Here is a 72,089-nt window from a genome sequence, read left to right as displayed (position 1 = left end):
TAAAAGCCCAAAAGAATTCAGTAAAGGGATCAGCAACAGCAATTACAGGCCTCAATAGATCATTCATAGATTTAAAAGCTTAAACTCAATAAAAAAAGATTTCCATTAACATGCAAATGTGCATGGTGTTTTACCTGCTTACGATAAATCAACAATGAAAAACACCAATCAAGGGTATTTATTTCATAAAAGTGAGACTTTCTTAAGAACTTCAACAGGTCCTTCACAAAGGACTGCTGAAGAAAGGACTGTCATCAGTTCTATACATTTTATTGTTCATGAAAACGTTCCATGACAGAAGCAAAGGTGCAAGGTAACAAGTTATCATGACCTGGTTATTCCAGGCTAGTGGGTACTTTTACCCAAAGATTTTTTTTTTCCTCTCTCTCTACATGGTGTCTTCAGTATGTAATCAGGAATAGCTAAAAACACCAATCTCCTGCCTCAGTGCTGTAAATGATAACATTTTTTCACAAACAATTTAAAATTATTATAATGCAAAAATTATAGAATAAGCATAAAAAGAAATAGTTTTAAACAATCATAAAATGGTTATATTTTAAGTAGTATTTAAAAATCAAAATTATTAAAATTAATACACATTGTAAAAAGTTACAAGCAAATTTGTTCTTTAGGAAAACATCAGTATACTATAAACAAAGTCTACAGTATTGATTAATGTGTCATTTGACTTATATTCACCTAACAGTCTCTGGTAGAAGGAAATCTAGTCCTAAAATCTACCCACAGTAAGTACTCTTCATTTGTAAAACATTTATTTGTTTGATACATGTTTATTGGCACGATGACTAAAATATGCAATGAAGCAACATTCCACAGACTAGTAGAGTCCTGAAGTTATACCATGAATCTTAAGTGTATGATAGGCTATACTATAAGGATACACTATGATTAGGAAATTGTCTAACAATTTATATCAGCAATTATTTCTGCTGTTAAAAGTTCATGTCTACACTTGAAAGCCTTCATCTCAATGTTTTCCTACAAAAGAAAAAGAAATTCATCACCTAGGGACATTCTCATTTTTCTTGAAGATGGGACTGGGAATTAAACTGGGAGACTAGTACTAAGCAAATGAGCTACTTATCTCTTCTTCCAATTTTTATTGAGATTGGTCTACTATGTTATCTGGACATGTCCTGAACTATCTCCTTAAAAGCAGAATACCTGCATTATCAGGTACTGCTGGGATCTTCTTCAAACTTAAATCGCTCTAAATGGCATAATTTCACAAATTACATAGCTTTTCATTCATGAGTATTTCAATAGATGTAAATTTGTACAATCTTATAATCAGATTTATCACATGGCTTTTAGTGTGGTTAAAATATAAACTTCACTTTCTAAACTATAGCAGTTTCATTCCAATGCCTACTTCTATGGGACTACCTTCATGGTGCATTAGCTTATATATTTGAGTAGATGTTTAAGAAATGAAATATCATATTGCATTCATTCATGAATTTTAACACTACATATTTTCCTGTCTTCAAATGGAACTGAAGATCTTTTTTTATTTATTTTTTATTTTTTTAAATTTATTTTATATAACCAAGTCCATTTAAATGAAAACAAACATTTATAGACAATATTTGGGAAGTTGGGCATTATTCTTTCCAAACTACCTCCTGCTGGTAAGGGGCACTGTCATGGGGGATTCGAAGAAGATTCAGAAATCCTGGCTGTAGTCTGCAAGGCTGCTTTTTCCAGCTGTTTTGAATGTAGGATCATCTGGTACTCTGTTTCAGGTGGTCTGGCTTGATCAAACCACATTAGTCTGGAAGGAATCCACATCTTTTCATTTTCTGTGGAAACAAAAATAGAAATCCGTTTCCCCAGTAACTTGTCCTTCAACTTAAATTTTGGAGTCAAAGCATTTTTTTTAAATTTAATTTATTATTTTACATGTAGATCCCAGTTCCCTCTGCCTCCCTCCCCCCCAACCTCCATGTCACTCCCTCCCTTCCTCCCTCCCTCCTTTCCTCCCTTTACCCTCTCTGCCCTCTCACTTGTACTCTAACCATCCTCCCCTCCCATCCCCCCACCCCAATTCCATATGTAGGGGGATGCCATCCAGTTGGGGTCATGTAGGTCTGACAGGTCATGTGAAGTAGGGACTAGGGCTTCTCTCCTGTCTCTAGGTTAAGGCAGTTATCCCTCCATGGGGGATGTGTTCACAAGGTCCTTTTGTACACCAGGGATACATCCTGGCTCCACTGTCTGAGGTCCCCTAGACTGCTCAGTCCCTCTGGCTGAGACCCATATTCAGGGGGGCCTGAGTCAGTCCCATGCTGGCTTCCCAGCTATCAGTCTGGTGGCCTGTTAGCTCCTCCTTGTTCAGGTAAACTGTCTCTATGTGCTTCTGCCACCTGGTCTTGTCCTCTCCATCTGCATCTGAGTTCTACTTCAACTCAGTGTTTATGTATGGGTGTTTGCTCCTGTTTCCAACAGGCATTAATTGAGAGCTCCATGGATAAGTTAGTTGTTGATCTCACTCTCCGGGAAGGGCATTTATGGTAGCCTTTCCACGGAAGCTCAAATTGGAACTGAAGATCTTAACACATCTCTTAGAAGCATGGAATTTTCTCTAGTGAGTCCCCCCTAAGGTTTCTATAGCAAGCAAAGTAACAAAAAATCCTAAAGCTTTCCCCATTTGTTTTATATTAATTAGCTCTTTTCCTAGTATTCACACATATTTGAAGAGAACTAGAAATTCTAAATATTTTTGCTTGTTTGTTTGCATTCATAGGGTTATTTTCCTCAGGTATGTGTTTTTCCGTGTCTTTGAAGGGAACGGTAACATGTAAAGGTTTTACCACAATCCTTGCATTCATAGGGTTTCTCTCCAGTGTGAGATATTTCATGAATTTGAAGTAAATATGGATAAGTAAAGGATTTACTACATTGTTTACATTCGTAGCATTTTCCTCCAGCATGAGCTATTTTATGTCTTTGAAGAGAACTATGACTTATCAAAGTTTTTCCACACTGTTTATATTCATAGGGTTTTTCTCCTGTATGAATTTTTTTCATGCATTTGAAGGGAACTGTGACTTCAGAAAGCTTTATCACACTGCTTACACTCGTAAGGTTTCTCACCAGTGTGAGTTCTTTCATGAATTTGAAGGAAACGGGGATAAAGAAAGGCTTTACTACATATATTACATTTATAGAGTTTATCACCAGTATGTGACCTCTCATGCATTTGAAGGTAGCATGGATAAATGAAGGACTTACCACAGTGTTTACATTCATAGGGTTTCTCTCCACCATATGCATGCATAAGAAAATGGGTAAAACTGACAGCATTGTGGATAACTGATAAGATGTTCATATAATTCTGCACTTTCCAAATGTTTATTCAATGACAGAGAAGTTCTACAGCTAAGACTGATATATTCAGGCAGAAAATGCTGAAGTAGGAACATTCTTCTCATTACTACATCCAGGGTTGGAATGTGCTACTGGGCTGACTCAATTTCTCATTCTAGAATGGATTATCTGCTGCCTGTGATAACAAAGTCCTACTGTATAATGTACAAGACATAATACAGTCAGAGGTTGTTTTTTCTTAGAACTTCTTAGGCACAACTGGGGGGGGGTTGTTGTTTTGTTTTAAAATTTATTTAACTTTATTTTATGTGCATTAGTGTGAAGGTGTCAGATCCCCTGGAATAGGAGTTACAGATGGTTGTGAGCTGCCCTGTGAATGCTGGAAATGGAACTGAGGTCCTCTAGAAGAGAAGTCTGAGCTAACTGCTAAGACATCTCTCCTAGCATCCACATGGCAGCTCACAGCTGTCTGTAACTCCAGTTCCAGGGGATCTGACACCCTGATATAGGCATATATGCAGGCAAAAGAACAATGCATACAAAATAAAATAAATTATTTAAAAGTTTACTCCTTTATATTTAAAAAAAGGCTTAAAAGTTCCATCTAAAGGCCACCCTATTCATGTAGAATGGAACTTCTTTTAGAATAAATGAACCAATCCTTTTATACTTGTGACCAGCTAGGATATTCCAGCCATAAATATATAAACATGCCTGGTAGTAAATATCCTGTGGGGCTATGTCCCAAACCAAAATTGGAAGGTAACTGGAAGCAGAACTAATCCTGTCCTTCAGACTGGGATGGGCCATCTGAAATTTAAAAACAACAACAAAAAACAAACAAAAACAAAAACCCTCAAATTTGAAAATCAACAAATGTTACTAATTCTGGTCCTGAAATATGACAAAGATGTCTCCTTTTTGAGGATGAACAGGGCCCTGAGGTTGTAGAACTCCCCTGTTCACCCTGCCCAGTAAAAGCCTAGGATAACCATAGATGTGGCAAAGATTATGACTATACTGCCAACTCATGAACTGCATAATTCCTTGACTAACTTTTCTGACTTAACAGTTTAGTTGAAATTCCTCAACATCATGAATAACAACCCTAGCCAATACACTCCATATCCCACTTTAAACCTACAGAACATTCCCCCCCCCCTTTTTTTTTTATCTTATCAAGATGTCTGATTCTCCTACTAGGTAGAACTTCATATCCAAATTCCAGGGACATTTACAACACTTGGAGTTTGCAGAGGCCTTAGGGCACTCTTAACACACAGCCCTATGTCCAGCAAATGCCAAGGATCATATAGGGTCCCAAATACTCTCCCAAAACTATCTACTACAGATACCTACAGAATGAAATCCATTATAGAAATCAGTTTGAAGATCCTTCAAAAAATAAAAATAGAGTTACCATGTGAATAGCTATGTCATTCCTGGGCATAAAGTCCCATATCCTACCACAGAGATATTTGTACCTCCATATTTATTTCTCCTCAACTCACTATATCAAAGAACTGTAACCAACCTAGTTGTTCATCAATAGATGAATGGATAATGAAATGAATAATGAAAACTTGTTAAGACGTATAAAATGAAGGCTGGAGAGATTGGCTCACTGGTTAAGAGCTCTGGCCACTCTGAGTGCCCTTCCAAAGGACCAGGATTTAATTCCCAGCACCCAAATGTCAGTTTACAACTGCCTGTAACTAAAATTCCAGGAGATATGGAATCTTTACATAGACATACATGCAGGTAAATACTAGTGTACATAAAACAAACAAATAACAAACAAAAAAGATGTATAAAGTGAAATACTGTTCACCCTAAAGAAAAATAAATTCACAAAATTTTCAGGTAAACTGATTGGTTTAAAATGTAAACTATTAAGCAAGGTCACACAATCTTAGAAAAAGAAGAAAACAAAACACATAGGACTAAAAATATAACTGATAGTGATAGTATAAATATTTTTGGATATTGAGATATGTCAAGGGATTGTGACACACGGGTTGAAAGCCACGGCCTAAAACATAAAAGGAGGGACTAATGTTGGATCAATGAGCTAGTCACCTAGCATAAGTGACATTTTTAACAAGGGAGGATGAATATAATTTATGTATTCTTAACTGGTTAATCTCCTAATGCATTCAAAAGTGATCAATTCTAATTAAGATTACTTAGGTTTGCATCCATTTTCTATGCAAGACCCATAAAAGACCACTGGGCACAGCAAAACATACACATATATACATATATTCCTCCCACTCTTGGGAGTTCTTTCTCATGCTTTTCTGAATAAATCTGCATTTACTTTTCTTCACTCCCTGTTCATGATATAAACAAAACTCAGAAGTTCCTGGCCCTGGATGGTTTTGTTTACCGTCAGTTATCTGGCATCCTAGCCCCCTGACTTAAGTGGCACTCTCAAAATACCTGAATCAGAATCATAAACAGGAAATAAACACAGAAAACCAACAACTGCAAAACTTAGTTCTTTAAAAACATCAATAATATTAATAAGTCTATTCCAGGCCAGTCAAAGCTACATAAGGAGACCTTGTCTCAAAGCAATAACAAAAATAGCAGGAAAAATTAAGTAGCCTATAAGTAAACTAGGAGAAGAACACAAAATTATCAACTAAATAGCCACTGGGGCTGGAGTAGGGCACAGTGGTTAACAACACTTACTGCTCTTGCAGAAAATGTAGGTTTGATTTCCAACATCCTCATGGGAGCTCACAATTGTCAGTAACCCCAGTTCCAGGGAATCTGATGATCTCTTCTCAACTTGAAGGGCCCCTGCACTCATGTGCCACACACACACACACACACACACAGACAGACACACAGACACTGAAAATGCAAAATACAATAAACAAAATGAATGATTTCCTAACAAAAAAAAGTTAGTAACTTAGATGAAATAAGTTAGTTCTTTGAAATGAACCTCCTACCAAAAAAACAAAAAACAAAAAACAAAAAACAAAAAAAAAAAAACCAACCAAACAAACAAACACACACACACACACACACACACACAAATAGAGATGACTGGTCTAAACTGGTATATTAAGGAAAGGGAATCAGTGGTAAATAAATATTTAAAAATGATAAACAAGACCTTAACCTCAACACTAAATTCTTCCAAACATTTAAGAACTGGAAATGTACAATGTGTTGTAGAGAAGCGAGCATCTCCTATTTAAATAGCTAACCATTGCCAAAATACAAACACACACACACACCCACATACACACACACACACACACACACACACACAATTACAGGGTCATGGTTCAATGCCCACTGACCTCAGGCCTGGACCTGGAAACTTAGGATGACAGATATAGGGAATATATCAGTTAATGTGAATACAGACTAGCAACACACATCCATATTGATCTTTGTTAACTGATGCCAACTTTAAGTGTTGTTTGGTTATACTGTAGAAAGGAAAGATGGGAGAATTAATCTTTTAAGATAGGAATACAGTTTACAATTATATGCATGCCCTATGGCAGGTCCCCCTAGTTGCTAAAAACAAGGTAATTTCCATTGCAAAAAAATGGGGTTGTAAAACAGAGGCTTCCTAAAAATACATGGATGAATATATAAAAATCCTCCTCCCAAGAAATACAAGAAAGGAAAATATAATCCAATGGCCATAAAATTAAAAATCTGGAGATTCCATAAGGAACATTCTGGCCTTTAGAAAACAGAACAAACCTAGGGAATCAAGACTATCCCACAGGAAGGGACTCTACGGATGGGGTTATAAACATTCCCAGCCAGAAATCAGCCATGATCACTGGTTATGTATAGATACCCAGCTCCCATAGTACACAGGGACATGAACTAACCAGACGGACAAAACTCATTGTATCTGGGAGTAGCCCAAATTAATGTTAGAGGACTTATAAGGGATGAAACTTATCTAATATTCAGAACCTTTAACCTAGGCTTCCCCTTATTCTGATATCTGCTATTCTGTCTTATGGGTTAATTTGTCTGGATAACAGCAATATTACCAAGGCCATGAGACTTCTTGGTGGGTGTACACTAATGGTTTGACTAAATGTGTCTCTTCTGGTGTGTTCCAAACTAAGTAGACAGGTTGATGAGGAGCTAGAGGTATTAACAGTTTTCATTTCTGAATTAAAACAACATTTAGATTCTCTTGCAGATGTGGTCCTACAAAACTGAAAAGGTTTAGACTTACTTTTCAAGAGATAAAAGGAACTATTATATGGCTTTGGAAGAAAACTGTTGCTTTATGCTAATTGATCAATAATAATAAAAGGGAAAATCTCAAACAAGAAAAAGACAAAGACATAAATTAAACTGATAACATAAATATAATTGATGTCAGTCTTTGTTTTCTTGGTTCCCCTGTCTAAATACTCTATCAGCACTGGGTGGGCCTTTAATTCTCATTTTAACTAAATTAACATCAGGGACCTACATCTGAAGCTGTATGGCCAATTATGTGTCAGCTCAGTAGTTGGGACCAACTACACCTCTTCAGAGCAGCATGAGTCCAAGATTTGATTTATTCACTAAGACCAGTGAGGAATATAATAGACCCTCAGATCTTAGAAGGCCCTGAGACCTTAGCACAAATGACTCCATGATGGAATTCCCATTTAGGCCATAAAGCTCAGCACGTAGACAGCACCAACTGCCAAAATGAAAACAAAGATCTAGTTCATGAACGTCCATAGTTCTGGGAAAGCCTCTAAATGTACTAACCTTGCTTTCTGCCTTCTGCAATTCTGTTTCTTGCTAACTGTTCTTGTTAAGTGAAGTAGGCCAACCTAGAACATTATTTTTGTTTTGTTTTGTTTAAAAGATTACTCTGAGAAAGGCTCAGTAGTGTACTGGGATACTAAATACCAAATTTAGTCACTGGTCAACTAATACAGACTTCCTATTTGCTTAAACCCATGTCCAAGCAGTCTTCTTTGGTGGATATCCCACAACACTGAATTTGGAGAAGATGATGGGTTAAGAGCCTTTAATGCTCTTGCAAATTATCTGGATTCAGTTCCCAGCATCCACATGAAAGCCAGAAACTAACTCTGGTTCTAGGGGCTCTGATGTGCATGTGGCACACATGCATTCAGGTACACTCATAAACATAAAATCTTAAAAAGACAAAACCTATAGTGCAAAACAGGGATGAGGTGCATACTGTGATATTGATCAGAAATATATAAAATTGTCATCGACCACAGAAAATCCCTAGCCCAACAAAAATACAAGGAACAAAAAATTACAGCAGCCAGTGTCCAAGCACTCAGAAGGCAGAGGCAGGCATATCAGAAAGTTTTTGGACAGCTAGAACTACAGGGTGAGATCCTGTCTTTAAAAAAAAAAGGAAAGAAAAGAAAAGAAAGGAAGGAAGGAAGGAAAGAGCAAACTTGTAAAATCACTAGATTAATGATAGATTAATGACCTATCATTTCCCTGCATATCAGTAGTGAACATTTGGGTATTAATTTAAAAGTATCACTTATACAGCACCAAGGACAACAGGTGTTAGAAATACATATGCCTGTAATAAAAACCTGTAAACACAAACTTTAATTTTTTAATTAAAACATTTAATGAATAAAAACATTCCAATTATGGACAGAAATCCTTAAAATGATCCCACTTCTCAGTTTGATCTATAAATTCAACACGGAGCTCAAGAGATGGCTCAGCAAATCTGAACACCTGAGTTTGATATCTGGGACCTTGACATCTGGGACCAATATAGTATAAAGAAAGAATCGATTCTCTTAAGTTGTCTTCTGGTGTTACACATGCTCAGTAGTATGACCACCCATCTATAAACATATATACATAAATAACTGATTTAAGAAATTTATAGATTCAACACAATCTCAAAAAAGTCCTAACTACTTATGTTAATAACAAAATTGATTCTATGGATTATATGGAGGAGCAAAAGTAGTGGTTCTCAATAGTCCTTTAATACAGTTCCTCATGTTGTGGTGACTGTTAGCCATAAAATTATTTTGTTACAATTTCACAACTATAGTTTTGGTACTGTTATGAATGGTAAAGTATATTCTGCTAAGCAGAATATCTGAAACAAGACCCCAGTGGAAGGTTCATTCAACCCTGTAAAGTGGTCATGCCCCACAAATTGAGAACCACTGGGTTAAAGAACTGGCTAAGCAGTTAAAAGATCTTATTCTGCCAAGGAATCACTATTGGGTTCCTAGCACTCGTGGTGGCTCACAAACATCAAACTCCAGCTCAAGGGGGGTTGATGTTACATTCTCTGGCCACTGAGGGCACTAGACAGATGTAAAATGCAGACAGGCATGCAGGCAAAACATTCAAACATATACAGTAAATAAATCTTTAAAAACAAGGTTATGTGGGAAAGAGAAAACAGTCAAAATGGTCAACACATAGGATTGGTATGTAGCACACCTGGTAGAGTTTTTCCTAGCATCAGGAAGCCTTGGGTTCCTTTCAAAGCACAAGATAAAACCAGAAATTGTTGACATATATCTTTAATCGTTCACTCTTGAGGTGAGTGAAAGGAGAAAGATCAGAAGTTCAAGGTTACCCTCAGTTACACAGTGAGTTTGAGGCTACACTTGTGTTATGGGTGTCTATCTCAAAAGAAAAGAAAAAGGTCAACACACTGGAACACTACAGTCACTTACTATCATCATCTGATTTTAAAATGACAATAAAAACAGTCTACTTCTGGCAGGCATGATCGGTGAACAACTGTAATCACAGCATTCGGGGACAGAGGCAAGTTCTCTGTCATTGTGAGGTCAGCCTGGTCTACAAAGAAAGCTCCAGGAGAGCCAGATCTCCATAGAGACCCTATCTCAAACACCAAAGCAAATGTTCTATTTCACAACAAACATATGAAGAGAAAATTCAGAAATAAATGAACAAAAATACAGTCAACTGTTTTTGACAAAGGAGCAAATGAAATTCAAAGAAATTCCTTTATTAACAAACAGCGGGCCACCTTAACTGTAAGACCCTCAGAATGAGGAGTCTTCCAGGTTCGGTCGATACCCCAAGAACTCAATGTTCAGTCCAGTTGCTGCAGAATGCAAGAGGCTTTAATGAACAGGAAACGTTTGCACAAATAGGCTCCTCCAGCACACAGGCTAGAGAGAAGCCCCCTCCCCTGGGCCCAGGTGTTTTTATAGGCAAACCCACAAGCTTAGGGAGGGGGTGGGACCCTCTGTCCATTGAGTACTTGACCCTTGGAGGCCGGATGGTCTGCTATTAGGATCAACAGACCTTAGGGCCTCAGGATGTGCTAATTAATTTTCTCTGGCCAAACCAGAGTTGCAGCTATCTCTTTGTTTCCTAAGGACCCTATTTACCGCCTGCTGACTCACAGGAAAGGAGGGGCAGTGTGAATTCTTCTTTTCTCAGAGCATTGTGAGAGCAAATTCCAAGGAACAGATATTGGTTGCCAGGTCAGTCCATCATTAACATTACTTTTTTGGTCTTTCATAACATCTATATGTAAAACTATTAATGACAGACTTTTATAACCTACACAAAATTAACTTCAAGTGCATCCTAAACCTAAATGTGAAATGTGAAGTGCAGAACCTCTTAAACTCAAAGAAGCTAGACCCCCAATACAGACACCTCCTGAGAGCACTCAGCAGTGACATCACCAACAAGGATGAGGAGAGGTGAAGCCTTCCTCCAAGGTGATCAGCACTTAAGGCAGATGCAGCCTGAGGGGCAGAGCTAACCAGGGCAGGGATCTCTGGACACAGCTGCCATGCTAGCCAAGAGGGGGACCCCAGGGCCTCAGCCAGCCCCCCCGCTCCTTGCTCACCATGACCGTTTTTTTTTTTTTTTGAGTTCACTCGTGCTCTCCTCTCAGCTCCTGGCAGCGGTGCCCACAGCGCAGCCCACGCAGCACCTCGCTAACCTAAAAGGAACCGCTACTTGGCGGCTAAGAACCCAGGTCTCTCCTCGGAACAGCTCCCCTTATTGGGAAGCTTATGTGGCTGCTCTGATTGGCTAATGAGACCTGAGTGACAGGAGGAGCCAATTCATGGGGGGTGAGGAGGAGTGGAAGCAAAGACACAAGCAGCCACAGCCCCTAAAGTGCAGAAATGCAGGAGCTCTGGATAGGTTTGCTTTTCAGAACTCACTCCTGTCCGCCTGCACAGGGTCGTTCATGTGCATTCTCCACTACACACAATGGCCAAAGCAGGGATTGCCTTGCCTCAGAGGAAATTTTTATATGTAGTTAGTTTAACGTGGAAGCAGCTCAAGTGTGCCACAGTGTGAGTCAGAGGACAATTGGCTAGACTTGGCTGTCCTCTTCCTAGAAATCTGAACTCTGTTCATAGGGTTTAGCAACAAGTGCTTTACTCCATTTCACTTTCCCAAACATTGACAAAAAAAAAAAAAAAAAAGTCTTCCTCTCTGGCCTTGGCCTTGGTTGTTTTTCTGTTGGAGACCTGTGACTTGGCCCTACTGTTAGCCAGATGTCTTCGCGGAAATGCAATAATTGGGCATCCTGCCCCCAACTTCAAAGCCACAGTTGTTATGCCACATGGACAATTCAAAGATATCAGCCTTAGTGAATACAGAGGAAAATATACCGTATTCTTCTTTTGCCCTCTTGATTTTACATATTTGTGCCCCACTGAGATCATTGCTTTCAGTAATAGGGCAGAAGAGTTTAAGGAACTCAACTGCCAAGTAATTAGAGCTTCTGTGATTTCTCACTTCTGTCATCTGTCATGGATTAATACACCCAAGAAACAAGGAGGATTGGGACCCACGAACATTCTCTTGGTATCAGATCCCAATCGCACCATTGCTCAAGATTGTGGAGCCTTAAAAGCTGATCTTCGTGTTTGCCGATCTGTGGATGAGATACTGAGATTAGTCCATGCCTTCCAGTGCAGCGACAAATATGATGAAATGTGCCCAGCTGCCTGGAAAACTGACAGTGATACTATCCAGCCTAGTGTCCAAAAGAGCAAAGAATATTTCTCTAAGCAGAAGTGAGCACTTAGAGACATTTTTCTGCCAGCTTGCACCAGAGGAAAATCTCTTATACTCTGTGCATGTTTAAACACAAAACAAAATATGTGATACAAAATATGCCTTTCCTACAGTGCTGGGGTAGTTAGCCATTCTTCCACTATTGGGAATGGCCTGAGCTGTGTTGTGGGTAGACTGTCTGATATACCTGTCTCAGAAATCAACTTTTTCTTTTTTTTTTAGTATCCATTAAACTTGAATTCTGAGAACTTGGTGATTCATTTTAAGGGATTATTAGGTTTTTTTTTTTTATTTTATTTTATATAACCAAGTCCATTTAAAAGAAAACAAACATTTATAGACAATATTTGGGAATTTGGGCGTTGTTCTTTCCTAACTACTTCCTGCTGGTAAGGGGCACTGTCATGGGGAATTCCAAGAAGATTCAGAAATCCTGGCTGTAGTCTGTCAGGCTGCTTTGTTTAGCTGTTTTGAATGTAGGATCACCTGGTACTCTGTTTCAGGTGGTCTGGCTTGATGAAACCACTTTAGTCTGGAAGGAATCCACATCTTTTCATTTTCTGTGGAAACAAAAATAGAAATCATTTTCCCCAGTAACTTGACCTTGAATTTAAATTTTGGAGTCAAAGCATTTTTTTAAATTTAATTTATTATTTTACATGTCGATCTCAGTTCCCTCTCCCTCCCTCCCTCCCCCCATCTCTTCCTCCTTCCCTGCCTTTTACCCTCTCTGCCCTCTCACATGCACTCTAACCACCCTCCCCTCCCATCCCCCCACCCCAATTCCATACGTAGGGGAATGTCATCCAGTAGGGGTCATGTAGGTCTGACAGGTCCTGTGAAGTAGGGACTAGGGCTTCTCTCCTGTCTCTAGGTTAAGGCAGTTATCCCTCCATGGGGGATATGTTCGCAAAGTCCTCTTGTGCACCAGGGATACAACCTGGCTCCAATGTCTGAGGTCCCTTAGACTGCTCAGTCCTTCAGGCTGAGACCCATATTCAGGGGGGCCTGAGTCAGTCCCATGCTGGCATGCCAGCTATAAGTCTGGTGGCCCTTTAGCTCCTCCTTGTTCAGGTAAGCTGCCACTATGTGTTTCTGCTGCCTGGTCTTGTCCTCTCCCTCTGCATCTGAGTTCTACTTCCACTCAGTGTTTATGTTTGCTTTTGTTTCCAACAGGCATTAGTTGAGGGCTCCATGGATAAGTTAGTGGTTGATCTCACTCTCCGGGAAGGGCATTTATGTTAGCCTTTCCACAAAACTCAAATTGTTAGTTGGCAGCAGCCCTGTAGTTCTCTAGACCTTTCTTTGTGTTCAATTTTATCTTCAAACCAATATTGGCTCCCTCTTTTATGTTCTCTCTCTCTCTGTCTCTGTCTCTATCTCTCTCTTTCCTATCTTCTATTCCTAACCAGGCTCAATCTTCCTAATCGCACATGTTTTCCTTTCCTACCCCTCATTTTCTCCTACTTCTCTCTCCATTCATTGCCCCCCCCACTTCACCTGAGCTCTGGGGGGACTTGTCCCTTCCAAGTTCTGTGAGGGACTTTATATGAATCTCTTAGAATACACCTTGTATCCTAGTTCCTCTGGTGGTGTGAATTATAGGCTGGTGATCCTTTGATCTAGGTCTAAAATCCATACATGAGTGAGTACATACTGTGTTCCTCTTTTTGTGACTGGGTTACCTCATTCAGGATGGTTTCTTCAAGTGCCATCCACTTGCCTGCGAATTTCAAGATACCATTATTTTTTTCTGCAGAGTAGTATTCCATTGTGTAGATGTGCCACATCTTCATTAACCATTCTTCAATTGAGGGGCATCTAGGTTGCTTCCAGGTTCTTCCTATTAAAAATAGTGCTGCTATGAACATAGTTGAACAGATGTATTTGTTGCATGGAAGAGAGTCCTTTGGGTATATGCCTAAGAGGGGGATTGCTGGGTCCTGTGGTAAACTAATTCCCATTTTCCTGAGGAACCACCATACTGATCCCCAAAATGGCTGTATGAGTTTGTACTCCCACCAGCAGTGGAGGAGTGTTCCCATTTCTCCACATCCTCTCCAACATGAGTCATCATTGGTGTATCTAATTTTAGCCATTCTGGCAGGAGTAAGATGGTATCTCAAAGTTGTTTTGATTTGCATTTCCCTGATAGCCAAGGATGTGGAGCATTTTCTTAAGTGTCTTTCAGCCTTTTTGATTTCCTCTATTGAGAATTCTTTCTTCAGTTCTGTACCCCATATTTTAATAGACTTATTTGGTGTTGTGTTGACTAGTTTCTTGAGTTCTTTGTATATTTTGGAGATCAGCCCTTTGTCGGATATACGATTGGTAAAAATCTCTTCCCAGCCTTTGGGCTGCCGTTTGGTCTTGTCCACTGTGTCCTTTGACTTACAGAAGCTTCTAAGTTGGAAGAGGTCCCATTTATTAATTGTTTCTCTCAGTGTCTGTGCCCCTGGAGTTATAATCAGGAAGCGGTCTCCTATGTCAATTTGTTCAAGGGAACCTCTTACTTTCTCTTCTAGAGGTTCAATGTTGCTGGATTGATGTTGAGGTCTTTGATCCATTTGGACTTGAGTTTTGTGCATGGCGACAGACATGGGTCTATCTGCAGTCTTCTACACACCCTCATCCAATTGTGCCAGCACCATTTGTTGAAGATGCTGTCTTTGCCCCATTGTATAATTTTAGCTATTTTGTTGAAAATCAGGTGTTCATAGGTGTGTGGGTTAAAATCAAGATTTTCGATTTGATTCCATTTGTCTACCTATTTTTATGCCATTACCAGGCTGTTTTCAGAACTATAGCTCTGTAGTAGAGTTTAAAGTCAGGACTGGTGATACCTCCTGACGTTCTTTTATTGTATAGGGTTGTTTTGGCTATCCTGGGTCTTTTGTTTTTCCATATAAATTTGATTATTATCCTCTCAAGGTCAGTGAAGAATTGTGCTGGGATTTTAATGGGGATTGCATTGAATCTGTAGATTGCTTTTGGTAAGATTGCCATTTTTACTATGTTTATCCTACCTAACCAAGAGCAGGGGGGATCTTTCCATTTTCTGGTATCTTCTTTAATTTCTTTCTTTAGAGCCACAAAGTTCTTATTATATAGGTCTTTTACTTGTTTGGTAAGCATTACACCAAGATACTTTATGTTGCTTGTGGCTATTGTAAAGGGTGATGTTTCTCTGATTTCTTTCACTGTCTCTTAGTCATCTGAAAAAAGTAGGGCTACTGATTTTTTTGAGTTTATCTTGTATCCTGCTAGTTTGCTGAAGGTGTTTGTCAGCTGTAGGAGTTGCCTGGTAGAGTTTATTGGGTCGCTTATGTAAACTATCATATCATCTGCAAATAGAGACAGTTTGACTTCTTCCTTTCCAATTTGGATCCCCTTGATCTCAGTTTGTTGTCTTATAGCATTAGCTAGAACTTCTAGTACGATATTGAAGAGATATGGAGAGAGAGGGCAGCCTTGTCTTGTTCCTGATTTTAGAGGAATTGGCTTAAGTTTCTCTCCATTCAGTTTGATGTTGGCAGTTGGTTTGCTGTATATTGTTCTTATTATTTTTACCTATGTTCCTGTTATCCATGACCTCTCCAAGACCTTTATCATGAAAGGGTGTTGATTTTGTCAAAGACATCTAAGGAGATAATCATATGGTTTTTCTTTTTCAGTTTCTTTATATGGTGGATCATGTTGATAGATTTCGAACGTTAAACCACGCCTGCAATCCAGGGATGAAGCCTACTTGGTCATGGTGGATGATTTCTCTGATGTATTCTTGAATTCTGTTTGCCAGTATTTTATTGAGTATATTTGCATCAATCATCAGGGATATTGGTCTGTAGTTTTCTTTCTTAGTTGTGTCCATGTGAGGCTTGGGTACCAAGGTTATTGTGGCCTCATAAAAAGAGTTTGGCAATGGACCTTCTGTTTCTGTCTTGTGGAACAGTTTGAAATAGTGGTATTAGTTCTTCCTTGAATGTCTGGTAGAATTCTGCACTGAATCCATCTGCCCTGGACTTTTTTTGGTTGGAAGGCTTTCAATGACTGCTTCTGTTTCATTGCGGGTTATAGGTCTATTTAAGTTGTTTGTCTGTTCTTGATTTAATGTTGGTAAGTGATAGTTATCCAGAAATTTGTCCATTTCCTTTGAATTTTCAATTTTTGTGCAATACAGATTTTGAAAGTATGACCTGAAAATTGTCTGGATTTCCTCTCTGTCTGTTGTTAGGTTCCCATTTTTGTTTCTAATTTTATTAATTTGCATGTTTTCTCTCTGCTTTTTTGTTAGTTTGGATAAAGGTTTGTCTATCTTGTTGATTTTCTCAAAAAAAAAAAAAAAAAAAAAAAAAAAAAAAAAAAAAACACAACTCTTCATTGCATTGATTTTTTGTATTGTTTTCCTGGTTTCTATTTTGTTGATTTCAGACCTCAAGTTGATTATTTCCTGGCGTCTACTCCTATGGGGTGAATTCGCTTCTCTCTGTTCTAAGACTTTCAGTTGCGCTGTTAATTCTCTTATGTGACTATCCTCTGTTTTCTTCATATGGGCACTTAGTGCAATGAACTTCCCTCGTAGCACTGCTTTCAAGGTATCCCATAAGTTCGGGTATGTTGTGTCCTCATTCTCGTTGAATATTAGAAAGTCCTTAATTTCTTTCTTTATTTCTTCTTTGACCCAGGAGTGGTGCAATTGCACATTGTTCAGTTTCCATGAGTTTGCAGGTTTTCTGCTATTTGTGTTTTTGTTGAATTCCAATTTTAAAGCATGGTGGTCCGATAAGATACAGGGGACTATTCCTATTCTTTTGTATCTATTGAGGTTTGTTTTGCCACCTAGTATGTGGTCGATTTTAGAGAAGGTTCCATGTGGAGCAGAGAAGAAGGTATATTCTTTTGTTTTTGGATGGAATGTTCTATAGATGTCTGTTAACCCCAGTTGAGACATAACTTCTTTTAGTTCTTTTGTTTCTCTGTTGAGTTTCTTATTTGTGTTCCTGTCTAGTGTTGAGAATGGTGTATTGAAGTCTCCCCCTCTAAGTGTGTGAGGTTTTATATGAGCATTGAATTTTACTAGTGTTTCTTTTATGGATGTAGGTACCTTTGTATTAGGGGCATAGATGTTCAGAACTTAGACTTTGTGTTGATGGATTTCTCCTGCGATGAATATGAAATGACTGTCTTCATCTCTTTTGATTAATTTTTGTTTGAAGTCTAACTTGTTAGATATTAGGATAACCATGCCTGCTTGCTTCTTACTGCCATTTGATTGGAAAACTTTTCCTAACCCTTTACCCTGAGGGAATATCTATCTTTGACTCTTAGATGTGTTTTGTGTATGCAGCAGAAGGATGGATTCTGTCTTCGTATCCATTCTGTTAGCCTGTGTCTTTTTATAGGTGAGTTAAGACCATTAATGTTGAGGGTAAGTAAGGACCATTGATTGTTGATGCTTGTTTGTTTTAGGTTTGCTGTTGGCAGTGGTATTGTGAATATATTAGCTCTGCTTTACCTTTGGTTTCTGGTATACTTGGATTATCTGTTGCCTATATTTTTGTGGGCATAGTTACCTTCCTTGGGTTGGAGTTTTCCTTCCAATACTTTCTGTAGGGCCGGATTTATAGATATGTATTGGGAAAAATCTGGTTTTGTCATTAAATATCTTGTTTTCGCCATCTATAGTGATTGAGAGTTTTGCTGGATATAGTAGCCTAGGATGGCCTCTGTGTTCTCTTAATCCTTTTAGAACCTTCTGGCCTTGAGGGTTTCCATGGAGAAGTCAGGTGTAATTTTGATAGGTCTGCCTTTATATGTTACCTGTCCTTTTTCTTTTGCTGCTCTTAACATTCTTTCTTTATTCTGTATGCTAGGTGTTTTGATTATTATATGTTGAGGGTCTTTTCTCTTTGGTCCAGCCTATTTGGGGTTCGGTATGCTTCTTGTACTTTCATGGGCATGTCATTCTCAGATTGGGAAAGTTTTCCAAGATGATTTTGTTGAATATGTTTTCGGCACCTTTGAGCTGGGCTTCCTCACCTTCCTCTAGGCCTATTATTCTTAGGTTTGGCCTTTTCATGGTGTCCCACATTTCCTGGATGTTTTGTGTTAAGGATTTGTTGGATTTATGATTTTCTTTGGTCGATGAATCTATTTCTTCTAGTTTATCTTCTGCGCCTGAGATTCTCTCTTCCATCTCTTGAATTCTATTGGTTATGCTTGTGTCTGTAGTTGCCGATTTTTTGCCCAGTTTTTCTATTTCCAGCATTCCTTCCGTTTGTGTTGCCTTTATTTTCTCAATTTCACTTTTCAAGTCTTGAACCATTTCCTTCACCTGCTCAATTTTTTTTTTTCTTGGCTTCTGTACTTTCTTTACTTTCCTTAAGGTATTTGTTCATTTCTTCCACTTTTGTTTTTTTTTTTTTTTCCATTTTTTTAAAGGTATTTTCTCACATCTTCTTTGAAGGCCTCTATCATTTTTATGATGGTAATTTTTAAGTCGTTCCCTTCTGCTTCCTCTGCTTTGTTGTTGTGTTCCATTCTAGTTGGTGTAGATTCCCTAGATTCTGGTGGTGTCATGCTTGTCTTTCTGTTGTTTGGTGTTTTCTTATGTTGCCGTCTTCCCATAGCTTCTTCCAGTAGGTGTTGGTGGGGTCTCCCCCTCTCTCTATGGTACTTCCCTGGTGGGCTTATGTGGGTCTGAGATTCAGTATCTATAGCTCTGTGTGGTCCAAGCTCTCTAGGAGGTTTCTCCATAGACAGGGACCCTGGGAAGGGGTCAAGGATGAGGATCCAGTAGAAGATGCCAGCAGGAACTCAGAATGGTTCTGCAGAGATAGGTAGATCTCTGGGGTGGGCCTGGGTCTCCAGCAGAGGACTGGAGGTGGGGGTCAGAGACCGCAGGTGGAAATTACAGGTGGTCCCGCGTGGATAGTCAGGTCTCCTTTGTTCAGAGTTGTTCTGAGAAGTCTCCGAAGTAGGGTTGACTGTTGACTCCACCCTCTGTCCCTGTGCTCAACCAGAGCAGCAGGACCATGGGTAGGGTAGGGCATAGGGTACAGGGGCGGGGGTAGGCTCGCAGTGGGGATGGGTGGGTGTGTATCAGAGCTCCAAGGGTGCTCTCGATGGGGACAGGAGACAGGAGCAGCAGGATCAGGAGCCAACCCAGGGAGTTCAGGCGGGGGGGGGGGAGGTTGTAGGGGACAGGCAGCCCAGACTCACCTCTGGCCAATAGCTGGTGGAAGAGGACAAGGGCTGAGCTGAAACTTGGGAAAGTTTTGCAGGATAGTCGGGTCTCACTGGAAGCTGGAACTCTCCAGCTGAGGCCTCTTTCTTTGGCAGAGGTCCAGATTTGGGGGTCAAGGATCTTGCCCACAAGAACTCAAAGTGGACCCACAGAGATAGGCGGATCTCTGGGAGGGGCCAGGGTCTCCAGCAGAGGACTGGAGGTGGGGTCAGAGACCAAGCAGGTGGAAATTACGGGTGGTCCAGTGTGGATAGTCAGGTCTTCTTTGTTCAGAGTTGCTCCGAGAATTCTTTGAAGTAGGGTGGACTGTTGGCTCCATCCTCTGTCCCAGTCGGGATTATTAGGTTTTTTAAGAGGAATTTATATTTTATGTGGAGATTCACGTGTGAGTATGTGATAATGGAAGTCTAAAAAGGGTGTTGCTCAGGTGCTGATTACTTTTTTAAAATTATTTTTTAGGTTTTATGTGGATGAATGTTTTCCCTGCATGCACACTATATGGGTGTTGGAAACTGAACTTGGGTTTACTGAAAGAGCAGCAAGTCTTCCTAACCACTGAACCATTTGTCCAGTCCCTTACTTTTTGAGGCAGGATCTCTTATTGACCTGGTACTTGACATGCGGGTGTGGCTAGCAACTCTCAGGATCTGTTTCTCTAGTGCTGATTTTATAGGCATGGCCTGCCATGCCTGGCTTGCATTTATTTATTTATTTATTTACAGTAGTTCCATTGACCAAATTCATTTCTTCACAAGAGCACTTTTTGGCTGGGCTATTTCCATAACCCCTGCTGCTATCCCTACAAAATTAGGCTTAAGAGCTGCCTCAGGGCTGGAGATGTAGCTCTCAGTAGAGTACTTGCCTGGTGTTCTAGTTTGCTGTTAATTTTTGTGGCTAAAACAACATGGTAGGGAAAAGACTTAAACAATCCAGGACCACCTGCTGCTTAGGAATGGTACTGTGCACAGTGGACTGGATCCCTTAAGTCAGTTAGCTACCAACAACAACATAAAAGAAATGACCCACAGAATAGAATGCCCACAAGCCAGTCTGATCTAGGTAATTCCTCAATTGGAGTTTCCTCTTTTGGGTGACTATAGTTTGCTGTCAACTTGACAGAAATTAATCAGTATGCATTGTGTGCACAAAGACTTGTGTCTAACCCTACTGCCAACTAAAAAGGGTGTGGTGGGACATACCTGTAATCCCAGCACTAGAGAAGTGAAGACAGTGTCAGATGTTTACCTGTGTGGAAAACACTCTACTGTGCACTGGTCAGAACTCCAACAAGCTGTTTAAGAAGGTTTTCATAAATACCTGATTTGATGTTTTACTTGATCTTTACATTTGGTTGCTACAGTTATTAAATTCATTTGTAACCAAGTGTAGATCATACTCTGGACTGAACATTGCAAGCATGTGGGTCTGAGTCCAATTCCCAAATGCCAAGACCAAGCTATGTTTCTGTAATCTAAGTGCAGGGAAGTCAGGGAAACAGGGACATTGCTAAAGCTTCCTGGCCAGCAAACTTCAATAAACATCAAGTTCAGTGAGACTGTCTTAAAAAAAAAAAAAAAAAAAAAAAAAGCTATATCAGGTTGTGGTGATAAATTTTATATTATCTAATAAAACTTGCTTGGAGATCAGAATGCAAAGCCAGCCACAGCCACAAAGGCCAGGCACACACCTTTAATCCCAGGACTCAGGAGATGGAGGCAGATAGATTTCTGAGTTCAAGACCACCCAGAGGTACATGAAAGTGAATCAGTCTAAAAGAGAAACAGTTTACATCTTTAATGCCAGCACTAGCAAGCATAAGGCAGGAGCTCAGTGCAGGTTGGAGATGCCATCAGAGGACAAGCTCACCCCTTTGGTATGAGCATTGGTAGAGGTGAGAACTCACCAATGGCTTGCTGCTTTGCCTCTCTGATCTTCAGCTTTAACCCATGCCCCTCCCCTCAAAAAAGAAAAAAAATTAAGCTTACTTAAAAGGTGGGGGGGGGGGCAGAAACTACTAAATTTAGAAATGAATGCCTAGCTGAGTCCTGAAATTCCAGTACTTGGGAAGGTGAGGCAGGAAAAGAAAAAGTTAAAGGTCTAGCAAGGCTACTGGCTGGATTCAAAGCCAACCCAGGCAATTTAGTGAGACCCTGTTTCAGAGTAGAAACACTCAGTAAAAAGGCTCTACAATGCAATGCTTCTGTAGCATGGTTGAGACTCCATGTTGAATCTCCTCAAAACTGAAGGCAAACTAATTACAGAAATAGATAGATTAAGGGCTAGAAGACAGGCTGATAAGAGTGTGTGCTGCCTTTCCAGAATACTGTAGTTCCCTTCCCAACCACACACTTCAGTCAGCTCACAGTTGCCTGTAACTTCAGTTCCAGAGAGTTGATACCCAAAAGCTGGATTTGCTTTAGCCCAAGAAATAAAATGAAATCAAGCAGACACAAAGATAGCAGTAATGTACCAATTACGGATTTGGTTTCTTGTGACTGAAAAGATAGCTCAGCAATTAAAAGAGCACTTTCTGCCCTTAAAGAGGACCTAGGTTAGGTTCCCATCATCACTGCATATACATGGTATACATATGCACATGTAAGGACTCACGCATACACATTAAAAAAAAAAAAAAAACCTTTTAAGAGCTTTTAAAATTCTTTAAATACTTTGAACTGGTCTCCTGCCTGGGCTGTGTTGAACAGAGAAACAAATGAATTAAAAGTTCAAAATAGGGACAAAGGTGCAAAAATTCTCTTATATGATTAGTTTGTCTTTATAGATCAAATTAAAAACAGGAAACAAGCTGACATATGTGAGGCCGTGTGCGTTATCCACACCACCATAAAAAAATAGGCTTCATGGCATATCCTGTAACTCAAGCCTTGAGAGTTAGAGGCAAGTGGGTCAAACTTTTATCTTCAGCTACACAGCAACTATCTCAAAATCTAAAACTAAAAATAAGTCAGTATGTGAAATGAAGTTACTGGCATTATTTTTCAAACAAATTCCATAAGTTAACCAGAAGCAATGAAATTATGCAAGAAACTTTTCATCCCAAAGTAAGGTTGTTGGTTTTAATTTTTGAAAAAAACAGTTCCCTATACAGTCCAGGCTGACATCCTGCCTCTGCCTCCTGAGTGCTAAGATTACAAGACTGTACATTACACTTAGCCAGCCTCTAATGGGAAATTTAAACTAAACTGGATCCTCAACATCTTAAATCCGTATTTGCAAATTTGCTGACTCACTGAGAATGTAACTGCAACCTATTAATCATTACTTGTAGAGATTTCAAGGTCATCTGTGGACATGTACAAACATTTTTTTTTTTTTTTAAAGAGTTGTCTGAAGACTGTGTGCCAAAGTTGGAGAAAAAAAGTGACACTAATGAGGACCACTGAGTGCCAGCCTCAATGTACTTTCAGAGTTCAGGCAGGATGCTTTTAGAAAGCAGGTAGGACTAGATAAAAAGATCTGAAGGTGAATCAGTTCATATATGTATTCTTCTCATTGTGTCTCTTTATTCTTCAAATATTTTCCCAGATCCCACAAGGTTTACAGTTTATATATCCACATAGACACAATTAGCAGTTCTCTGGCAAAAGCAAGGGTACCAGACATTCATTTCTGACAAAGAGATCACTTTATGTCTCAGAGGGAAGTAAGGGCAAATGATTTCTAAGACAGAAGAAAGTACTTAAAACTACACTTGTGTGGCTAGTTAAGCTAGAAATTTGTAATTGATAAATGTAGAAAAAAGGAAGGAAATGTTGTAGCTGTGTTTTCTGCACACTGGCTTTCACTTTCCAGGAGGCTGGATACACAGCATCATGGTAGCTATGGCAACCAGCATAAGCTGGAGGAGGAAAATGGGTGACGTTTCATCCAAATTAGCATTTTCAACAAATGTTAGCTGATTAAAGGGGACTTCCCAGTGTTATATCAAATTGAAAAGCTAAGACTATATAGTGTAAGATCCAGGGACTGCTGATTCTATCCTCAGGGTAAGCAGCAGGTGCTGTTTACTGCTGTGTCCGAAAGAGAAGGAATTCCTTTTCTGGGGACTTTTCTAGAATTCAGGGTACTCAGTATATATTCTATATATTAGGATTACACAATAATCTTCCTGACTTCCCACAGATACATTTGCCCAGGAGACAGAATATCTTCATGAGATAAACACAAGCAGTGGGAAACACCAAAAGCTATTCTTAAGGAAGAGATGAAATGACCCATGACAGAAATTACAGACAGGAGCAACTGATTTCCACATCCAACAACTCCACGGCCTTGCCAGGTGGAGCTTCTTTATCACCCATGTGGTAGGTCAGTCTGTTCAATGTTAGTTATACTGCTGTATTTCTCTTGGCCCTTGACATGACACTGCTATTTTATTTCAGCTGCCAACACATCAATGTCAGGTTAATGAAGCTGGGCTTGGTGGCAAGGGATTGTAACCCCAGAACTTCAACGACGACTGAGGCATCTTGTGAATTCCAGATGGCTTGAACTATGGAGACATTGCCTAAAATGAAAACAAAACAAAACAAAACAAAAAACAAACAAACTACAACAAAACTTAAAAGTAGGAGAGGCTAGAGTTATGGAAATATTGTTCAAGCATCTCATAGAACATGGTACTTCAACTATCATATAATAAGCATTTGATAGATATCTATAGAAATTACATTTCAAGTATCAGAAAGTAAAAAAAAAAAATTAAATAATTCTATAGAAGTCTGAAGGCATGACAGAATGTTTTGGAACCAGAGCAGAGATGGTATGACATCAACAGTGACACAAACAGTTTAAAAATCTATGCAAGAATTCAATCCCAAAAGGCAAAAAACTGTAATGAATCTCAGTGTTGTTACAATTTATTCCAGTGAAACAGTTTCCCTATGAACACCAACTCAGCAGGTAAAAAGCACCTTTTTTTTTTTTTTCTACAAAGCTTTTACTTGAATTTGAGTTCCAGATCCCCACATGTTTGAAGGAGAAAACCAATTCCTGCTAGCTGTCCTCTGGCTTTCACACACTCATTGTAGCCTATGTATGTATGTATGTACGTATGTATGTGAACACACACACACACACACACACCATATAAACACACAAAATAATAAACAAGTGTAAGAGTCACAATTCCATCCCTATGAACTAGAATTACAGAGCCATGCAATGAGATAAATCAAATTCTGAATTGGCAGTTGAGAAAGGACAGAGTTTAAGATATCTCCTTTTGGTGTTTTTGTTGTTTTGTTCAGATAATACCCCCATTGTTGCTTAAAATGGCCTGAATTGGCTATACCCCAGACTTGCCTGAACCTCATGGAATCACCCTGCCCCACCAAGTGGTGAGATTGAGATTGCAGGCCTGAGTCACAGTGGCCAGTTTCCAACTTCTTAAAAGCAACAGATTACTTGGATATAGTGGGGCATGCCTTTGGTCCCAGCACTCAGGAGGCAGAGGCAGATGAGTATCTCTGATTTCAAGGCCACACTGATCTACATAGTGAGTTCCAGGCCAGCCAGGAATAGAAATAACATGTGTTAAAAAACAAATAACAACAAAAACATAAAAGACTAATAGCCTGGAGTAGGGTCACTTCTTATAACTACCTTAAGTATGTAGTTGTGAAATGACCCCAAAGAATCTAAGAAAACTTTGCTATAAACTCTACCCTTGTTAAGTATGGTACATTACCCATGTGGCAGCAGCAAAGTGATATACAGAGAGAGAGAGACTTCAAGATTGGCATATAAAGCCTGTTGATACAAAGGGTCCAGGTTTAATTCCTAGCACCCACATGGAGGCTCAACACCTTCTTGGGCACTGGAAATTTGCACAAGTAGACATACCTGCAGGCAAAACACTTATAAAATCATAAAAATAAATCTAAAAATAAATTTAAAAAAGATTGACATATAAAAACCAAGAGCTGGGACTTCAGCTGAAGTTCAGTAGGGTGCTTCACAGTGTGGTTGGGTGTGTGTATCAAGTCAGTATTTAGGAGGTGAATGTAAGAGAACCTGGAGTTCTGGATCAACCTTAGCTACATAAGTGACTGTGGTGGTTTGACTAAAAATGACCCATATAAGCTCATATATTTGAATGGTTAATCATCAGGGAATAGGACTACTTGATGAGGATTATGAGGTGTGGCCTTGATGGAGGAAGTGTGACACTGGGGGTGGGCTTTGAGGTATTAAAAGCCTAAACCAGTTCCAGAGTCTCTCTCTTCCTGCTGTCTGTGGATCTAAACATAGAATTCTCAGCTCCTGTGTGCTGCCATGCTCCCCTACCATAAAGATGGACTAAATCTCTGAAAACTGTAAGCAAGCCCCAATTTTTATAAAAGTTGCTATTGGAAATGTCAATAGAACAGTTTGAAAGCCATAGGAATTACAACAGACTTTGTCTTAAAAACAAACAAATATCCAGGCATTGGTGGTGAACACCTTTAATCCCAGCACTCAGGAGGCAGAGGCAAGTGGATCTCTGTGAGTTCAAGGCCAGACTGATCTACAGAACAAGTTCCAGGACAGGCTCCAAAGCAATGCAGAGAAACCCTGTCTGAAAAAACAAAACAAAACAAAACAAACAAACAAACAAACAAATGAAAACTAAGCCAGTTGGCAGAGACTTTCCCTAACACATGTATCAAGCAGAGAATGCCCAAGAAAAGCTGTGGGTATAGGAGAGGAGGTAGGTGGTAATAGACAATTTACAAAAGATCAGGTGCTAGGGAGATGGCTCAATGGGAAAAGCACTCCCTTTGCCACTATATAATTCCAGCACTGCAGAGGTATTTGCAGGGATTCCATAAGAACGCTGACAGAATAGCTGAATATGTGAACACTGGGTTCACATGAGATCCTGTCTTGGTGGAGAGTACCTGAGGAAAACACCTGAAGTCAACCTTTAGCCTACACACAAACAGGGTGCAAACACACATACTCATGTATACACATACAGGGTGCCCACACACACATACATAAAACCATGACACACATTCACATACCACATGGCCATACACATACACAGCCATGACACACACGTTGTATACAAATACAGCATGGCCACACACATACACACATGCAGCCATATGACACACTCACACACACAAATAGACACACACACAAAGAAATAATAAAGGAGGGTATCAAATGAAAACTCAAATGCTCGGGAGCTTTTGAACTCCCATTCCCACTTCTACCCACGAGAGTGCTTTTTCCTTTCCTAATACATCATCTGTACCTCTATTACTAAACATTTCTTTGATCCAATTGACTGTTTATTGTTCATGAAACAGTTCCAAAATTTTCATTAGTAACTATTGTGTTAAATCACATGCTATTCACAATAGGAAATCTTGGGTGGGGGAGCATGGGAACTTTGTAACTAAATTTAATCTACATCAGAAAATAAAACTATGAATTAACAATTTAGCTTATACTAGAAAATAAGACCACTTTGGCCATTCTAAATGGTACCTGCAAGAAGGTTTTACCAAAGCATGCCTTAAATTCCAGCTACTAAGGAAAAGGTGTTGAATTTTGTGGAAGGCTTTTTCAGCATCTAGGGAGATAATCATATGGTTTTTCTTTTTCTGTTTGTTTATATGGTGGATCATGTTGATAGATTTTTGTATGTTAAACCACCCCTACAATCCAGGGATGAAGCCTACTTGGTCATGGTGGATGATTTCTCTGATGTATTCTTGAATTCGGTGTGCCAGTATTTTATTGAGTATTTTTGCATCAATGTTCATCAGGGATATTGGTCTGTAGTTTTCTTTCTTAGTTGTGTCTTTGTGAGGCTTGGGTACCAAGGTTATTGTGGCCTCATAAAAACAGTTTGACAATGAATATTCTGTTTCTATTTTGTGGAACAGTTTGAGGAGTAATGGTATTAATTCTTCCTTGATTGTCTGGTAGAATTCTGCACTGAATCTATCTGGCCCTGAACTTTTTTTGGTTGGAAGGCTTTTGATGACTGCTTCTATTTCATTGCGGGTTATAGGTCTATTTAAGTTGTTTGTCTGTTCTTGATTTAATTTTGGTAAGTGATAGTTATCCAGAAATTTGTCCATTTCCTTTGAATTTTCAATTTTTGTGGAATACAGGTTTTCATAGTACGACCTGAAAATTGTCTGGATTTCCTCTGTGTCCGTTGTTATGTTCCCCTTCTCCTTTCTGATTTTGTTAATTTACATGTTCTTTCTCTGCTTTTTTGTTAGTTTGGATAAAGGTTTGTCTATCTTGTTGATTTTCTCAAAAAATCATTGCATTGATTTTTTGTATTGTTTTCCTGGTTTCTATTTTGTTGATTTCAGACCTCAAGTTGATTATTTCCTGGCGTCTACTCCTATGGGGTGAATTCGCTTCTCTCTGTTCTAAGGTTTTCAGTTGGGCTGTTAATTCTCTTATGTGACTATCCTCTGTTTTCTTCATATGGGCACTTAGTGCAATGAACTTCCCTCGTAGCACTGCTTTCAAGGTGTCACATAAGTTCGGGTATGTTGTGTCCTCATTCTCGTTGAATATTAGAAAGTCTTTAATTTCTTTCTTTATTTCTTCTTTGACCCAGGAGTGGTGCAATTGCACATTGTTCAGTTTCCATGAGTTTGCAGGTTTTCTGCTATTTGTGTTTTTGTTGAATTCCAATTTTAAAGCATGGTGGTCCGATAAGATACAGATTCCTATTCTCTTGTATCTGTTGAGGTTTGTTATGTCTCCTAGTATGTGGTCGATTTTAGAGAAGGTTCCATGTGGAGCAGAGAAGAAGTTATATTCTTTTGTCTTTGGATGGAATGTTCTATAGATGTCTGTTAACCCCAGTTGAGACATAACTTCTTTTAGTTCTTTTGTTTCTCTGTTGAGTTTCTGATTTGTGTTCCTGTCTAGTGTTGAGAGTGGTGTATTGAAGTCTCCCACTATAAGTGTGTGAGGTTTTATATGAGCTTTGAGTTTTAGTAGTGTTTCTTTTATGAATGTGGGTGACTTTGTATTAGGGGAATAGATGTTCAGAATTGAGACTTTGTGTTGATGGATTTCTCCTGAGATGAATATGAAATGACCATCTTCATCTCTTTTGATTAATTTTGGTTTGAAGTCTAACTTGTTAGATATTAAGATAGCTACGCCTGCTTGCTTATTTCCATTTGACTGGAAAATCTTTTCCCAAACCTTTACCCTGAGGTAATGTCTGTCTTTGGAGCTAAGATGTGTTTCTTGTATGCAGCAGAAGGATGGATTCTGTCTTCGTATCCATTCTGTTAGCCTGTGTCTTTTTATAGGTGAGTTAAGACCATTAATGTTGAGGGTGAGTAAGGACCATTGATTGTTGATGCTTGTTTGATTTAGGTTTGTTGTTGGCAGTGGTATTGTGAATATATTTGTTCTGCTTCACCCTAGGTTACTGGCGTAGTTGGATTATCTGTTGCCTACATTTTTGTGGGCGTAGTTACCTTCCTTGGTTTGGAGTTTTCCTTCCAATACTTTCTGTAGGGCTGGATTTGTAGGTACATATTGGGAAAATCTGGTTTTGTCATTAAATATCTTGTTTTCGCCATCTATAGTGATTGAGAGTTTTGCTGGGTATAGTAGTCTGAGCTGGCATCCGTGTTCTCTTAATTCTTTTAGAACATCTATACAGGACCTTCTGGCCTTGAGGGTTTCCATGGAGAAGTCAGGTGTAATTTTGATAGGTCTGCCTTTATATGTTACCTGTCCTTTTTCCTTTGCTGCTCTTAATATTCTTTCTTTATTCTGCATGCTAGGTGTTTTGATTATTATATGTCGAGGGGTCTTTTTTCTTTGGTCCAGCCATTTGGGGTTCGGTATGCTTCTTGTACTTTCATGGGCATGTCCTTCTTCAGATTTGGAAAGTTTTCCTCGATGATTTTGTTGAATATGTTTTCGGCACCTTTGAGCTGGGCTTCCTCACCTTCCTCTAGGCCTATTATTCTTAGGTTTGGCCTTTTCATGGTGTCCCACATTTCCTGGATGTTTTGTGTTAAGGATTTGTTGAATTTATGATTTTCTTTGGTCGATGAATCTATTTCTTCTAGTTTATCTTCTGCGTCTGAGATTCTCTCTTCCATCTCTTGAATTCTATTGGTTATGCTTGTGTCCGTGGTTTCTGTTTTTTTGCCCAGCTTTTCAATTTCCAGCCTTCCTTCCGTTTGTGTTGCCTTTATTTTCTCAATTTCAGTTTTCAAGTCTTGAACCGTTTCCTTCACCTGGTTAATTGTTTTTTCTTGGCTTTCTGTACTTTCCTTAAGTAATTTGTTCATTTCTTCCACTTTTTTGTTTGTTTTTTCCTCCATTTCTTTAAGGGATTTACTCACATCTTCTTTGAGGGCCTCTATCATTTTTATGATGGTAATTTTTAAGTTGTACCCTTCTGCTTCCTCTGCTTTGTTGTTGTGTTCCATTCTAGTTGGTGTAGATTCCCTAGATTCTGGTGGTGTCATGTTTGTCTTTCTGTTGTTAGGTGTTCTCTTGTATTGCCTTCTTCCCATAGTTTCTTCTAGTAGGTGTTGGTGGTGTCTCTTCCCTCTCTCTATGGTACTTCCCCGATGGGCTTATGTGGATCTGAGATTCAATATCTGTAGCTCTATGTGGTCCAAGCTCTCTAGGAGGTTTCTCCGCAGACAGGGATCCAGGGATGGGGACAAGGATGAGGATCCAGAAGAAGATGCCAGCAGGTACTCACAGTGGTCCTCTGGCCAATAGCTCTGGCCAATAGCCGGCAGAAGAGGATGAGGGCTGAGCTTGAATTTGAGAAGGTTTTGCAGGGTAGTGGGATCTCACTGGGAACTGGCGCTCTCCCGCTGAGACCTCGTTCTTTGGCAGGGGCCCGGATTTGGGGGGCAAGGATCTTGCCTGCAGGAACTCCGAGTGGACCCATAGAGATAGGCGGATCTCTGGGAGGGGCCTGGGACTCCAGCAGAGGACTGGAGGCGGGGTCAGAGACCAAGCCGGTGGAAATTACAGGTGGTCCAGTGAGGATAGTCAAGTCTCCTTTGTTCGTAGTTGCTCAGAGAAGTCTCCAAAGTAGGGTGGACTTTTGGCTCCACCCTCTGTCCCAGTGCTCAACCAGAGCAGCAGGACCGTAGGTGGGGTAGGGCACAGGGTAGGGGGGATAGGCTGGAGGTGGGGATGGGTGGTTGTGTATCAGAGCTCCAAGGGTGCTCTCGATGGGGACAGGAGACAGGAGCAGCAGGATCAGGGGCCAATCCAGGTTGTTCAGGAGGGGGAGGGTGGAAAAGAGGTTGTAGGGGACAGGCAGCCCCAATTGGGCCCAGACTCACCTCTGGCCAATAGCCGGTGGAAGAGGACGAGGGCTGGGCTGGAACTTGAGAAGGTTTTGCAGGGTAGTGGGATCTCACTGGAAACTGGCGCTCTCCTGCTGAGACTCATCACTTAATCATTTTACTAATTTATTCAAGCATAAATTTGGGAGATATGTGTGGGATAATGGTGGAAGACCAGGCTGAGTTTGTTTATAAGGGTCCTCTGAGTGGAGATTCTAGGTTTAATATGAAAGCTCCCACAGGAAAAAAAAAAAAAGGTGTCAAAAGTTTCTTTGAATGGTTGGGTGAAAAGAAGTATGATGGCCCACTGTGAAGGAGTTGGAGATGCCTAGTACCTCTGGCTTAGTGTTGTTGAAAGTATTTTAAGGATTAGAGAAACTGTAATGCTAGAGTGGGTATGCTGTGTAAAGCTTAATGCTCTATAATTATTCCAGAAAACATGCCCTTCATGATACAAATGGTGTCACACAAAATGGTGAAGAGGGGTACCAGCAAAGTTCAAAAGTTTTGTTGTCAGCCTCTTCCTTGTTCCAGACATCAGGGTTAGAGATGCTGCTTCTCAAGTGGATGAATTTAATGCAATGGGTTTATTTAGGCCCCAAGGTAGCATGGGTCATTGAATTGCCAGAGACAAGATGATCATAGCTATCATAATGGGCAGCACAAACAAAACAATGCCTCCAATGGTCTAACCTGCAATGGTCAACACACAGTGAATTTTATAGTGGCATGATTTATGTGGTCCTTGGGTACTAGCAAATTAATCATGATTTCCAGGCATGAAATAAATAAAAAGCCTATTGCATATTTTGACCTGTATAAGTGGTGAAATTCTCAAACAAATGGAAGAAAGGCTACACTGGATAGTGGCAAAAGGCAATCTCAGCCAGTGAATCAATTTATAGACTTGAGTCAGGTTGCAGACTCAGAATCCTTTTCAGAAAGTGTGGCCAGTTCCCTTGAGGAAAGACCTTAATAAGATACCTAAACGTTTTACTATTAGACTTTTTCTAATTCTTTCCCAGATGTAATTATGATGTTTTACAAGGGTTTCAGTATAATGTGGGAGTGGGGGAAGTAAAAATCAGAATTTCTTAGGTCTATTGAATATTGGTTATGAATTGACTCTGAATCTGGGAGATTCCAAGAAACATGCCCTCCAGTTAGAGTAGGGCTTATGAAGGGTAGGTGATTAATGGAGTTTTGCTGATGTTCTACTTTCAGTAGGTCCAGTAGGTCCCTGAACTCATCATGTGGTTATTTCCCTAGTTCTAGAATATATAATTGAGATACATATACTTAGAAGTTGGCAGAATTTTCCCATTGATTCCCTGACTCATGGAGTGAAGGTTATTATGGTTGGAAAGGCTGACTGCAAGCCTTCAGAGTTACCTCTACCAAAGAAAATAGTGAATCAAAAGCAGTATCACATCCCAGAAAGAATTACAGAAATTAGTGCCACCATCAAGTGATTTTTATCTTTGTCACATCCGTAATCTACTGCTATTTCAGCCAGCAATTGCAACTGCACAGTTACTGGCCTGCTTCTCTAGCAGTGGTCTGACTGCTCAGGCTGCAGCCTGGAGGGAATTCTGTTCCTGAAGGCACTGACTCTGTGTCTCTATATTTCTCCTGGATGCCCTCTGATGTTATACTTATTGAAAAAACAACACCTAAAATGCATTTAACCCCTAACCCCAAAATGTGAGGTTTCTGGCATGTCTTAGAGATTTCTATTCAGTATGAGATGTCTTTAAAAAAGTTTTAAAGAATCAAAATACAATAACAGGATTACAAGATTAGTGACAGTAGAATAGTTTGTCAGCTTTGGTTTTCTTCTGTCTTATATGAGGTAGCTTTTGAAATGAGATAGAGATTTTGGATTTTCCTTTAACAAGCATGCTTGGGTTTAGAAAGTGAGAGAGCCACATTCCAACTCCAAATATAGCTTTGATTTTTAATTGGATTGAGAATCAGAAAAAGATCATTTGCCTTTTACGTTTGTAAAGAGCAGCAGAAACAAATATTGGGGAAGATTTATAAAATTTTATCCTGTTGGAAATGTACTGGATGATTCATCCTTCTTCAGATGTCTCATTTGTCGAATTCCTTAGTTGGACGATTTTATTCTCCTGGAAAGACAAACACAAAACCAAACCTGTCCCAAACCTAACTTTGGTGAGTTCATTTTTTTTTTTAATAGAAAATTGGTTTTTGGCAACAGAAAAAAAAAGTATGTCTTAGTAATAAAAATACTTTATTTTTTATTTTATTGATCTTAGTTAATATTTTTTATTGAATGACCAAGCTGTTTGAAGGTCACTCCTGGTCCAATCTAATCTTTATCAATCTTGATGATATCAATAACTTTTCTTCTCCTGTGGAAACAAGAGCAAAACCACTTCCCCCAGCATAACACATATCCTGGTTCCCATTCTGAGGTCAATCCACCTTTAAAATATACAGGCTGATTTAATTCAGCAGTTTTTTCCCTATGATTTAATGTTTATCTAAAGCCATTTTAGCCTTTAAAAAACTAAAAGCTAATAAAGCAATGTGTGTAATTCATCTCTGGGGAAACTTTATTTCCACTTTCTTTTTTGTTGAGCATATCTTTTAAAGTGCGATTAGGTTCTTCTATAATTGCTTGTCCTATAGGATTTTGGGGTATACCTATAATATGCTTTATGTTGAAATATACAAAAAACTATTTCATTTTACTAAAGACATATGCTGTCTTAATTTGTACATGATGTATACCCATGATGGCTATATCTTCTAGCAATATGTGATTACAGAATTATCCTTTTCAGAAATTAAATCAATTGCCAATTGAAATCGTGAATTTGTATGATATTGTATGATATGAATTACTATGGTATTATATCTATAATGTTCTAATTTTCCAAACTTTTCAAAATGAAACCCATCCATTTGCCAAATTTTATTACCTTTGAGTACTTTTTGGGTTACTTCCTGTAGGTAATTGAGTTTGATTATACAAAGAACAAATAAGGCATATTCCTATAATTTCTTTGGCTTGTTGCTAAGTGATAGAAAACTTTTTCTTTAAACTTTTGCTGTTAACTCATGTGGGGTCCACAAAGCTTTCTGAGTTGCTCAGACCAAGGCATGTCAACAGTCTAGTTTGGGATGTCTCAACAGATGCCAAATTTGTGCTCAAGCCAATAAAAATGAGAGCACTTACCCAGGAAGAGGTACAAATTAGATACCACCCCCACAAACCATGGAAAAACTGATGTCACTAAGATCTAGATTGCTGGGGAGGATTAAAGTATTTACTAGTTTTTAAAGATACCTTTTCCCAGGTAGGTAAAAGTGTTCTTGTCTGGACTGAAAGTGCTCACATAGTAGCTAAAAAGCACCTCCAGAAACTGGTCCCCTGATTTGGTCTCCTGCTGGTCTATCAATGGTCTGGCTTACATAGCCAAACCTCTCAATTGATAGCTAAAGCTATGGACATAGATTAAAAACTTTGTTATGCATATAGTCCCCAGAATTCTGGCCAGGTAAAAAGAATAAATAAAACATTAAACTTCAAAAAAATTCTCATGAGATTCTACCCAGGATGAACAGGCCTCCCTATTCTTTGCTTTAGCCTTTTACACTCCACATAGGGAGTAATTTCCCCTAGGGAATTTTGTTTGGAAGGCCCTCCCCCAATGCTTCCCAGGCTCACAGACCAACAGTTGGCAGAACTCTCTAACTATTCCTTTCTCGAGTCACTGCAGGCTCTCCAGTTCTCCATGCTATTGATTAAACTAACCCAGAGACCCAGATGACCTTCAAGTCCATCACCAATTCTTTGTTCGAGTATAGAATCCGGGTCAAGTGGGTAGCCAAAGGGGTGCTGAAACTAACTTAGAAAGGTCCCTACAAGGTTATTCTCTTCCCTCCTATGGCAGTGAAAGTAGCTGACATTTTACCACGGAATCACCACACCCAGGTCAAAAAAGCAGAAGCCACAGATGCTGCTGCCAAATGAACAGCATCTATACTAAGGAACCATTAAAATTAAGGTTTCATTAGGCCCCATGCCCTTCTACTTCCTGCTCTCTACCTCCTCATGAGACTTGTGCTTGGTATGAATACAGCATTACTGTCCAAACCCCATGGCCTTCAGGCCTGGACCTGTGACCTGAGGTAGATAGATACAGGGTAGATATTAGTTAGTGTGACTACAGATCAGCAACCCATATCCATCTTGATCTTTTATTTGCTGATACCTACTTTAAATATATCATTGTATAGAGAAAAAAACATAAGATAATTTATCTTTTGGGATAGGAATTCAGAGTTTACAATGCTATCCATGGTATGTGGCTGGGCTTCCTGGTTGCCAAAAACAAGGCAGTTTCCACTACAAAAATTGGGTTTGTAAAACCGAGGCTTCCAAAAAATTTCCTTAGAAAAGATTCTGGCCTTTGGGAAATAACAACAAAAACATGGGAAATCAAACTCTGTGCTACAGGAAGGGACTCTGGAAATAAAGTTAATCATTCCCAACCAGAAATTGGCCAGGATTTCTGGTTATTCTTAGACACATGACCCCTGTACTATATAGAAATAGGAACTAGTCAAATTGTCAGCCTCATTGACTGATGAAACTCATAATAACTGGGAGTAGTCCAAAATAATTTTAAAGAACTAAGAAGGCACAAAAACTTGCCTAATATCCCAAATTTTAACCAACCCTTATTCTGGTGCCTGTTATTCTGCTTCATGAGTTAAGTGTATAACAGCAATATTATTGAACCTCTGAGAATATTTGGTGGGCATGTACTAATGCTTTGGGTAAAGACACCTCTTGAGGTGTCTTTCCAAACTAAGTAGATAGGTTGATCAGGAACTAGAGGTATTAAAATTTTCAGTTTCCTATGTTTGGCTAAAAAAAAAAAAAAACTCTTGTTTCCACACTAATTTGGGATGGACTGCATGCCAACCATTACTGCTTGACAAAGTTCCATAATTCCGACTTTGCAGATCACAATTCTCCAGCACCCTTTTAGCTTAGTTTTTAATGATTATTACTATATGCTGTGGGAGTTCCCTTATTCCTTTTCTTTTGGGAAATTTTGTGTGAGCTTTGAAGGATGAAAATGTATATAGTGCTAATCTCTTAAAATAAAATAACTCTTTGGAAAAATCCCTGCCACCATGAAACCATATAGTGTGATGACTGCACAAAGGAATCCCATTGTGTTCCCTGATTACATCAAGAAACATCTAACAGGAAAGTTAGAGATTTACTAACTTGACACACCTTTTCCAAAGGATGAAATGCATACAATCCAGATCCAGAGCCTGAGGCCATTATGTGCATGAGTTCAGTTAATAAGTATAGAGGAATCAGAATGTGTATAATGGGAAAAAAGTAAGGGGACCTTCCCTTTTGGGAGTGTATGAGAGAAACAGGCCCATATAGTGAGACTATGACATGGCACAAACACTGCATCATGCCCCTTGAGGAATGGAAATTGCTCTTAAATTGTAGTGGAGTATCTGGCCCCCAGAAGTCCTTTTTTCTAAGTTCAGGCATTCGGATAAGGGCCTCTATTTTCATAGGAGCTTGAGGAAAGGTTCCTGTTTGATAAAGCAGCCATCCTCCTTATCTCTGGCAGGAGGAAATTGTGGCCCTTCCATTGATGTAAGTGGGCACCTACTGGGGTTACTGAACCTAGGAGAACAACAGACATTTAGATACTGGCTGAACTTATTGCTTTTGTCTCAGGAAAGATTCTATAATGAAGTTAATGGCTGCTTTCATCCCTAAATCATTGAGTCTGCTTTCATTCTTGCCTATGGTTTAACTACTGAGTATAAAAGGTGTATCTTTTTTTTGTGCAGTGAATGCACAGCCAGCCATTCTGGTTCACTTTCAGGTTGTCAGTCCCCTCCTTTCCCCTGCCATATTTGTCTTGGCTCAGGAGGGTGAGAAAAATACTAAGTTTGCCATAGTCATTGGTTCTGAATGACCCCCTGTCTTGACTGCAACTCGGATTTGTCTAGCTCCTATCCCATTCCTCAGGCTAAATTGGCCCATAATTTAACAATCCTCATGCCTCAGTGAGCCGAATAGATTACAGGACTGAGCCACTAAACCATCTGAATGGTAGTCTATTCTTAAAGAATACATAAAGGTCATTCCACCTGAATAATTAATATGTTTAACCAAATAAAAAGAATGTATAAAACAGAAGTCAGGGAATTATAGTTGGTTTTATTTTTTTACTCTTTGGGGGCCCATCATCCAGCTCCCAAACAAATACATGGAGACTTGTTTTCACTTATGAATATCTGACCTTAGCTTGGCTTGTTTCTAGCCAGTGTTTCTAACTTAAATTATCCTGTTTCCTTTATCTATGTTTTGCCTCTGGGCTTTTTACCTTTCCTTATTCTACTTATCATTTTTTTCCTATTTTTATACTCTAGACATGTTGTGTGGCTAGCATGGTGGCTTGTCCCTGGTATCCTCCTCTCCTTCTCCTTTTCTTTCTCCTCATTCATTCCTTACTCCCCTAGATTCCCCTCCTATTTATTCTTTCTGCCCACCAGCCTCGCCTATCCTTTTTCCTGCTTGGCTATTGGCTGTTCAGCTCTTCATTAGACCTGTTGGGAGCTGGCCTTGAGTCACATTCTCTTGCAGAATTACTTATACCTTAAAACTCTAATTGAGCCTTATCTTGGTAAAACAGAAAACTGCTTAACAAGCAGTCTGTTCCACTCACCCCAGGAACTGAGATGAACCAGATGCCAGGAACTGAAATAAGCAGATGTTTATGGTCTGATATTTATGGCCTGGGATATTACCAGAGCCCCAGAGTAGACACAGTTACCCCTCCCCAATTCCTCCCCATTTGGCTTTAAAAACTCCTCTTTGTGCCTAATAAAATTAGACCTTGACAAACATTGCTTGGTCTCATTCCTTTTTTTTTCTCCCATTATTTTCAGGTTCTAGCCCACTTCAACCCACGAATAACTAGGTCCCGCTGGTCAGGGCAAGACTAATCATGTATTTTAGGCAGAACAAGTAACACAGCTTTACAGAGTTAAACAAATGCAAAATAAAAGAAGGCAACACATCTTTGCATCATTAAACAAATATTACATAGGATAAATAAATATAACACATCTTTTTAAATTTTTTTCTTTTCTTTCATTCTTTCTTTTTCTTATATTACATATCAATCCCAGTTCCCTCTCTGTCCCTCCCCCTTCCTTCTCTCTTTTTCACCCTCCCATGCCCCCCTATCACTCTCCTACTACCTCCCCCACTCCACAGGTAGGGTGATGCCTTTCTGGAGGGGTCATCTAAATCTATCAAGTCAAGTCATTTGGAGGTCCTCCCTCCTGCCTCTAGGTTAAGGGAGTATCCCTCCATGGGGAATGTGCTCCCAAAATCCATTTGTGTACCAGCGATACATCCTGGTTCCACTGTCAGAGGTCCCGTAGACTGCCCAGGCCTTCTAACTGAGACCCATATACAGAGGGTCTGAGTCGGGCCAATGCTGGATTCTCAGCTATCAGTCTGGGGCCCATTAGTTCAGGTCAGCTGTCTCTGTGGGTTTCTGTAGCCTGGTCTTTTCCTCCCTCGCTGCATCTGGATTCCAGTGTGGCTCAGTGTTTATCTGTGGGTGTCTGCCTCTGTTTCCCTCAGCTACTAGATGAGGGCTCTATGATGGTGGATAAGTTAGTCATCAATCTCATTATCAGGGAAGGATATTTATGGTAGCCTTTCCACTGTTGCTCATATTGGTAGTTGGGGTCAGGTCTCTGGACATTTCTCTAGAGTAGGTTTTCTCTTCAAACCTATAATGGCTCCCTCTTTTATGGTATCTCTATATTTCCCTCTCTCTCCTTCTCTCGTCTATTCCTCCGCTGAATCAATCTTCCTAGTCCCAGGTGCTTTCCTCTCCTCCCCTTCTCTTTCTCCTAACCTCCTCTCTATTTACTATCTCTGCCCCACTTCCAATATGCTCAGGAGATCTTGTTCCTTTCCCCTTCTGTGAGGAACCTTGTCTGAATCTCTTTGAATACTCCTTGTATCCTAGTTTCTCTGGCAGTGTGAATTATAGGCTGGTGATCCTTTGTTCTATTTCTAAAATCCATATATGAGTGAGTACATACCATGACACTTAGTAAGTGCTCAACATCCTTAGCTAGTAGGGAAATGCAAATCAAAACAACTCTGAGATAACATCTTACTCCTGTCAGAAAGGCTAAAATTAGGAACACCAATGGCAACTTATGTTGGAGAGGATGTGGAGAAAGGGGAATACTCCTCCACTTCTGGTGGGAGTGCAAACTTGTACATCCATTTTGGAGATCAGTAGCGGTTCCTCAGGAAAACGGGAATCGGTCTACCACAGGACTTAGCATTCCCACTCTTAGACATATACCCACATGATCCACATCCATGCAACAAAGACATCTGTTCAACTATGTTCATAGCAGCCTTATTTCTAATAGCAAGAACCTGGAAGCAACCTAGATGCCCCTCAACTGAAGAATGGGTAAAGAAGATGTAGCACATTTACACAATGGAATACTCTGCAGAAAAAAAAAAATGGAATTTTGAAATTCGCAGGCAAATGGATGGACTTGAAGAAACCATCCTGAATGAGGTAACCCAGTCACAACATATAACACATCTTAAACTAATATTCCAAAAACAGGAAGTGGTAGCACATGACCTTAATCCCAGCACTTGGGAGACAGAGGCAATCTTTATGAGACCAAGGCTAGCCAAGAGAGAGAGAAGAGGAGAGACTCTGTTTGTGAATAAATAATAGTATAAAATGAAATGAAACAGAAATGATCTAGATTCTCTTTTCCTATTCCACAGTAGTGTTACAAATGTTTTTTTCCAAAATATTGTACTTGGGTATGGAGGTGGATGCTTGTTCTTTCAGAGGCGCTCTGTTCTATTCCAAGTACCCACATTGGAAGCTCACAACCATTTGTAACTCCAATACCAGGGGATCTGACATCCCCATCTAGCCTCTGAAGGCAATACACACACAGATGTTATACAGACATGCATGCAGGCAATGCACTCATACATTTATTTAATAAAGTCTCCCAATAAGTTGGAATCATGTTTTTAATTTTGAAAGTTTTCTAAGAAAACTGGATATCAAATAACTTAACTTAACATTTTATACTCCTCTACTTTAGACCATACTATATAATCATGCCTTAGAAAAGATTTTTCAACAATCTTCACTTTTTAGTATTTGCTGGGGTTTAGGACAGAAAGTTGAGCTAAGGACATGAAAGCAGACAGGTGTCACAGGGCAGGGAGGATAAGAATTACTATGGTTACCTTCTTTTGACAGAGATGCAAGCCAAGAAAATGCTTGGTGGTAAAAGGTAAATAAAGTATGATGACATACATCTTTAATTCCACCACTCAGAAGGCAGAGGTGGCTCTCTGATTTCAATGTTAGCCTGGTCTACCTAGGAAATTCCACAATAGCAAGGGGTACATTGAGACACTCCAATTGAAAAAACAAACAAACAAAGAAAATGAAAACAAGAGTTAGTAACTGATACTTCCCTGTGCTTAATTTAGCTTCTTTCTCCAGTTCCTAATGTAGAAGGTTAAATGATTTTTCTCTCTCTCTCCCTCTCTCTCTCTCTCTCTCTCTCTCTCTCTCTCTCTCTCTCTCTCTCCCTGTATACTCTTTGCCATGGATATTTTTATAAGATTTATACTTAACTTTTTAAAAAATATTTCAATTTCTCTCATGTGTTCTTAAAACTTTGTGATTTGATTAGCAATTATTTCAAAGTATCTCAAGTATTTCTTTGTTGAGATCCAGACTGATCCAATGTTTCCTCAGAGATACTGGTGAAAGGGAAAAAAGAAACTAATTCTGTGTCTTTGCTCAGAAGAAGATTTGGTGAGGCTTCTCTGGTGCTGTGGCCTGGTTATCAAAAGAGTGTTTTAAGACCTTGGAACTAGGCTTTTTCTCAGAAAGAGACTAGAGTTATCAGTCTTAAGCCACTATGTTCAGTCAAATGTTCTTGATTTACCCCGTGTTCCCTTTGTGCATCATTGCTTGATTAGCCTCCTGCTGACTTTGTCCCATTGTATGATAGATTCTGCTGACTCTGTCCCATTCCTCCCACTGAAAATAGTGTACAATCTGCTGTACTTCTTAATTTCTTTGCTTGGCATAATACATAGTTTATGTAAGACCTCCAAACCACAGCTTTTACCCTCTCTATCTTCTATCTTCTTTATCTTTCTCAGACCCTGGAAACTCATCATCAGGACCCTGTCACCGTAGAATGACAGGACATTCTTGCAACATAGCTCCAGTTGCTGGCACAGAACTCACTATGTAACCCAGTATGAAACTGGCTGTACTGCCCAACCTGGCCTCATCCTCAAACTCCTGAATGCTAGGATTAACAGTTGAGAGCCATACCAAGACTTTTTCATTTGGTTATTTGCTTGTTTGATTGGATGATTTGGTTTCTTTTCCTTTTCTGAGATTTATTTTATATTATGTGTATATGTGTTTTGTATGAATGTTGGGGGGACACTCTTACCACTCAGAGAGAATATGCATAAGAGAGAAAACCTTTCAACCTGATGATATCCCAGAGAAAGTTTGGGTGACTATTAGAACAGCAGAGATGGAAGTACATTTGTATATACATTCTTACCACATCTATAGGATAAGGGCATGGGGAAGCAGAGCTTCATTTCTCTAGCTTGCAGGGCTGATATAAATCTATAGATCCATGATCTTAATAGAACTCATGATCCTCCTTTCTCCATATTACTAAATGCTAGTGTGAGCATTAGTGTAAGGTTTTTGTTGTTGCTTTTGTTTCATTTTAACTTTTAAAAATGTTATTGACAGAGTAACTCAGATACATGAAAGGAATCTATCTGAGCCTTCACAAACAACAGGGTTTGGATCAAACATTGTTAAAGCACCGTATGGACTCTAGTAGTGTTAGTAGTAAGTTTTTTTGAAAATTTACTTCTGAACACTCATACTAATTCTAATTATCTATAAATAGAGATATTGGGGCAAAATGACCTCCTTAGAGTATCTCTTGTTGCCCTAGACTCCTTGAGCAAAGGCTTATTAAACTTCAGATCAGACTAGCTTTGTACCAAACTAGTGGTTATAAATACTTCGTGGATGCCTCAAGAAACCTATGAGATAATGTCCGTCGAGGTCTTTTATTACCTCCATGTCCTGATTGATAGACTTACAGGTACACACCATCACAACTAATTTCTTTGGTGCTTGGGATAAAGTCCAGGACCATACCTATTCTGAGCATGTAACCTGGCCATCTCCAATCATCTTTGTTGCTTTTCATTTTTTCTACCAGGAGTCTCAATAAATTCTAGAATCTAGAGGCTAGTTAATCTTAGAACCATTTGTATATGGGTTAGGTAGGATCCCTTCTGATGTACTATCAGACTATTCTAATTGGTGCTTTGATTAATGCAATAATAAACTTCAAGTTCATAAGAGGTTTCTATAATAGCTACAAACATCCCTACTCTACTTACATAAGCCATCCATTCAACTCACTTGGTGAATAGGCTTGTAGACAATGCCCTGTGCTGTACTGTTGCAAAGGTGTTGCAATATTAGGGCTAATAAAAGGCTTATTCAGAATGATAATGTCTAATTTAGTAGTGTAGTCTGAGTTGGTAATGTGGAAAAAAAGTAGAGGACTACTCAATATCTAACAGCAGCTGCTCTTCAGGGGAACACATGGCTTCATTCCCAGCACCCACAATGACAGCCCACAGCCATATGTTACTCAATTTCTAGGAGATCTGATGTCTTCTGACCTCTGCAAGCACCAGGAACAAATGTAGCACACATACATACATATAGGAAAAGTATCCAAACATATAAATCAATAAATAATTTTTTAAAATTTTCTTTGAGATGCTAGAGGTTAAGAGAACTTGTTGCTATTGAAGAAGACCAGAAACCAAATCCTAGTACTTATGTCAGTTCACAGTCATCTGTACAAGCAGCTGAAGGTCTGATTTCTCTGGTCTGGTTTTCTAAAGTATATGTTATGTGTCACACACACACACACACACACACACACACACAGAGAGAGAGAGAGAGAGAGAGAGAGAGAGAGAGAGAGAGAGACAGACAGAGAGAGAGAGAGAGAGAGAGAGAGAGAGAGAGAGAGAGAGAGAAAGAGATTAAAAATAAAAAGAATCTTAGGAAAGTCTATTTCAGCTGGTTATATCTGCCACTCTAGCATCAAGGAAATAAGGCAGAGTGTATCACTAATTCAAATTGGCTTTAATACTAAAAATCTAGTGTCAGACATAGGGAGTAAATGCTGAAAGATCAGAGAGACAAAGGATCAAGCCAGAGCCATCTCTTATGTATAAGATCTTGCCTAGTATTTCCTTAAATCATATGCCTATAGCTTCCAGAACTCTTTTATTTTTTTAACATTTAAATCTGCAAAAACTTGAATATTATGCAGAGACACTGGCAAATGCAAAACACAATGCATTTTTCAACTACAAATGAGATTGCCTTTCCCCATTTTGCTTTTTAAAAATAGGGTTTTCTGTTTCTTAGATATTGCTAAACTGCTTCTACAGTACTAAGATCTCAGGGGTGACCTAGCCTCATTTTATTATTCTGGTAGTTTCTTCTACTGTTCTATGGTGTTTGCTGAATCATTAATAAACTCTGGATAGAAATGTAAACTCCTTGAGGATGCTTCTTTTTCATTGGGATATTTCTCTATTTGTTCATTAAGTATTATGCTGTGCAAATGCTAGTCTAAATAGTCAATAGACAGGAAAAGACATTATTTCACAGAAGAGAAAGGGTAGTTAGAAGACATGTGATGTAGTTATTTAAACAACAATGACCCCTGTAAGCCCATATATTTGAATACTTGGTCCCCAGTTGGTGGAATTGTTTGGGAAAGATTAGGAGATATAGGCTTGTTGGAGATGTGTCACTGGGTCTCAAAATCCCCATCATCTGTTTCTCTGCTTCCTATTTTTGCATAAGAACAAGTTATCAACTACTTCAATACCATACCTTCCTGCCTGTTGTCATGCATAATGGTCACATTGTACAACCCTCTGCAACTATCAAACTAAAGTTAAACATTTTCTTTTACAAGTAGCTTGGCCATGGTATTTAATTATAGCAACAAAAAAGTAACTAAGACATGTGGCATTATACAAGTAAAAAGATGATTGGTTAATGAAGCTGAAGAATTATCTTAGCAGTTAATGAACACTGGGTCCAATTATTAGCACTTACATGATGGGTCAAAAGTGTAACTGTTTCATATAATTGTTCCCTTCTGGCCTTCAAAGGTACCAGGTAAGTATGTGGTACATATACATTCAGGCAATACATCCAAACATGTAAAACAATTTTTTTTTTGTTTTTCTGAAGTTTTATTTTCTTTCTTTCTTTTATATAACCAAGTCCATTAAATGAAAAGAAATATTTATAGACAATATTTGGGAATTTGGGCGTCATTCCAAACTACTTCCTGCTGGTAAGGGGCACTGTCATGGGGAATTCTAAGAAGATGCAGACATCCTGGCTGTAGTCTGTAAGGCTGCTTTGTCCAGCTGTTTTGAATGTAGGATCACCTGGTACTCTAAAGCAAAATTTTTTTAAGTACATGATTAATCATTCCAGAAAAGGAGCATGTTTGGGTACAAAAGAAATAGCAGGAAGTCAAAACCATTCCAAGGAAGGATTGAAGTTAGATTTGGTGTCCAAAGCCTGTTGCATTTTCCCAAATAGGTGGAATTGCTTGAGCTCTCTTTCGAAAACCCTGGTGTTTACTAGAGTGGGAGCCATTTTTAAAAAAATGATTTCTTTTTTATCTTATGTGCATTGGTGTCTTGCATTTCAAGTATGTTCATATGAGGGTGTCATTTCACTAGAACTGTACTTACAGACAATAGTGAACTGCCATGCGGGTGCTGGGAACTGAACCATGTTAAGAGTACCGAGTACTCTTAACCACTGAGTCATCTGTCCAGTCTGAGGGAGACAACTTTGATTTTTTTTAAGGAGGTAAAAACCCTTCAAAGATAGGTCCAACATAAGCAAGTCTTGAATTTTTACGTAATAGTTTTGTCAGGGACTCTGATAGTACATACCTCTGTTGTGTGGCAATGAAGGAGCATTTCTTAAAAAATATACATTCTTTTTGTGTCCCATGTCATAGAATGATGACAGATGCTTATGAGAATAGACTATTCCATGTAGCTGAGAGCCTTAATACAAATGGAGACCTAGCTTAAAAGCTCAGTATATGATAAGACTGAACACTCACAAAGGAAGAGATGTAAGGAAATATACCTTTTTAATCATTTGTATTTCAGAGTGTTGGAATTAGTAAGATTAAAAATATGCTTTATTTGTATTATTTTACTATATATATGCACTATATGCATAGCTGATATCCACAGAGACCAGAAGAGATTAATCAGATCATCTGACACTGGAGTTATAGAGAGTTGTCAGCTATTGTGTGTGTGTCCTAGGAATCAAACCTAGGTCCTTTGGATGAACAGCCACTTCTGTTGAACCAGGGAGCCATCTCTCCAGCTCCCTATCTGGTTTATTTGAAAAATTCCTAGTTAATCACCATCAGTCCAATTAAGCATTAAGGTGGGAAAATCCAGCAGTTGTCCAACAGGATTGTAGAACATTTGAGGATATTGGTTGTATGTCAGGGACAGAAGTAGCAGGATAATAAAAAGTCATACTGATTAAATGTGGCACTGTAGGCAGTAGTGTAGAGGCCGCCTTTGATGCCCTTCCCCTATAATGAGATTGATGACTATGTTAATTGCTATCCTATAACCTTCATCCATTAGCTGACTGAAGCAGAAGCAGAAGCAGGCACCTACAGCTAAGCACTTAGCCATACTTCTGAAATCCAGTTGTAGAGAGGGAGGAGTGATGAGCAAAGGAGTCAAGACCATGCTGGAGAAACCTACAGAAACAGATGACAGTGCCTGCGGTCAGCATGGTCTGGGGAGCGACCAGCCAACTGCTCAGACTTTCATTGTTTGGGATGTTTGTCTGCTGGGCAGTGAACACCGTGAGTGAGTGAATAGCTAATAAGTGGCGTGTGGAGCATGGCTGTATCTGGAGGCAGACTGCTTGCTGGTGCTCTAAGAAAGCCTGGCTCCTGGATAGGACTCTGACACATGCTTCAAGGGACATCTCCACACAATTTCTGTGCTTCCTGGAATCGATACTTATATTTTTCTAGTACCAAGTTAAAGCATCAAATCATAAAACACTTTTCTGTAACATTTTCCCTCTGGGACTCCTAGGGCTTTTAGTATCTCCAAAATGTATTTTTTTCCATACGACTCAAAAGCAGTATCAGCTCAAAAAATAAAAAATAAAAAAATAAAGACTGCAAAAAGATGCAGATGAAGAGGACTCCAATAAGGAGACCCACCGCCCTATGAGGGGTGACCAGGAAGAAGAGCTTGAGGGTGACCCGGGTGTGGTCAAGGACATAGACCTGGAGATGGCGGTAGAGTCCTTCCAGTATGATGTTATCCTGAAGACGGGCTTTGATATTGGGAGAAACAAAGTAGAAGATGCATTCTACAAAGGTGAACTCAGCCTGAACGGGGAAAAAAAAAATATGGAAGAAGAGCAGAATGGTGAAGGTGGGAGGTACGTTGGATCTACTCATTGGAGAAAACAATAAGACAGGGACAGAGGTCATGCTGTGCCTTCTCCAGAAAACCGTCTATGGCCAGAAGACTGAGAGTGACAAGCATTGAGTGCTGTTGTAATGGCTTTTCCCCACAGCTGCTTCCCAGTTGTCAGGAAGGGCTGGCATGAAAAGGACACTTTTACTGAAATAAAGTTGTTGTGTGTGGGGTCACTGAAGCCATTTGTGGAAGCTGGGATCTGCAGCTTTCCTCTTGTACTGTGCTCCTTCACACCTGACTTCTGACAGTTCCCGTGTCCTGCACAGAGACCAGGGCCAGAGGAGCCCAGCCAGAGGGGACGTTATGACCTGCCTGCTATTTCCACATTTACTATCTTGTGTCATTGTAAAATAAATTGGCCTTGTTTCTTTGAAAAAACAAATGAACAAACAAACAAACAAACAAAAAACAAACAAACAAACAAATGACCTGACTCAGTGAGAACACAGGGACCCTAGTTGTAAAGCTGGGGAACAAGCATTGGACCAAACCAAGCCCTCTGAATGTGGGTGCCAGTCAGGAGGCCTGGGAAGTCTAAGAGATCTCTAAAGTGGAATCAATATTTATTCCTAGTGCACAAATGGACTTTAGGAGTTCATTCTCTATGGTGGGTTACTATTTCAGCCCAGATACAATGAGGGGCTAGGCCCTCCCCTAAATGATGCGACAGACATTGATGATCCCCCATGGAAGGCCTCACTATCCTTGGGAAGCCCATGGTGGGCTTGGTAGGAGGCATGGGAGAATGGGAGAGGGAACAGGGGAATTGATATGTAAAATGATTGTTTCCAAATAAAAATAATAAAATAATGTGGCACTGTAGTTTAATTTTTGGAAGGCAGGTAATGACTGTGATAACAATGATCAGGATGAAAAGAAACCCCAAGTTCTGTATAGGAACCCAACAATGTTTTCACTGACTGCAGCTATTGAGTGGTAATTAACTCAGTAAATATGTATCCTAGTCCAGGAATAGTCTTAGGTCTTCTGGAGAAGAGGTCCATGTGGACTTCTGAAATAGGGTACCTTATATAGTACACCAACAAGATAGGAAAAAGGAACATGGGAAAGTGTTACAGAATTTAGAATGGAAGAAAATATTCTTGGGTTTTGTTAGAGAAAGCAGAGATCTCTAACAAGCTCACTGGAGCAGGAGACTTGAGCTTTTGAGTTTGCCAGGTAATTAATGCCATGGTAACATATCTTGTAGATTGGACACATGATCAGGACTTAAAAGTTTACAGTGGTTACTTTGTACTGTGAGCAAGCTTTAAGACAGACCCAAGCCAGAGTTAATGTGAAGGGTGATCCTTATTTATTTTTGGAACCCAGCAGTTTGCTGACCCCCGCCCCCTGATGATGGGCCGGATGCTCATGGCCTTGTCATCTCTACATCACGACTTACCTGGTTGCCATTACCTGGCTGTGCAGGGGACTCAGTTACACATGTACAAGTTTCCCTTTTAAAGCAAGCATGCCAAGCACACCATCCTCTCTCTTTCCTCTTTCTCCCCTCTCTCTCTTGCTCTTTTGCTCCCCTCTCTTCTCTTGCCTTGCTTCTCACCCCCCCTCCTGCTTTTGGTTGGCCACCAGCTACCCCCTTCTCTCCCCTCTATCAATAAACTCCACGTGGGCACTGACTCTCATGTTTGTGTTTCATAGGCAATAGCTGTAGCAAAAGAACATTTATCCTAGAATTCAGTGATGGCCTTGATACTCTGTCCCAGTGATGTGACCTACTGAGAAAAAAATATTCTGGGAGAAGAAAGTCATTATCTTCAGTTATATATCCACTGCCATTATTTTGACCTTTTTTCCAGGACACCTGTTACAATAATGTTCCAAATATTCATGGGGATGGGTAATCATATAAAACCAAAACCAAAACCAAACCAAAAAACCTTACTTGATTGGGTTTAGAATTCTTTTAAGATAGGGTCTCATCTAGATCATGGTTGCATGGACCTCACTCTATACTGGAGGATGATCTTAAATTTTGACCTTATTGTTACACCTCCTAATTGTTTAGATTACCGTGTTCTACTTTTCTCAGCCCATTTCTTGTACTTCCTCTTGTGAGACAGCATCCCAATCATTCATGTTGGCCTATCCTCACCCTGTTATCGAGACTGTCCTTCTGGCTTGGCCAACAGAGTAGCTAAGAACACAGGCATTCTTCATATCACTTCGCCTGTCTTAATGAGAACAGTATGATTTGATTTAGGGTTCATCTCTAAAATCCAGTAGGACATCATCCTGGTCATTAGCTTAATTACATCTGTGAAAATACTTATTCCTAATTTGGAGGTTCAAAGGAAACCTCAAACCTACACACACACACACACACACACACAGAGAGAGAGTGGAGTATGGACTCATATACATATACAATACATATATGTAATAAAAGATTCTTATCAGCATCTCATATTTCCAATTTTATTTTTTGTGAAAAATCATATATAACTTGAATTGCATTGTGTCCTCTACTTAAATCTTTAAAGATACAATGCTAACCACAAAACTCTCATTTTTTCCCCATTTTACTTAAAAGTTATTTCATTGATGTTGTGCCTCTCATTTTTATGATGTTATCTACTGTGCATATTTTATCCTGATTAAAATGTGTTATTTATTCCTAAAAGCTTTATATGTTTTGTTTATCTTCTTCAAAATATTGAGTAATTTAACAATTTGGGGATATAGTCACTATGTGGTTTTGATCTAAAGCATTACACTAAAGAACAAAAAACCTAAAAAACAAAAAGGTTGTCTAATGGATATTGGCAAGGAGCATTATTATTTTGTTTCTTTATTGGGTTATAGTTGAACATTTTAATTTTTGATGGCATACTTAAGCAAAATTCCACTTGAAAATTAACATGATAATGTCACATGCTGATACTTTTATACAATTTTTATACAACTTTATACAATATTTTATACAATTCCTAATGTATAAAACATTTGGTATTTTTCTATTGTGTGTACATGTTCTGTTTCCATGTGCAGATGCAGAAGCCAGAGAACACTCAAGATATAAATCAAGATTTTGTCTCCAAACTAAACAAATAATTATAAAAGTGTGACATATTAAAAATGTTCATGTCTGATGAGACATTAAAACTTGTAGACATTTTAACTGATTTACAAATGCCCCATGAATCTAAACATTCTAAATCAAGATAACCCATAAAAACTTCTAATTGTAGAAATACAGTACAAAAACATATGCATATTGCCACTGAGCCACAATTAAGACAAATTAACTTTTAAACTTCAAATGTGCTCTCACTTTCCTAAGTTATCCAATGGCTGGTACATTGGGAGCATGACTGAATGCCTTTTCTAGAATTCTTACATCTATGATTTGTTGGTCAATCTTTGTAATAAACTTAGTTGGACTACTGGCATGTTTTCAAATTGGATTCCTCTGTTTAAATCATCTCTGTTGTGTTTGTAATGGTAGATGAATTTCAAGTTCAATTAAAAAGTTTTGGCATGCTTCATATTCTTAAGTGTTTTAATCACATAGGGTGCTTCAAGGCTTTACTGCTTTGAACATATGGAATGTTAACATATGTTGCTAAGGTGTCTCAATAAACCTGCAAGATGAAGATCTACAATTGAAAACACTACACTTTTTGCTGTACCTGGCATATAACATATGATGTTTCTAATGTAGAGGCCTGATTTCTATTTCATTTTATTAATTTCCCCACCTGCATAAGTGTTCAGGTGTGAATTCATGCAGTTTTAATGTTAGAAAGCTTTCCTCTGTTCCTTACATTAGGTATTAATCACCTATAATATATTCAAATGAATTGAAGAATGACACAGCTTTTCTATATTTTTTAACTTCTTAAGAGACATTCACATGTATGGCTTCTTTTACAGAGAGCACTGTGGTAGAATGCCTTTAGCCATATGTCTCATTGTGGTATGTGTTCACTGGTAGAATAACAACGGAATTCCACTAGAAATTTCCCATAGTTTTTTACACTAATCAGATTCTTACTTGCAAGCTTTCTGAGTACATACTTTAGTAAGATTTCATAGATTCTTTCCACTCTCAGGTTTTCTCATCTGACTTTGAATGAGGTGTGACAAGAGGAAGAAAAATTTCTGCATTGGATAGTTACAGCATTTCTCCTTTGAGTTCTTTCATACACGGAGAAGTTGTATCTGCTGAGAAATGGCCTGCATTATTTACATCTAGTGATTTCTCACGTGTATGAGTTCTTTCATGTCGAGTGAGTTGTTTCTTGAAGTAGTATGTTTTCCTACACTGTTCACAGGTATAGGGTTTCTCACCTGTATGAATTCTCTGATGTTGAGTGAGGTGTGACATCCAGGAAAAAACTTTCCCACATTCTGCACAGTGAAATGACTTCTCACTTGCATGAGTTTTCTGATGTAGAGAAAGATACTTCTTGCAATAGAATGCTTTCTTGCATTCTGTACATTGATATGGCTTCTCACCTGTATGAACTCGATGATGCTCAATGAGAAAATAGTTGTTATAGAATTCTTTTCCCCACTCTTGATAGGGCTTCTCGCCTGTATGAGTTTTCTGATGTGTAGTAAGCCCAGATTTGCTGTAGAATGCTTTCCCACATTGCTTACATTCATAGGGCTTCTCATCAGTGTGAGTTTTCTGATGTACAGTAAGCTGTGTCTGAGAGTAGAATGCTTTCCTAAATTCTGTACATTGATAGAGGTTGTCACTTATATGAGTTCTCTGATGTACAGTGAGGTGGGACTTGCAGTAAAATGCTTTTCCACATTGCTTACATTCATAAGGTTTCTCACCAGTATGAGTTTTCTGATGCAAAATAAGGTTAGACCTCCAGTAGAATGCTTTTCCACAATGCTTACATTCAAAGCACCTCTCAGCAGTATGTGTTTTCAGATGATGAGTAAGTTGTTTCTTAAAGTAGAAGGCTTTGGGGGCATTGTGTGTATTCATATGGTTTCTCATTTGTATGAGTCCTTTGATGATGAGTGAGGCACGCACTGAAAGAGAAAGCTTTCCCACATTCTGTACACTTATAAGGTTTCTCACTTACATAAATCCTCTGGTGTAGAGAAAGATGTGTGTTACAGTAGAAAGATTTTCCACATTTAATACATTCATAAGGCTTCTCCCCTGTATGACTTCTCTGGTGTCGACTGAGTTGTGACTTATAGTAAAAAAACTTTCCTACATTCTGTACATTCATGTGGCTTCTCACCTGTTTGACTTCTCTGATGTACAGTCAGATGTGACTTATAGCTGATTTTTCACATTCTGTACACCCATAAGGCTTCTCACCTGTATGACTTCTCTGATGCTCAGTGATCTGTGATTTGTAGTAGAAATATTTCCCACATTCCAAACACTTGATTGTAGGGCTTCTCCTCTGTATGAGTGATCTGATGCTGAGACTTAATGTGGGAAGCTTTCCCACATCCTGAACTTTCATATGGCTTCTCACCTATACGACTTCTCTGATGTTCAGTGAGGTGTGACTTCCAAGAGAATGTATTCCTGCACTGTCTGTGGGTACAGGGTGTTTCCTCTTTAAATCTCTGACAGTTGTTGAGAAGAGAGTTATAACTGAAATGTTTCTTACGTGCATGTGTCCTCTGATCCCCTGTGTTCTGTGACTGCTGGCAAAACATCTTCACATATCCTTTCCCTTCATATGATGTTGTCCCTTGGTGGAATTTCTGTGCCACATTCTGATGGGAGATGTCATTCTGTATATGTTTCTCATACTGGTTAATAATAAAGCACTGTTGGCCAATAGGAAAGGAAGATAGGAGGGACTAGGAGACAAGGAGGAAATAGGAAGTAGTAAGGAGGAGTCAAAATGGAGAGTCTGGAGAAAACAGTATGCCGCCGGCTCCCCGGTAAGAGAAATACATAGATCAGTAGAAATGGGTTAATAATTAAGGCAGAGTTAGCCGATAAGAAACAAGTAACCGGGCCAACAGCATTGTATCAAATATAGAGTCTCTGTGTGTTATTTGGGGCTGGTGTGGCGGCGGGACAAGACCGGGCGGCGGCAGGCAAAAAAACCGTACTCCTTACAACATTCAGTTCTGCCTTAAGACAGGAATTAGTCATATTTCATATAGCCACAGGGCCTTTCCCTACAACATGCTTTCTAATATTAGTTTGGAATCTTTCTTGTGTTACAGTGATAAATGTCATATATAAAGATTTCTAGTATTTACTGAGTTTATCAGAGATGTTTAATATGAAAGTTCATATGTAAATAATATCTCCTTGAACAATATCACTGATCAAATATATTGATAACACCACTGACAGTTTTGATAGAGTATCATTAAAATTGTGTTCTTTTCCAGCTGGCAACAATCACCCAAAAGAGAAAGACACTCAGCTTTGAGTTCCTTTGTAAGTATATAGGAGGTAACAAATGTGTATACACAAGTTTATGTGTGTCTATGTACTAGAGGTTGCTCTTCAGTGTCTTCATAAATCACTATTCACCATATTTTTATTTTTGTTTGGAAAAGGTCTCTCACTGGACCCAAAGTTTCCTTGTTTGTATGGAATCATAAACCAGGAAACCCCAGTGACTCTAATTTCTCCATCCTCGTAACACTAGTTAGATATACATATCACCATAGCTGTCTGCATTTACGTCTGCTAAGGATCCAAACTCAAGTTCACATTTTCTACATCAAGCATTTTTACTGACTAAATAATCTCCCCAGGGCTGAGTTAATTTTCTTTCATTTTTCAAACTATATTTGTGTGTGTACTCATATATGCCATATACAAACATATGGATATCAAAGGACAAGTTTTGGGGTTTTTCTTTACCATCCACCACATGGGACATGGGGATTAAACTCAGATGGTTAGGTTGGTGGCAAATCCCTTTACAAACCAAGCCATCTCACTGATCTGGGATAAGTTCGTGAAGAAACATTCCTAATTTCTAATCTTTATGTTGTCACTTGAAATATGTTAAAAGCTCATGTTAAATATTTTACTTACTTCAACAATTTCTTCATTTAATGTCTGGCTGTTGGTGATTTCAACTTGCCACAAAAGTCCCTTGTGATATTTCTGGTGGTTCTCAATTGGTGCAGTCACTTTATGAACACCTAAAATGACATTAAAAATATCTTTATCCATGAATAACTCTGAAATCTTCTTGTGTCTGTCTCCTTATCCTGATAAAAAATATAAAATAATATTGACTTTTGATAGTGGTACATATATTTTGTTCTTTATGAAGAATAAAAAAATTTACTTTACCTTGCAAATAAACTGAATATGGGGTTAAAGGTGTGCACCACCATGCCAGCCCATCTGATTTCTGATTCTTTACACAGATGATTAATACATCTGAAATGTGTCTCATCTTTTATGATGAATCTAATGATGAGCACAATGGATGATGATATCATATCTTGGTTACTATGAGCATGGGACTTGAGGGGCAGCCACAGTATCTTTAGTCCCATCATGCATACAGCCAGAGATATGATACCTGCATCATACAGCACTTTTATTTTTCAAATTTGAAAAGTACTCCATAATGGCTGGATAATTCTATGTTATCACCATCTGTGTATATGGGTTCTTTATATATGCTCAATATTAATCCCATAATGAATAAATCCCTGGCAAAGGTATTTGTTTCCATGGGATACTTCTCCATTCTGGTTATTGCTGGATAGAAATTTTACATTTTGAAGTTAGCATTCATTTTTTATCATTTTAGCTGCTTTCTCATCTACCATATTCTGCTCTAGAACTACTATATGGATATCCTTGAACTCCTCTCACTTGGGGGTTTTAGACATGAATCACCATGTCCAACTAGATTCATATTCTACAGCTGTTTACATTCTAGTCTATACATATATTATTCAATTGTGTTCACATGAATTCCTCCATTAAAGGCCTTCTGTTAAGGTCTCTGTTCCTTAGGTACAAAGGAAGAAACAACTGTCTAGGTTCAGTCTTTTATGTGTGGAGATTTAATTTTTATAGAATTATCTTTTAAAGTACTTTTATTGAAACAAATATTTTTGGTAATTTGAGAAAAAATGTGGCTATAGTTTTGTGATTATACTTTTGAATCATTGTGCAAGTTCACTACAGCGTCTAGGCTAGTGGTTTCTGCCAACAGCTTGCTCTTTTTACTAACATAACTCTTATAGCATTATTTGAAAGCAGGTATAGTGATAGATACAACACCATACCTTTCTTAAAGAATTTCACTGGCTGGTTGAGAATATCTCTTCTGTATGATAATTACATGTTGATTCTCTTGTTTTCTAAAGGATTTGTTATCATTTCCTGGGAGTGCATTTGAATGTATAGATAGCTTTCATTGAAAGGATATTTTAGCAGGCAGCTAGATATCCCATCTGGAAAAGATGCTTGATGTAAAATGTGAATTCAATCCTTAAAACCTACATAAAGGTGGAAGAAAATAATAGTTGTTCTTTGACCTTCACAAACATGCTATAATACATATGCCCCTATCGAACACAGCATGCCCATACACACAAGAATAATAACAAACTGAAAAGGTATTTAAAGACATTTTGAGTATACTAATTGCATTAATAGAAACACATGAAGTCTTTAATTACTCTAATGTCTTCCTCAATCTCCCTTTTAAAAATTACATTCAATTACTTGTCTGTATGTGAGAGTGCACACATGCCACACAATATGTGTGAATGTCAGAGGACAAATACATAGGTATTTGTTCTCTCCTTTAACCATACTGGTCTCACAGATTGAACTCAAGCCCCTTTATCCACTGAGCCATCTTGCTAACGCCTCAATTTCATCACTATGTTACAGTTTTAACTGCACACGCTATTTAGTACTCCAAATAGTATTGCTGGGTAGCATAGATTTTTTTAAAGGCAATTTTAAATTATATTGTTTTCTTCATTTCCTTATCACCATACTCATTTTTCATTAATGTAGACAAGATATTGGAAGGTAAGGATGAAGTTCAGCTGTCAGAGTATTTGCAGAGCACATAAAAAAAATCCTGGTTTCAATCTCTAGCATTACATAAAAACTAGGTAAGGTGACACCCCTTTCAGAAATTCATGGTGATCTTCAACTACATAGTGAAGTTGAGGTCATCCTAGGCTATATAAAAAATTACTGTACAGGTTGAAACTTTAATTCAGAGTTACAACACTTGGTTGGTATATGTATGACCCTGTATCTTATTCTTAGCAGAAAAAAGGAGGGAGGTAAGGAGGTAGGAAGGAAAGGAGGGAGAAGATACTGATTTACTATGTTGATTGTATAACCTGTTATTTTGGATCATGTTTAAGAGTCTTTATGGACACTGAAGTATAGGGTTATGTTACCTGAAAACTGAGTTATTACCTATTTCTTTCCTAACTTGTATTCCTTGATTTCTTTTACTTGCTTTTCTGCTCACTATAAAATTAATAACTGTTTTAAAAAGACTGAACACCCTGAATTTTTCCTTATATTAAATGAAATGTTCTCAGTCTGGGTGGATTATTCCATTCACTCATTTTTCCCCTTTATTTCCTTTTCTTTTTTCTTGAGACACAATCTCTCTATATAGTCCTGCCTGTAATGGAACTCATTATGTAGACCAGCATGGCCTCAGAACTCACAGGAGATCTTCCTGGCTCACCACCATGCTCAACACATTCACATTTTAGCACTTTAACTAGTCATGAGTCCTACAGTAGCCAACACTCACTGCAAAAGCCAGCTACCCTAACCAAAGCTGACACTGGTGCTAATCTATATGCATGAATAGTTAATTGGCAATCTGACAGGCACACCAGGTCCATTTAGCAAAATATGAGCAGTAGGTTCCTCACTAAGGCCTCTAACTTATCCCAGTCACATATATGACAATTCAGTTACTGAAGCAGGTTATCGGAGTGAACATGTTGTGCAGAGTTGCCACTTGTACAGGTGTAAGGATGGCTAGCCTTCTCATTTTACATTTTCAGTCAGCAGCCTTCATCTGCAGCCTCAATCTCTATCACTACTAAGTGAACAGAAAGCAACAAATTGCAGTAATAGCACTGCTACCAGAAAAAAACCCCACAAAAACATAGAATAAATATAGAAACAAATTAGAGCCTGCAAGATAGCACAAAGGATAAAAGAGCTTGTTGCCAGTATGTTGACCTGAATTCTATCCTCATTAACCCAAATGGTAGGGGAACCAACCCCCACAAGTTGTCCTCTGGCCTCCACAATAGTGTGTAGAGGGACACACACTTGCATGCATACACACACACACACACACACACACACACACACACTAAATAAATGTAAACAGATAAATAAATTAATAAATAAAAATGAAAAAATGTACACCAAAGAACATGTGAGTAATGGAGTACAAATTTCAGGTAACAATTAATAAATATTATGCTGGGTGTAGTAGCACACACCTTTAATCACAGCACTCTGAAACAAAGGCAAGACCTCTGTAAGTTTAAGGCCAGTCTGGTCTACATAATGAGTTCCAGGACAACCAAGAGAAAACCTGTCTCAAAAAAACAAAGTAATAATAACAACAACAACAATAATAGTAACAATATGATAATTAGATAATTAAAAGGAAACAAGAACTGAGCAAGGAAATTGGAAAATCAACAACAACAATAGTAATACAATAATTAGATAATTAAAAAAGAACAAGAGCTGAGCAAGGAAATTGGAAAATAGGTGTGGTGGTTTAAATAGGAATGGCTCCCAAAAACTCATGTGTTTGAATGCCTGACCCATAGGGGTGGTACTATTAGAAGGTGTGGCCTTGTTGGAGAAGTATGTCACTTTGGCTGTGAGCTTTAAGGCCCCATATGCTCAAACTATACCCACTGTGGCACACAGTCTCCTTCTACGCCTAGAACTCTCAGCTTGTTGTCCTGCACCATGTCCAGCATGTATGTCACCATGCATCCTGCCACAACAACAATGAACTAAACCTCTGAAACTGTAATCCAGACCCAATTAAACATTTTCCTTTGTAAGAATTGCCATAGTCATGGTCATTTTCACAGCAATGAAATCTAAACTAAGACAAAAGGGTTAAATAAAAGGAAAATAAAAACAATAATAAAAAAAGGAAAGGAATATATGAGAGGGGGAAAAATATGAGATAATGAATCTGGTGGCAAAATAAAAAATACAAGGGTAAATAAGCCTATAAAGGAAGAATAAAAATATAAACATAAAATAACTGAATAAAAAAGGAAATACAGTAAAAATACTAACAGAGGTTGGAGCCAATGAAGGATGGTGGTTATTGGTGTGTTGGATAGTGCTGTATGTTGGCTGATTGCTAGCCTCATTAAAGTTAAGTGCCAGGAATAGGGCAGCATTTATTAAAAACTTTCATGCTTGCATGTAAGGGAAACACACACCAGAAGCAACCACAACCTGCTGATAGGTTGATACAGCTAATTCTTTCCAGAAATTGAAAAAATAGAGTCTGGGCAGGGCTAGATAAGTTGGTAAAAAGCCTTCAACATAACCATCATGATGAACCGTCCTCTTGCTGACCTCCCTTGCTCAGTATGCATTCACCCACCTGGAAGGCTCTGGATAGAGGCTTCCATTACACTCCATGGCCCAAATCCATGCTCCAACTTGAAGATCAACTCAGGTTTAGACATACAATATCCTATAAGTGGGAAAAGATAAGCAAATTTTGCACAAGTGTTAGGTTCAGTCCACCAATAAAAGACAACATATTTAATTCAGGACCTGTGCTTTGATCAGTAAATCAGAAACTTTCATTAGGGTATTAGGGGGGTTACACAAACATTCTTCACTGACTGGAATATCACCTTCAATCAGCATAATGGTTTTCAGAAAAATACAAAGGTGAATAAAAGAGAAAACACACACACACACACACACACACACACACACACAAAAGATATTTGTAATGGTTTGGAAGAAATGGCCCCCAAAAGAAGAGGCACTATTAGGAGGTGTGGCCTTGTTGAAAGAAGTGTATTACTGTGGGGACAGGCTTTGAGGTCTCTTTTGTCCAAGCTTCCCTTGGTGTAACTGTCAGTCAACTTCCTCTTGCTTGTAAGATGTAGGAGTCTCAGCTCCTCCAGCACCATATCTGCCTGCATGTAGTCATGCTCCCTGTCATGATAATGGACTGAAACTCTGAAACTGTAAGCAAGGACCCTCAATTAAATGATTTCTTTTGTAAGAGTTACCATGGCCATGGTGTCTCTTCATAGCAATAGTAACCATAAAAAATACTTACAATTAATTATACTGGAGAGAATAATCATAAAACCAATCAGCCAAGGGACTGAAGAGATGCCCCAGTGGTTCAGAAGACTTGATACTTGTATAGACTTGGGTTCAGTTTCCAGCATCCATATTGGGTGGCACATAGCCACTTGTAACTCTAGTTCCAGCAAATTTAACACTCTCTTCTATCCTCTGCAGGTACTGCATATATGCAACATAAATAAAAGTGAATTTTAAAAAATGCTATAAGTAAATTAAACTATTGGGTATGGTTAAGCAAATATTTAATTCCAGTTAATTCCAGCATTTATTTGCAAGGCAGAGGCAAGCAGATCATGTTAAGTTAAAGATCTGGGGGGAGGGGAATGCAGTTTAGTCTGTAATGAGTCCTAGGCCAGCCAGGGCCATATGGTGAAATCCTTTCTCAAAAATCAATAAACTAGATAACCCATGCAGACTTTTAAAAATCAAAAGACTATAAGGTTAATTTAAAACACATCCATCATCACTGAAAAACAAATATTCCTTCCATGTGTATTGTATAGTAAAACAAGGACATCAACAAATAATCAGGAAAGATAAGGCATACATCAGCAAATGACTGCACACATTATAGTCATACAGGAAAAACAGCTAGTTGAAGAGATTCTAAACACTTTAAGAAAGCCAAAATTGCATATACAATAACACACACTAGAGATACAGCCATGCATTTTAAGCTGTCAACATATTAGCAGCATTACAATGACTTCAAAGCTACACATCGAGACAGCAACCAAATCTCCAGTTCAGTAACCCCAATGAATAGAGGCACAAAAATACCAACACAGGCCATAAAGCAATTAGAACCCATGGTCATGTGTGATTCATACTAGGAATGCAGCACTTACCATATGGAAATTTGAAACCCTCATATCTATGTACTAAATAATATACAGCAGTATTTCTAGATATAGTGGTATCTGTCATTACTCCCAGAAGTCAGGAGTCAGGGCAAACTGGTTTCTATGAGTTCCAGGGCAACCAGATTTGCATAGTGAAACCCTTTCTCAGAAACAAAACAAAAAACCACTATTATCACAACAAAAACAGTAATATGAATACAATGGATGCATAAAAGGTATTTTTATCTTTAGAGGAAAAAAATCTCAATAAGCCATGACATATATAACAAACCCACAGCCCACAGCTAGGGAAATGGAGCAAGCCTGGGATGATTTTCTCTATGAACAGAACGGGATATGCTCTTTCACTCTCTTTTAGTTTACTAAGAAATACATAAAGAAACTACCACATCCAAAGGAGAAAGGGGAATAGAAAGGCAACGCTACCTACAAATGATGCTATAAAGAGAAAACATTAGATTATTAACAAAGGAGAATGGATGACATAACATGTGACAAAATCAGAAGTCAAACATCAAACTTCACACCTTCTATGTACAACAAGAACTAATTTTCTCAGAAATTCAGAACAATCCCCTTAAAAATGGCCACTCAGCACCAAGCATGGTAGTGCCTGCATATAATCCTAGCACTCAAAGCCAGAGGAAGCCACATTTCTATGAGTTTGAGACCAGCTCAGACTATATATCAAGTTCCAGACCAGTCAAGTGAATCCTGTCTAAAAAATAAATAAATAAATAAATAAACAAACAAACCAAAATCAGAAAACAAAGACAAAAGAAAAGGTTCAATACTGGGGTTGGAGGGATGTTTCAATGGTTAAGAGGACTTACTGCTCTTCCAGAGGATGTGGGTTCAATTCCCAGTACCTGCATGATGGCACACAACCATCATTAACTTTAGTTTTGGAGGATTCAACACTCCCATTTCTGGCATATAGCTGTATATGCATACAAAACCCATACACATTAAAAAATAGATTTTATTCAAGATGGTGGTAGCTGACAGCACCAGTGGGACCAAGGACCAACTCCAAGGAGCCTGAGAGACCCATGGAGGCTCTGAGGGGAGACTTGTAGCAGAGGACTCAGAAAAGCCCACAGTATCTCCTGACGACTACCTCCATCGCCAGGCCCCTGCCTGAAGAGAGACCTCCTAGAGAGCTACAGACATCAAACTCCTGATCCACCTAAGCCCACCGGGAGAGTATCATAGAGAGAGAGACTCTACCTGCACCAACTAGAAGAGGCAATGGGAAGATGTCAATACAAGAAAACAACCAATAATAGAAGGACCAGTATGACACCACCAGAATCTAGGGACTCTACACCAACTAGACCTGAACACACCAAAGCAGATGAAGCAGAAGAGAATGACTTAAAAAATAACTTCATAAAAATAATAGAGGCCCTCAAAGATGATATGAGAAAATCCTTTAAAGAAATGAAAGAAGAAAACAAACAAAAACTTGAAAGGAAAGAAATGAACAAATCTCTCAAAGAAAATAAGTAAAGCCAAGAAAAAAAAAATCAAAAAGCTGAAGGAAACAGTTCAAGACTTGAAAACTGAAATAGAGAAAATAAAGGCAACACAAACTGAGAGAATGTTGGAAATAGACTGGGCAAACAAGCGGGAACTACAGAAAACAAGAGATGGAAGAAAGAATCTCAGGCGTGCAACTAGAGAATATAGATTCATCGACCAAAGAAAATCTTAAATTCAACAAATCCTTAACACAAGACATTCAGGAAATGTGGGACACTGTGAAAAGGCCAAACATAAGAATAATAGGCAGAGAAGAAGGTGAAGAAGCCCAGCTCAAAGGTGCAGAAAATATATTCAACAAAATCATTGAAGAAAACTAGCCAATCTGAAGAAGGACATGCCCATGAAAGTACAAGAAGCATACTGAACACCAAATTGACTGAAGCAAAGAAAAAGACCCCTCGACACATAATAATCAAAACACCTAACATACAGAATAAAGAAAGAATATTAAGAGCAGTAAAAGAAAAAGGCCAGGTAACATATAAAGGCAGACCTATCAAAATTACACCTAACTTCTCCATGGAAATCCTCAAGGCCAGAAGGTCCTGGATAGATGCTCTACAAGTACTAAGAGTCCACGAATGCCAGCCCAGACTTTGATACCCAGAAAAACTCTCAATCACTTTAGACAGAGAAAACAAGATATTCAAAGACAAAGCCAGATTTTCATAATATGTACAAATCCAGACCTACAGAAAGTTCTGGAACCCAAGGAAGTTAACAATACTCACAAGGCAGAGGCAATAATAATCCCACTTCACCGGAACACAAAGGATAAAGCAGAGGGAATATATTTACAATACCACCACCACCACCAACTCTAAAACAAGCATTAACAATTGATGGTCCTTACTTTCTCTCAACATTAATGGTCTTAACTTGCTTATAAAAAGACACAGGCTAGACATGAAGACAGAATCCATCCTTCTGCTGCATACAAGAAACACATCTAAGTTTCAAAGACAGACATCACCTCAGGGTAAATGGTTGGGAAAATATCTTCCCAATGGACCCAAGAAGCAATCCGGTGTAGCTATCCTAATATCTAACAAGTTAGATTTCAAACAAAAATCTATCAAAAGAGATGATGAGCATCATTTCATATTCATCACAGGAGAAATCCATCAGCACAAAGTCTCAATTCTGAACATCTGTGCCCCAAATACCAAGGCACCCACATTCGTAAAAGAAATGCTACTAAAACTCAAAGCTCAAATAAACCTTAACACTCACAGTGGAAGATTTCAACACCCCACTCTCATCACTAGAAAGGACCACAAGACAGAAATGTAAGAAAGAAACAAAAGAACTAACAGTAGTTATGTCTCAATTGGGTTTAACAGACATCTATAGAATATTCTATTCAAACACAAAAGAATAAACTTCCTTTCTACTCCACATTCTCTAAAAATGACCACATACTAGGCAATGTAACACCCCTCAACAGATAGTCCCCTGTATCTTATCAGACCACCATGCTTTAAAGTTGGAATTCAACAACAACATGAATCACAGAAACCCTACAAACTCATAGAAACTGAACAATGTTCAATTGCAACATACCTGGATCAAAGAAGAAATAGAGAAAGAAATTAAAGACTCCCTAGAACTCAATGAGAATGAGGACACTACATACCCGAACTTATGGGAGACCTTGAAAGCAGTGCTACAAAGGAAGTTCATTACACTAAGTGCACATATGAAGAAAACAGAGGATAGTCACATAAGAGAATTAAAAGCAAAACTGAAAGCCTTAGAACAAGAAAAGAAACTCCCCTATAGGAGTAGATGCCAGGAAAGAATCAATTTGAGGGCTGAAATCAATAAAGTAGAAACCAGGAAAACAATAGAAAAAAAATCAATGGAACAAAGAGTTGGTTTTTCGAGAAAATTAACAAAATAGACAAACCTTTATCCATACTAACCAAAAAACAGAGAGAAGACTTGCAAATTGACAAAATTAGAAACGAAAAAGGGGACATAACGAGGACACCGAGGAAATCAATACAATTTTCAGATCATACTTTGAAAACCTGTACTGAACAAAATTTGAAAATTTGAAGGAAATGGACAAATTTCTGGATAACTATCACTTACCAGAATTAAATCAAGAAGAGATAAGCAACTTAAATAGACCTGTAACACATATTGAAATAGAAGCAGTCATCAAAAGTGTCCCAACAAAAAAAGCTCAAACCAGATGGCTTCAGTGCAGAATACTACCAGAAATTTAAAAAAGAAGAGTTAGTACCAATATTCCTCAAATTGTTCGAAACAATAGAAGAAGAAGGTTCATTACCAAACTCTTTTTATGAGGGCACAATTAGCTTGGTACCCACACCACACAAAGACACAACTAAGAAAGAGAACTACAGACCAATATTCCTCATGAACATTGATGCAAAAATACTCAATAAAATAGGGAAAATCAAATCCAAGAACACATCAGAGAAATCATTCACCATGATCCCAGATTCATCCCTGGGATACAGGGATGGTTCAACATACAAAAAAAATCTATCAATATGATCCACCATATAAACAAACTGAAAAAGAAAAACCACATGATCATCTCATTATATGCTAAAAAAGCCTTTGACAAAATTCAACACCCTTTCATGATAAAGGTCTTGGAGAGATCAGGGATAACAGAAACATACCTAAATATAATAAAAGCAATATATAGTAAACCAACAGCAAACATCAAATTGAATGGAGAGAAGCTTAAGGCGATTCCTCTAAAATCAGGAACAAGACAAAGCTGCTCTTTCTCTCCTTATCTCTTCAATATAGTACTTGAAATTCTAGCTAAAGCAATAAGACAACAAAAGGAGATCAAGGGGATATAAACTGAAAGGGAAGAAGTCAAACTGTCACTATTTGCAGATGATACGATAGTTTACATAAGCAACCCAAAAACGTCTACCAGGAACTCCTACACTTTCAGCAAACTGGCAGGATACAAGATAAACTAAAAAAAAATTAGTAGCCCTACTATATACAGATGACAAAGGGTGTGAGATAGAAATCAGAGAAACATCAACCTTTACAATAACCACAAACAACATAAAGTATCTTGGGATAACACTTACCAAACAAGTGAAAGACCTATATAGCAAGAATATTTTGTCTTTAAAGAAAGAAATTAAAGAATACCAGAAGATGGAAAGATCTCCCATGCTTTTGGATAGGTAGGATAAATGTAGTAAAAATGGCAATCTTGCTAAAATAAATCTACAGAGTCAATGCAATCCCCATCAAAATCCCAGCACAATTCTTCACTGACCTTGAAAGGGTAATAATCAATTTTATATGAAAAAAAAAAAAGACCCAAGATAGCCAAAACAACTCTGTACAATAAAGGAACTTCAGGAGGCATCACCATCCCCAACTTCAAGCTCTACTATAGAGATACAGTCCTGAAAACAGCTTGGTATAAGCACAAAAAATAGACAGGTACACCCATGGATGCTGATTATTAACCCACATACCTACAAACACCTGATTTTTGACAAAACAGCTAAAAGTATACAATGGGAGGAGGAAAGCATCTTCAACAGATGGTGCTGGCACAACTGGATGATAGTGTGTAGAATACTGCAGATAGACTTGTGTATATTGCCATGTACAAAACTCAGGTCCAAATGGATCAAAGACCTCAACATCAATCCAGCCACATTGAACCTCTTAGAGGAGAAAGTGGTAGGTACCACAAATTGTAACAGGAGACCACTTCCTGAACATAACTCCAGTAGCAAAATAACTCTGTCAACAATTAATAAATAGGACCTCCTCATACTGAGAAGCTTCTGTAAGGCAAAGAACACAGTTGACAAGACCAAAGGGCAGCTCACAGACTGGGAAAAGATCTTCACCAATCCTACATCTGACAGAGGGCTGATCCACAAAGAAGCTAGTCAACAAAACACCAAATAACTCTTTAAAAAAATGAGGTACAGAACTGAATAGAGAATTCTCAATATAGGAAATCAAAAAGGCTGAAAGACATTTAAGAAAGTGCTCAACATCCTTAGCTATCAGGGAAAGGCAAATAAAAACAACTCAGAGATACCATCTTACTTCTGCTAGAATGGCTAAAATTAGAAACACTAATGACAACTTATGCTGGAGAGGATATGGAGAAAGAGGAACACTCCTCCACTGGTGGTGGGAGTGCAAACTTGTACAGCCATATTGGAGATTAATATGGCAGTTCTTCAGGAAAAATGGGAATCAGTCCACCACAGGACCTGGCAATCCCACTCTTAGACATATACCCAAATGATTCACGTCCATGCAACAAAGACATCTTTTCAACTATGTTTATTGCAGTATTATTTGTAATAGGAAGAACCTGGAAGCAACCTAGATGCCCCTCATCTGAAGAATGGATAATGATGATGTGGCACATTTACACAATGGAATACCACTCTGCGGAAAATAACAATGGAATCTTGAAATTTTCAGGCAAATGGATGGATCTTGAAGAAACCATCCTGAATGAGGTAATCCAGTCACAAAAGGAGGAACATGGTATGTACCCACTCATATATGGATTTTAGACATAGAGCAAAGGAACACAGCCTATAATTCGCACTGCCAGAGAAACTAGTATACAGGGAGGAATCTAAGAGATGCATACAAGGTCCCTTAGAGAAGGGGAAAGGAACAAGATCTCCTGAGAATATTGGGAGTTGGAGGGGGCAGTGAGTGGCGAAGGAGCTAAGAGAAAGAGAAGGGAAGGAGAGGAAAGCGTGTGGGACTAGGAAGATTGAGCCAGGGGAGGAATAGACAAGAGCAAAAAGAGAAAGAGAGAGAGAGAGAGAAAGGGAGAGATAGAGAGAGATACCATAAAAGAGGGAGCCATTATAGGTTTGAAGAGAAAATTGAATCTAGAGAAACATTCAGAGACCTACAAGACTAACCCCAACTAGCAGTTTGAGCAACAGTGGAAAGGCTACCATAAATGCCCCTCTCTGATAATGATGTTTATGACTAACTTATCCCCCATCATAGAGCCTTCATCTAGTAGCTGACAGAAGCAGACACCCACAGATAAACACTGAGCCACACTGGAATGCAGATGCAGAGAGAGAGGAAAAGGCCAGGGTACAGAAACCCACAGAGACAGCTAACCTGAACAAGGAGGAGCTAATGGGCCCCCAGACTGATATCTGAGAATCCAGCATTGGATCAACTCAGACCCTCTGAACATGAGTCTCAGTTAGAAGGCCTGGGAAGTCTATGGGACCTCTGACAGTGGAACCAGGATGTATCCCTAGTGCAAAAAAGAACTTTGGGAGCACATTCCCCATGGGGGATACTCCCTTAACCTAGAGGCAGGAGGCAGGGCCTAATCCCTACTGCAAATGACTTGACAGATTTTGATTGGGGGGGGAGATCGGATGGGATGGTGTTCTGCGCGTGTGAGAGGGTAGGAGAGAGGGAGGGAGGGGAACTGGTATAGATTTGTAAAATAAAAATAAATTAATAAATCAAAACACAGAAGCTAAAGTTATTTCTACATCTTTGGGTATTGGGTAAAAAAAAAGTTAACCTTAATTTTGCATTGATTAAAAAAAAACAAAACTGGTATGGAATAATTCTTTTGTAAACTGTAAAGATCTGTGACTCCGATTGGTTTTTAAAAAGCTGACTGGCTGGTAGCCAGGCAGGAAGAATAGATGGGACAACCAAACTATGGACACTGGGAAAAAGGGTGGAGTCATGGAATTCACTAGCCAGACAGAGAGGAAGGAAAGACATGTCAGCAAAGTAAATGCCATGAGCCGTGGGGCAGCAAGTAGATGAATAGAAATGAGTTAATTTTTTAAGACCTAATCGTGATAACCCTTAGCTACTGGCTGAGCATTTATAATTAAGACTCTGAGTGTTTATTTGGGAGCAGGTGATTGAAACAGGAAACTGTCTACAATTAACCTTGGGTCAGAAGGCTGAGTCAGCAACTAGTTGACAGAAAATAATCATAGCGCATCAGAGGGCATCTGGGAGATATAGAGAGACACAGGAAGTAATTGGGTAGAATTGGGGGTGGTGCAGGTTTATCTGGTTTGGTCAAGCAGAAGCACAAGTCTTTTCAGAGGCACCAGCAAGGAGAGGTTAGCTTTTTGCTACTGAGCCTCTCTGAGCTTACAGGTTTTCATCCCAGGCTTTGAATCTTGGGTGTTATTCATAAACAGAATAATTGATTTAGTTAAAACTACCTTTAGTGACAGCATCAAAGTCAGTGCCTTCAAGAACAGAATTCCCTCCAGGCTGCAGCCTGAGCAGTCAGACCACTGATAGAGAAGCAGTCCAGTAACTGTAGAATTGCAATTGCTGGCTGAAACAACAGTACATTAGGGCACAGCAACTGTGATGAACTTTAAACAACAGAAAATGGTGATTGTTTTTCTGAGGGAGCTTTACAGCCTTTATATGACTTTAGTCACAAGATGGTCCTGACATACCTGGAATGTACTGCATTTGATCCCAGCATGTGGTTGTTGGAATAGGTATGGCCTCCAGACTCACATGTTTGAATGCTAGCCTCATAGAAAGTAGAATTAGGAAATGAGGCCTTATTGGAGGAAATGTGACATTATAGGGATGAGCTTTGAGGTCTTTAATGCCTAAGTTCACACAGTCTCCTGCTGTTGCCTGAAGATCAAGGTGTAGAACTCTCAGTTCCTTCTCCAGCATGATGTCTGCCTATGTCACCATACCCCCAGCTGCTATGCTCCCCAGCGTGATGATAATGGACTAAACCTCTGAAACTGTAACCCAATCCCAATTAAATGAACGTGGTCATGGTGTCTCTTCACAGCAATAAAATCCTAAGACACAGCATTTGAGAGGCAGAAGCAGGTTGACCTCTGAGTCTCTGAGGCCAGACTTTTTTACAGAGTAAGTTCCAGGATAGCCAGGATGACACAGAAAAACCCTATCTTGAAAAAATCAAAAAAAAAAAAAAAAAAAAAAAAAAAAAAGGGAGACAGACAGACACACACACAGAAAGAAAGAGAGAGAGAGAGTCAAAAATAATTCCTATAATTATCAACCAAGAATTTGATCTGTGCAGAGAGTTACAGGATAGACTTACCCAAGAACATGAGGCTGCTATAGTTCTCTAGCATCACATCTCTGTAGAGTGACCTTTGAGCAGCATCAAGATCCTGCTACTCATCCCAGGTGAAGTCCAAAGAGATGTCCTCAAATGATACAGAACCCTGTAATGACACATTTTCTTAAAACCCCATGGATTTGGCTTTGGGGACATAAAATTAGGAGTTTATTGTGCTCTGTAAGTGGTTTCCACTGAAGACTTGACAGGGTGTGGGATCATGGAAGGGACCTCAATGCCAAATTGTGTGGAGTAAGTTGGCATTCTCGGCATTCTCATTTTTGTTTTGCTTTTAAGTAGTGTGACTAAGGTGAAAAGACCTGTTCACTATGGCTGTATTATTTCAAGGGTTGGGTTCTGAATTTTAAGAAAAGGAAAGAACCATTCTGTGTTCCCTGAGCTGTGACTATGGATCCAATGTGACCAGCTATCTCAAGTTCCTGCCACTGTAACTTCCCATCAATGGACAAGGCTCATAAGCTGATTTGAAATAAACCCTTTCTCTTCTAAGTTGCTTTTTTCCCCCATGGTATTATATCACAACAGGAAAGAAATTAAGTCAGTATCTTATAAAAGGATTTGCTTGAATTGTATCATGAAATAAAAATTAACAAATATCTTACTCGTGTTAATGCAGGATTTCAAGAGTTTTTAAGTTTTCTAAGTAGTTAATACTATAAACAAAATCTGACAACCAGTCAGAAGTCACTAAACTCTCCAGGCCCATTAAATCTGTCCATGCATTGAGTGTCTTCAGCTCAGCTGACTTGAAGGAATACAGGTTAATACACACCCCTGCCCCATACAAGCTCTAGGAATAAAGGGATCTGGACACATGCAAATACCCCTGGATCCAAGAAAAACAAAGGGTTTTAAGTGAGCATATAACCATTTCATGGGCTGAAATCCCTAGGAGTGATTCGGAAAGGAACTTCCTGCTTACTCAACACAGCTATGTGAGTGTGAATGGGTATGCATGTCTTTAATTCCAGCACTCTACTCAGGAAAGGCAGAGGCAGGCAGTTCTCTATGAGTTCTAGGTCCGCATGGTCTACAAAGAGAGATTCTATTTCAAAAACAAAACAAAAAACAGTGCAAGTGTTTGAAAGGAGAAGGGTATGCTAAGAGCAAACCCTACTACTCTGTTGTAAAACATCTTAAATTGTGCAGCACTGATCTCAGACTTGGTGAGAGAAACTTGTTCACAGTATGCAACAGTTAATATAAACATAGACAATTGTAACTGGTCAGAAAGCTGAGAACAAGTGATTGTTGACTGCTCAAAAGTGTATGGCACACCTATTCTCATCCCCTCCAAAGCTCAGGGCCCACTGAAGAGAGCATGGGAAGCAGTGTAAAGATTAAAGCCTTATTCTGGCCAACCCCTGTCACCTGGCAGAAGGCACTCAGGCAGTATTCTTGTCAGCCCAGGGTTCTATGAGTACTAGTCTGCATGCAGGTGCAAAAGGAAGACCTCCACCCACCCACCTATGCTCTATTCTGCTCCTCTCTTTCCTGCTGTTCCCCTGAAGCAGACAGGACCTTTCCTGTTTCCTTCTTCTCTTCTGTCCTCTGTGTTTCTTTACCTCTTTTCTCTTTCCTTTCCTCTTCCCTCCCCTTTCTAATAAAACTTCTCACTTAAGCTCTGTCTGCCTGGCATGTTTGTCCCTCCACCTCCGTCACCCTCGCCTGTCATGCAATACCCTAAGGTCCCCCAGGCAAGGTCCCCCTCACACTTTATCATAACAATCAGTACTGGGAAACACTGTCTTCCAGAAATGGCATGGCTCTTGCACCCAAGAACTCACAGCTGCATAGCCTTCTTGCACATCAACAGTCCCTCATGGATGTAAGATAGACAATAAGGTCTCACCATTCTCAGTGGAGTTCTAAGTAGTTAATAAATGCTGAAGGGGGGGTGTCATATTTCTCATTAGTGTGGTCATCAAGGAAGGCACTCTTTATTAAGTAATAAATCCTCCCTAGTAAACATCCTAGAAAATGTAGTAGATATAGACATAACTACTTTATAAAAGAATAGGTTACTTCTTTTAAAAAAATGTAAACAGGATGAAGTGCAACAATTAAAAGCACTGTCTGCTCTTGCAGGGGACCAGGGTTCCATTCACAGCACCTGCATGGCAGCTCACAACTATCTGTAACTCTAGTTTAGGAGATCTGATGTCTTCTTCTGGCACTCCAAGAGCCAGAGACATGGTGACTTTGGGCACCTGATAGTTTTAGTTGCCTAATTCTAGGCAGTTCTAATACCTGAAACTTGGAAAACAGGCTGGGATGAGGAAATATCACTCTTTAAAGTAAGCAAGAGTGAAGTTAAAAACAAATGCATCCTGGTGAAGAGCATGTACCTAGGTGAGACAAAGAGAGGCACAAAGATTGTTATCATGGGGTCAAGAAAGAATCTTCACAGATTTCTTGTGTGAAATGTTCACAAACAGAATTTAATTCTTCAAAATACACTGCTCACAATTCAGAGGAAAATAACAAGACACTTTTGAAATATACCATAAAAAACATTTCCACATTGTTGACCACAACATGGAAGTTGCATGGGAGTGCTTATAGGGTGGTGGATTGTTAAGGATTTGTTAGCAGGCCTGATTATGCAACTCCATGACACTGGAAAGGAGGCTGCTATGGGTACTAGATTTTTTTTTTTTTTTGAGTAGTGGAAGGCTCTAGAAAATGTGTCAGTAACAGGACAATGCCTTTCTTTGCCCCTTCCCACTTTCCCCTTCCTTTCTTCGTTTTATGTGTTCCAGGTACCACCCCTCCAACCTCCTCTAAAGGGTCCTTGGAAACCACTCTCTTTGAGAACAGTAGTGGAAAAGGACTTGCCCCTGCTCCATGCAGCAACCTGAGAGGTTATTTTTGGAGACCAACACTCAGGTAAAGCTAGGATTTTCTTTTTTAAATTACTTTTAATTATGGAGCATATGTTCTCACAGAAGCAGGGAAAATTGTATCCCCATGAAGCTGAAGTTACAGGTAATTGTAAGCCACTTGATATGGTACTAGGAACCAAACCCAAGTCCTCTGGAAGAACAGTATATGCTCTTAAGTACTGAGCCAGAATTCTTGAGTTCACTACAGAAAAAAAAAACATTCAGAAGCCTATATGAAACAGAGTTGGGAGGTATCAATGCAATTTAAGCAAGAAGCTAGGACAAAGAAAGGAAAAGAAGAGCACACACCTACTAGTGACATGGGGTCTTCAAGAGCCACCCTTAAGGTAGACAGACAGACAGACAGATGGGATTTTAAGAACTGGTGACTCTGAGGACTAGTGACCTTGCATTGCAAAGGATCACTTAGGAAGTTAAATGAAATAAGAGGGTAGTTCCCAAGCTGGAACTTGAGAACTGGATAGGATTATAGCTGCAAGGTAAATCAAGGGCTGTAGAATGTCAGGTGTTTTTACTGTTAATAAATAATATATAATCCTGTTTGGGTGATGCCCAGAAAATACCTGGTTTATGGGAAAGC

The 72,089-nt window shown here is 39.0% G+C and overlaps 2 protein-coding genes and 1 pseudogene across 2 annotated transcripts; 2 read left to right on the top strand and 1 right to left on the bottom strand.

Moving 5' to 3' along the window:
* The first annotated feature begins 11,913 nt into the window (after positions 1-11,913).
* On the top strand, positions 11,914-12,396 carry LOC127214613 (peroxiredoxin-1-like). The gene has a single exon (XM_051174952.1). It carries the CDS (start codon positions 11,929-11,931, stop codon positions 12,394-12,396), a length of 468 nt encoding a protein of 155 aa, XP_051030909.1. The 5' UTR covers positions 11,914-11,928.
* Positions 12,397-46,132: 33,736 nt separating this feature from the next.
* Positions 46,133-46,810, top strand: LOC127214619 (mitochondrial transcription rescue factor 1-like; annotated as a pseudogene).
* A 4,022-nt stretch (positions 46,811-50,832) lies between these two features.
* On the bottom strand, positions 50,833-52,219 carry LOC127214612 (zinc finger protein 605-like). The gene is given in 3 exon segments (XM_051174951.1): positions 50,833-51,680; positions 51,682-51,963; positions 52,044-52,219. Coding segments are annotated over 2 exon segments (1,083 nt in total). The 5' UTR covers positions 51,952-51,963; positions 52,044-52,219; the 3' UTR covers positions 50,833-50,867.
* Between the last annotated feature and the right edge of the window lie 19,870 nt (positions 52,220-72,089).

This window comes from Phodopus roborovskii, unplaced genomic scaffold (genome assembly GCF_943737965.1).
Source record: "Phodopus roborovskii unplaced genomic scaffold, PHOROB, whole genome shotgun sequence".
NCBI lineage: Eukaryota > Metazoa > Chordata > Mammalia > Rodentia > Cricetidae > Phodopus > Phodopus roborovskii.
The sequence above is the reverse complement of the archived record's forward strand: the minus strand, read 5'-3'. Positions and strand labels throughout refer to the sequence as shown.

Bases quoted from the DNA above. Each gene is read 5' to 3' on its own strand.
- LOC127214613 (XM_051174952.1), top strand. From the start codon at position 11,929: ATGCCACATGGACAATTCAAAGATATCAGCCTTAGTGAATACAGAGGA.